We start from the raw sequence: 72,089 nt of genomic DNA on the forward strand, positions 1-72,089 counted from the left end.
GGGAAGAGCATGTCCAAACCGTGATGGTACTTTGTATATTACTACATTTCTTAAAGCTTCTGGGCATTTATTTATTGGGTTGGAAATCTCTTTTTTCCCCCAAAGAAATATGAAAACTCTTATGAAAATGTTCTTGATACACTGTGTCTTTGATACTTAGCTGAAGCAACAGGGCCTCAGTAACTTCCAAGTCTAGTTTTGCTTTAAATGCTGCTCACTGGACTATTTCGTTTCCTGGACTCAGAAAAAAGGAACTCTCAGAAAACTAGAAGATTCAGAAGGCTTGAGCATGAAACACAAGGAATACCATTGAGAGGAAAATAGCACATGGTAGTGCAAAGAAGCGTCTCTTAAATGAGGTGACCACTCTCCACCTACAGAGATGCAGTTGTTATGTAGCTCACTAGAGGGCGTGTGGCCGTGCTTTATAATCCTGAAGACAAAGAAATTCTTATTAAATTGGGAGGGGGAGGGTGGGGGGAGAAAAAAAATGTATGAACCAGATATAGCTGCATTGCAAACAGAATATGTTAGAATTGCACCCACTTATTTCAATTGCTCATTGGAGTACATGGTTTGGAAAAGAAGTTTATATTAGCCTTGCAGTATGCATATAAGGGCTTTTCTTTACCAGGGAATGGAAGCAGAGGTATGTTCTGCAATTTACTCTGAATTCATTTTATCCTATTCTTTTTTCCTACTGTTTTTTCCTGCTGTTTCTCTGGGAGAAAAATATAGATACCATAATGATCCCTTCTTATGGAAGCTGCCAGAATAAGCAACTGAGATATTTGCCATAAGGATTTCAGAATATCTAGCATTTCTATTTGTAACCACTTAATCTTGTACACATGTTAAAGGAAATCAATTTTTAAAAACAATTATTTTAGATTTAAGTTTTCTTTAGGCAATAGAAACTAGAGGACCTGGTTATTTTTAATATGCCCCTACCTTGGAGCTTTAAAATATAGAGGCATTTGGGTCAGTTGTTTTCATTTGCTGTATAAACAACCCCTAAATCTCCTGAATTTCCTAAGTATTTCCAGTTGTTTTCAATTTTGGGGGTAAAAAAAGGCATAATCCAAATAAGTCTAGCAAAACCAGTTTCCCCCTCATTTTTCTGTTGTGTCTTGTATTAAGCCTGAGTGCAAAGCATTTTGTCCTTTACAAGTGTAGTGAGTTTGCATCTGCTGAAGTAAGTGGACACAGGTATAGCACCTTTCAGTTAAGTATGGATGCAGAATGAAATACATCAGAGGACATTGCTTTGGGACTCCTGGGCCAAATTCTGGGCTTCTTCACTCAGCTTTTGTTTTAGCTCAAACTCTTACTAGTACAAACAGAACTTCATTGAGCAGTGGCCTGTGTTTTTCCAAAACATTGTTCCTCATCATATGCTGACTCTTAAGACCTATATCTAAAAAGGAGCAAACAAAGAAAAAAAGTCCAGCAATTCTTTAGGACTAGGCAGTGAAGAGCATTGCAGAGGGACTCTAACTTTATTGTTTGCTGAGGTTCTTTGTTGCATCTCCCATCTATGTCTAAAGAGGCATGTGGTGAAATGTTTGTGTGGTCCATGAGTGGCTGCTGGAACCTGTCAGCTCCCCTCTGAAATTCAATTCAGTTGAAACACAGCTGCTAATTTTTTCTCCCTGACCCATGTCACTTACCATGGCACTGCTCTCTGTTTTTCATTTGTGTGCTCTGGGTACCAGTGTCTGGTCAGCATCCAGCCCCACCTAGGCTTCCAAGCTCTTTAATTTGCCTTCTACCTCTGATGTATGCACTGTTATTTTTCTGAGCTCACTCCTCTGCTCAGCCACTGCATCACCCCGGATCTGCCTTCGCACAGCTCACATGGCTTTTGTCTCCTGCACTGTTACTGTAGCCTTTTTGAAGTGATAGCTCTCAGTTTCATGGGGAAAAACCATAGTGCATCTGAACAGAGAATGTTTAAAACAGAAGGGAGAAAAAAAAGCTAAAAATTAGAATACATTACCTTCCTTTATCATTCCTTGAGGTTCTCTTTTGCAACAGTGCCTACAGAAAGAGCTTGAAAGATGCTATGGTCGAGTCAGAGGAGAGTAGATCACACTGTGGCTTTAATTATAGTGTAAAAAGATGTACAGCATAAACATATGAAAACCAGATATCAGTGCCTATGTATTCCTCTCATCATATGCCATTTTGATTGGTCTCCTGTTTGGGCCACAACCTGTGGTGACCCCTGGACTGCAGGCTGGTGGCTTTGAAACAGTGAGTGTGAGGGTCACACTGGTGCTGGTAGCAACTGAGATGGAGCAGCTTTTAGGGCAAAGCACAGAGCCTCTTGGCTAGCAGGGCAGGTTCATCTGCTTTCTGCTGCAGCCAGCACCAGCCAGCCAGCTCACAAATAGCTCCTATTGCTCAACGAAGCACTGCCCTATGCTCACCTTGTCACATCTACCATCTGGAGAAGGGATGTGAAGCTGGGAGGTGGCTTGGCAACAGCAACATCAAATAAAAATCTGCTCTGGGAGATGGGGCAGTGGTGGCAGAGCCTCTGCAGAGCATATTTGTCATGTAATAAAAGTCCCTGGGTACATGTGTCTCCATCTCATCTGGATTAAGACAGAAAACAGCTGGGGTGAAGCTGAGGCACTTCAAAATTGCATGTAGAATCAGCTAGTTACACTAATGAAGGGCTGATACCAACCATCTCCCGACATTACATTCTGACTCTGAGAATACAACAAACCTGATGCTGTTCAGCCGTAACTAAGAAAAAAGGAGTAAAATATAAGAGCAGTCTCTTTGCTGAAGAAAATAAATTTGATGTATCAAAGTAGCAACAAAATTTTTTTTTCCTACATTGTTTCCCTTACTAAAGAGCCCCATTCTGCATCTGCCATGAAGATTTGGATGGTGGGTTGAGATCACACTGAAAGTCAGGGTGGCCTAGATCACAAAAGTTGCATTTCACAGAACATTTGCTATTGATATGTTGGGAAAGTGTCAGACTTGTGGGAGGACTGGAGAGTATTTGCATGATACATTAATAAGAAACAGTTTAGTATACTAGATTACTAAAGCATGGTTAATTTTGAAGCCAAAGCCCACACATTCTTAACTTTGTTTCCCAGCTGAAGAGCCAGTGTGCTCTCATGTATTGTACAGTAACTGGAGTGTTATTCTTTGAAAGCGAAGCCAGTGTTTAGAAAATCCCAAACTGAGCTAACAGCACAGCATATAGGCATCACACAGGATGTTATTTTAAGTTGTAATGGAGAAATGTCAGTACACTCAGTATCTGTGTTTGCAGCATGTGTGTTTTGAAAAAGCAGGTTACATACATTCTTGCTTTACAAGTCTTGTGAAACTGAGATAGTTGCATTTGTCTTGGGAAGTTCAGTACCTGACAAACTGATGGGAGGTCTGCTCAACAGTTCCTAGAGTCTTTAAAAGATGTAGGGACATATGCACCAGTTTTGATGGGGATCTGCTTTTTGAGATGCATTCCTCCTCCCAGGAGCATTTTGAAACAAAATTTTTTGAACAGCAGTTTAACTGAGTTTAACCGAGTTTGCTGTACAACATCAAGTTTGCTGTACAACATCTGTACTTGTCTTCTGGAAGCATTACTCATCTTTCCCACCTTGAGAAAAGCTGCTGTGATTAGCTGGTCACCTGTAAATTCAATGTTTAGGACCTGAGAGGTAATAATGTTAAAGTCAGAGAGAGACAGCATGTGAGTAAGTTTTTAATCATCTTGATTATTTTTTTATTATTATTTTTTGGGAGGGATTTTTCTCTCTTTGATAACAAATGCATGGTTGCAGACAGTGGTTTTTGCTGATGCAGCAGAGCTCCACCACCCAGACACTTCGTGCTGAGCTCTTGCCTTACAGTTAATGTCATTGTTACTCTTGAGTTGTAAATGGTGTCCTCTCAAAAGTGCCTTAGATTCTCACTCCTTTTGTTTGGTTTTTTATACCCCTTTCTGAAAAATACCTAGCTCTGAGAGTAGCCATCTGGATGGCTTTGCTGGTTTGTTGCTGACTATGTGGGCTGTGTGTGATAGCAAATGAAAAGAACAGTCTCTTAGCCATTAATTAATAAATAGTACTATGCGATTTAGAAGGGTATTTCCATAGAGAAGCTCCCCACTCCTGCCCTGGAGATACTGATTTGATGGTCATCTGTAAACTGGTGGGGACAGAGATAACCAAAAAACATAGTAAAACCATATGCATGTTAAAAAAATTAATAAAACAGATAGATATATCAGTAAACCCGAATTATTATTTCTTTGATTATTCACAGAATCCCTGTGAAGAACCTTCTCTTGCTCAGTTTTAGATAAAGTATTATGATTTTATCCCAGTAGTGTTCTTGTGATGTATGGAGGCATGGATATGAAAGAGTTTTTCAGTAAACCTATACAGAATTTAAATATTTATGTCAGAATTGATGCTTTGCTTTAATAGGACCTATAAATAGAAGTTAGCACTTTCTGTTTCTTTATTCATCATTCCCCTTATTTCAATATTGTGGGCTACTTACTGTTGTTTTGTGAAAAATTCCTCACCAAGAAAGGCTAAGATTTAGCATGTATCAGTACCATATTGTTTTTCGTTTGGTATGTAAAACTGGGAAGATTGCATAACCCAGGCATAAAGTACAGGGTAGAAGTGAGATATTCTTTCTCACTAGCAATCAGAGCCAAGTCTAGGTAGATACATAGAAGTAAAAAATTGAAAATTTTGAAAATATAAGTGAAACATCCAAAATTGTTCAGACTGGTGAAGAAAACCAGAGTCAATGTATTCAGCTGCAGGTTTGAAACCCTGGGGATGCCGTCTGCAGTGCCGTGTCCATCTCTGGGGTCCCCACCACAGGAAGGACATGGTTGGAGTGAGTCCAAAGGAGGGGCCACCAAATTGATCAGAGGAATGGAGCACTCTCCTATGAGGAAAGAATGAGAGAATTGGGATTGTTCAGCTCAAACCAGTCTGTGATTCTGTGATTCTATGTAAACTCTTCTCACCCCCCGTAAGTTGTACCTAGATTATTATCCAGTTTACTTTTTCATGTTGACTGTCTTAATATTTATTCCATTTCTGTAATAGATTTTGCTCTCTTCCTAATAATTTGAATTCCATTGCTTTAATAATTTAATAATTCATTTTTCATTACTGATACATTATACAAAATTGAGATGGCTAGTAGCACCTTTTGTTACAGTCAATCTTTTTGTGGGAATTCCAAAGCTATTGTTATTGAACTGGGCAATATGAATGATTTTAGTACCTTCTGGTTTAGGACACAAGTTTATATTTTAGACTATGAACTAATGTTTCAAACCTCTAGGGAAGAATAAAGGATCAAGTCTGGGCTGAAAGAATCAGAAACATGAAATGAGAATCATTCTAAAACCTAACATTTCCATGTTTCCATTAATTTATTATGTTTTGTTCTGAAAAAAAAAAAAAAGGAAAGTCAAATTCAAAGACCAAAGTCCACATGGCTTTCTACACACAAACTAGCATTTCATCTAGATTATACATGTAAATAAAGTTGCAGCTTGCTCCTAAGACATAAAAAGCAAAGGTCAGATGATGGAAATAAAGGGAAAAACATGTAAGTCTGTTTATTCTGCATTTCTTGGCAGCTAATATATTCAGTATTCTGGTACTTGTTATGTAGAAAAATAGAGCTGCCTATTGTGGATAACAGGAAAAAAGGCAAAGGACCAGTTCTGTTCCTCTTGTAACTCCATCAGTGTCAATGTACTTAAACCAGGAGTTCATTTAGCAGGGGTCTCTGAGTCACCAGCTGAGGTTCAAGTGCTAACTTCTTCTAAGACCCAGAAAAGTTATGCTGAGTAAGGCTGGCAAAAATGTTCGATTAACTCCTTCAGCTGGAAAACTCTGGGACAAAGCAGGCCCTGGAGCACAGTGACAGAAGGAGCCAAGCCTTGGGAAGGAAGCTAAGGCTGAGGTTTACATAGTCATTGTCCTTGAATTGCCAAAGGCCGGAGTGAGGCTGGCTTACCAAATGCCAGAATGGGAGTAAATTTAGATGCTCACAGGATTATTTGTGCTTTGAGCAATGAAGCAAGGCCCCTTCTATCAAACTGAGTGGCACACCAAACAGGAGAGCCTCCCTTTTCTTCCCCTTTCTCACCTTTATTTTTCATTTTCTTACACCAAGAGAAAAATGGGGAAACAACTGCAGCCAGGGAGCTGAATATAAATATACATTGGCAAGAGTAAAACTGCCTCACATTGTTCTGACCTTCACAGGTCTGAGCTTCACAGTTGCTCTCCATAACCTGTGCATTAACCCAGGAATGAAGCCTGCCTAGTTCACTAAATGGCTATCCTAATTTTACCTTCTTCAAAGGTTGTAGGGAGAAAAAAAAAAAAGCTTTTTAAAAAATATTTATCTCTTAATCTTTTAGTTATTTTCTTAAATTGCTTTCTGTAAATTGAATGGTCATACAGAGCAGGAAGCCACCTCCCTTTTTTACAAAGCAGAGGCTCTGCTGTTACTCCGAGAGTGGGATATTTATTACAGCCTCTGATACACCGTCCTAGCTCCAAAACCATTTATTTAAGGTAGGTTTGAAAGCCAAAGGATATGAACGAAAATATTTTTATATTTGATCTTTAATACAATCTTCAGCTGTGACTGCATTTATCAGAGAACACGAAATAAATGTAATAAACAACAATCAGTTTTTTCAATCCTTATTATAGCTAAGGTTGCACAATGGTTTCCATTCTAACCCTTTTCAACCTCATAATTTTCTACTGCTTTCATGCTAGAGAAGGGAATTTTCCTTACGGTTGTTTTTCTTTGGAAAGTCTGAGTAACTTGGCTCAATATTGCCAAAAAATATTGCAAAGAAAATGGGTGTATGTAGGCTTGCTAATTATAGATATTTTTCTTGTTTTAACAACTCTTCAACATATGCAGCTGGGGGAGGGAGAGAGGCTGAAATTTCATCTACTTCCATATCAAGCCAGCCGTCTTTCTGGGCTACTGTGGATTCATGTTTTGGTTTGTGAGTTGTGATCCTCTGGAAAACCACGTGCTGAGCGTTCCCAGCGTAGCTTTCATACATCCTCCACACGGCGCTTGGTGCTGGGGAGAGCTCTGGTGGGGCCAGCAGCATTCCTGCTCACACACACGGCAGGAAGACAGGGAAATACTGCCTGGCCATTGCTGCTCCTCTTGCTCTGCACATGTGGCCGGCCCCTGTCAGCTCTTGTCAGGGAGATTGGGGGGTTTCGCTTGTAGTCTACCAGGTGTGGGACCTGCACCTTCATTGTGTTTCGCTGAAACTTTCCTTTTGGAAAGTACTTCTTTGTCTGATCAGTGCTAAGATACATACGGATTTGGGACTGTGGTCAGGTGACGTTTATTTCACTGACATGGTGAAGGTGTTTTAGAGAAAATAATGAAATGGCTTGAAATAATTTAAGATGACCTATTATTGCATTGGCTTTTGAAGCAATGTTTATCAATGGTTATTGATTCTGATGGGCTGGGAGTGCTTCCCTTTGTTTTGTCATCCTTCCAAGAAGTTGGTTATTCCCACTCCAAAGGGTTAATTGTTGTCAGAGAGGCTGATTGAAATCCTGGACTATGAGCAACCAAGCTAGTCACAGCCCAGTGTTGTGAATAAACTCTGACACCATTCTGGACTGTTTTAATCAGGAAAATGAGTTATTTATGAGGAATAACTGTAACATTCAGTACTCATCTTTTTCAAAAAGTATCAGCAGGAGAAAAAATATAAATAAGGATTTCAAAACAGTTTTATTGCATCATTTGCCTTCCTGGTCACAAGGAGCATGGCGTTAGGAATTAGACCCAAAAATACAGAAATCAAAGGATGTGCTATTTCTCCTCCTGTTTCCGTGCCCGGGGTTGCACGCTGTGAGCCTGCCTCTCTCCAGGCTGCGGTTGTGCCTCCTGCTCGGGCGGCAGCTGGAGCCACCCGTCGTGACTCAGCCGGGTCAGGCGGCAATTACACCAGTGGCTGTGCTTGCTGACAGTTTTGGGGCGAGGGGAACCTTTGGAGAGGAAGAGGTGAGCTCGGACTGCTTGATGTGGCCGGGCACGACGTCAGCGGGGGGATGCTCTGCAGCCGGCATCAAGCCCCTGCCAGGAGTGTTGCGGTGGCAGCGCAGAGAGTGCTGGCCGGCCTGCTCTGCGTGCTGGGAGTGCCACCGCTGCCAGCACCGCCCTGCGCCGCCCCTGCAGGGCACCGACAGCGTGTCCCACCACACAGAGTCGTAGGGGATGAAGGCAGAGGAGGAGGAGGAGTTTTACTTGTCTGGCAGTCTGTCCCAGCACCTGCAGCAGGGTCTCCACGGCACTCTTGGGTCTCAGGGTTATGCTGCGGCTTTCACACACCATCTGTCGAGAGGGAAAGAGAAGGAGGAGCAGGGGGACAGTTCCTGGGGCAGGAGTCCCACCTATGGACTTCAGTGCAACAAGGCATGAGCGCTAATGAGGGGATTCGCTGATGGTAATATAGAAGTATTACCTGTGGAGGAGGGATTTGTGGAGGCCACGGGCTGCATTACCGTGGATTCCTGGGTACCTGTGTCAGGGCTTCAGGCTCCAGCTTGTCCTCTGAGTGCTTTGCTGGGGCCACAGTCCCAGGCACGAGACATTCAGTGTCAATGCTGGAGTGAGGGCATCCCCTTGCCCTTGGTCCCCATTCTACCACCAGTGTCTGCACACTCTTGCCCTTCTACTGCTATGCAAAGCCTTTCCTGTTGGGAGGGTTTGGTTGTGAGATAAAAATAAAAATGGCAAAGAAAGGGCATCAATGAACCCAAAAGTCGTCCCCAAGGAGAGAGGGACGACAGAGGTGAAAGGAGGAGATCCTTAAATGTACTTTTTTTTTTTTTAAAAAAAATATTGTTGAGCTTATTGTAGCCTTAGCAAAAACTAAGTTATTGTTTGATGGTCCTGATTGAATTTTTTATTTAGAAATTAAATAAAATGGCCCCAGGAGCAATGCTAAGAGAGATTTGGCCATATCCAAATTGTTAAAGCTTATGTGAGGGGCAATGGAAATTCAGTGCAGCTGGTAAACCCGAAAAATAATAACAAAAACCAATACACCTCTGTGTAATAGAATGCCTTTCATATGACAAGTATTCCTAAATGCTTTATGTAGAATTAAAAACAGATTTAATTTGAAGAACAGGTAATTTTGTTTGTTTAAGGGAAAGAAAAACATAGGACATTAAACTGAACTAAAGCTGGTGTAAATCAAAAAATGTTCAACTAAAGTCACGTGGCTTAAAATATAGATACTGTAAAATACTCAGGATTGTAATGTGGCCCATAGTATTTTACATTTACAGTGTGTAATTTGGACCCTTTGGAGGAGGTCAGGTAAAGGATCTCCTCACTACATCCTATTTCCCTTTTGTCTTTAAATTGAATATATTCATTTCTTGTGTTCCTTCATTTCTTGCTTTTGTCTTGACTTCTGCTAAATTCTGCTCATTCCAAATATTTCCTCTTTTAAAACTTTCATAGTCAAAGGAGGGGGAAGCAAGAGGAAAAAAGTTACTTGTCTCTTCCATGTCTTTCCTGACACACTCCCCCCCCCACGCCCCGCCAAATCCTATTCTCCTCCCAAGAAAAATGAAAAAAGGCCTCCAATTAATTTAATGGAACTCCCTGGCAAAGAAAAATAAAGAGACAGTAGAAAAGGAATTAAAATATTGATATTTTTCAAAGAAAATAACCCAAATTTAAATGAATTTTATGCATTTTTTTGTCAAGAATAAATGGTAGAACTGGAAAAATTCTATAAAACCTTTGTTTGCTTAAGGCCACTCAATTTTCTCATTAAATTTATAAACAAATTTAATTAAAAGAAACACCAAAGCATTTTTGAAATAGAAGTGTGTGTTTGAACCATTTAAACCTCCAACATTTGCTCAGGGTATGAATACCTAGTTTAGAAATTAAGAGAATCTCTGTGGTGTGTCTTCTCTGCATAGGTGCAAATTAGACAAATGAAAAAAACCCTATGTTTCTTACAGAAAGCATGCTAATTTAGCTCCAAAGAGATACAAATGCACATTTCTGTATTGAAATAAATATGCCTTTTATCATGAAAGGAGAACTGACCACTTGTGGCCCATTGATGTAGTTCTCAGTGTTTGCACTGGAGGTCTCACTAGCGTTTAATGAACGTGGCTCTCTTGGCTGTCAAGCTTCTGTGCCCGGGTTGTAACCAGCACAGCCCCTCCTTCTGCCTACTGGAATTCTTCAGGAAGAAATAGCAGTTAATGTGGAACATATCCTGAGTTGAGGGATAAGTCCCACCTCTGTAGGATCCCAGGAAAATTTGTGGTTATGTATGCAATGTTGAGGAGCAGGTTCAGTCCCTGCAGGATGGTACTTGGTGAGAGATTTCTCGTGACCTTCCCACATGTGATGTAGCACATTGACTGTGGTTTTTTGGAGTAGTGCTACTTCCATTATTCTCTATGGTCACCTGCAAAGTGTCCTTTTGGGCACAATGTACTGTATTGCTCTGGGACGTTCCAGTAAACACACACAAAGTATGTGGGCCTTAGCTTTTCCAGGACAGGCATCCAAACTTAGTGGAGAGCTTAGAGGTGAACTGTGTTTCTGTGTGGTCTGTAGTGTGACAACCTCTGCTTCGTGCACTCCATGCACTTGGCCACAGTTTTTTGTGGCTGGTTCTCTGGTAGGGGAGCCCCATGGAGAAACAGGATGTGCATTTTAGTATTTTAGAAGTTCTTGATGTTTCTCAAAACCTTGACTGTAATGTCCCAGTCATAATGAAAAGCAGAGATGCTTCTTGATTTTTTTGCCTCCATACTGTCTATTTAAGTGGATATTGTGAAACAGACTCTGAGGTACATCAGGGTTTGCTGCAATGAGGACCATAGGAAATGTACACCTCCATTTGTAAGTCCGTATTTGACCAGTTTGAGGTAGAAAAGGCATGGGTTGAATGCTAGTTAAAAGTTGGGGGGGGGGGGGAGGGAACAAAACAAAAAAACTCCCATCAAACTACCTAATAGTTTGTTTCTCTACAAGTATACCTATGTATCATGCTTTTGTTAAAGGGAGAAAAATAAAAGCTCCTCCCCAACACAGATTTAGTGTCCTGCCCATCTACTTCTACTTTCTGTGGTCTTGACTATCCTGTTGGTATCGCTGCCCTGCAGTGAAGTGGGTTGTTGCTTCCTCTGGAGGGAAATGTCTCTCAGGGTAATAAAGCAAAAACTGTTTCTGTTTCCCCAGAGATGCTGTGAAATATCTTCCCTTCAGAGCAATGAGTCACAAGATAGGTCTTGCCCTGTTGGAAAGTTACCCATTTCTATTCCCACTATATTTAAATTAATGCCTGGAAACTTAGTTGAATACAACTGACTGAGGAACTTCATACTTCACTGAATCTGGACTGATTGACAAAATGAATTTGGGGTACCTCTTCTGAGATAGCTGAAAAGTTTTGATCGTTCCTCCCCAGTTTTCTTCAAATTTCTAGACGTTATGAATATACAGGATCTTTTTTATTTACATCTAAGGACTGGTAATGTGGCTTGCATTTTACATTTATTAACGTAAGTAAAAATTTTAATAAGGTATTAATAGACATACATATAATTAATTTAGAGTCTTCTTACTATCTGATCCTTTAAGTGCTGTGTGCCTCTTTTAGTACCACACGTCCATTTATTTCAAGAAGAGCTGTATGATATTTGCATGAGGTCATCGTATTGTGTTTTTATTGTCATGAATTTTCTTTGCAGGTCTCATCAAATTATTTTGTTCGCTTTGTCATCTTCCCTTATTCCAAGAAACTCTGGTGGATAATACTCTACCACTGACTTAAAAACTTGTCTTCCTTCCTGGGTAAGAGAAACACAGGTGAGATAACAACTTTCCATGACATTACGTATTAGAGCTTTTCCTGTGAGCACGGATAGCTGTTTGCTTTTGGGTTTAGCAGGGCTGAGGCACCATGAGGGCTGGGTGTCAAAAGCCAAGTCAAAAACAATCAAAGAACACTGGCTTAAATCTCTTTCCTGTGAAACTGCAAATTGCTTTCTGGTTTCTTGGAAACATTTCCATAAAAATGTCTTCAAGCATTACCAAGGATGAAGTCAGAAAGGTAATTTTAGTTTATTTAAGGCTGCACAAAGATAGAAAAAAAAAGGAAATGCTGTGAAGAAGGCAAACTTGGGGATTTTTTTTCATTCTTCGCTCTTTGCCAAGCTGAGTACAGAAAAAAAATCAAATTTTAATTATGAACCTAAGTTTTTGAAATTGAGTGCAATAAAATTTCTTCCAGTTTCAAACCCAGTAAACATGAACTCATTTGAAGCCTGAGTCAGAACAAGTGCCATACTCTTTAGCAAAGAATTTAGAAGTCCGTCTTGGGGCTGACATGTCATTTCAATTGTTACTTAAGAAAAAAAATAGTAGTGATCCCCTAAAGTAAGAGATCGTTTGATAAGGAAGATAAAAAACCAAAAGCTGCCACAGGAAATGGGTTTAAATCCTCTCAAACAATTCTAAGGTTTGAGCTGTGGAAAAAGACACAAATGACTCCACTCTTCACAAGATGCTCTGTTTGATATAATACAACCCATAACGTTATGAGACATTGCTAGCAGTCACATGACACTAGCTAGACAACATTTGAAATACCTTATCCAAGGTGGTGTGGTTCCTGGAGCATTCCTGCAGAGAGCTCCCACGTCCTCAGGAGGGCTTCCGCTCACTGTGCGGGAGCAGCAACACGGGAGGCCAAAACAGTGCCTGGCTCCTTTCTGGTTTTTCTTGCCTTGGCAGCTGCCGTTTGCACGGCAATTGATTTAGAATAAATGACATTTCAAGTGCACATTTCTTCTTCCACCCCTTCTAGTGTGCAAAAGGGGTAGAGTAACAGGAAATGATTGATAGATTAGAGGAAGGACCCTTCAGAAGAGGGGAAAAGCATGAAAATTCTCTTCACTGTTCCCAGACAAGGTAATGTTCATACAAGAACACGTGGGACAGCAAGAACGCTGCTCCCCTCACCATCTTTTGTTCCCTCCACCCCACTTCACATGTCCAGGAGAAAGACACGGGCTTGTAGCTTCTTCACTGCAGTAACCAAGAGCCGCATGGTGATGTTCTCTGCTTTGTTCTAGATCTTTTGCGGGGAAAAGTTAAGAGCTGTACAGTTCTGTTAAATTTATGCTCTGTGTCCCTGTTTACCTTCCTTTTTCTGAAACGCACTGTTTTGGTGCTGCAGCAAGGCGATGCCTTGGCTGGTGTGGGTGTAGTTTGTAGCACTTGGGGATTTTGTGACAATCAGAGTGTGCTTATGCCAAAGAAAGAAGGAGGAGACAAAGTAAATATCTTGCGTTGACGGTGTCTCTGTGGCACTGAAAAGGGTCAGGTGCGGGAGCAGTGCAGCACAGCCTTCTAGGCTGGACATGCCCTTATTTCGGGCAGCGGACTCCGCTGGCTCCGGCACCAGGTTTGGCAGGATTCACCTGCCGGCCCCACGCCCTCCCAGCTCTGCGGGAATGACGGGTTTTGCGCGTCCTGGCGTTTCGGGGAGCTGAAGCACCCCGACACACGTCCCAGTGTGGCAGCCCGGTGCCGAGGAGGGGGCACGGCGGGCCTGTGCCTCCGAGCGGGGCTGGGCAAGGCAGGAGCCGCAGCCGGGAGCGGGGCACGCCCGGCCCGGGCTGACCCCGCCGGAGAGAGGGGGAACCCCCCAGGCGGGGGGGAAGGGGGGACGGAGGGGATGGAAGTCGCTGCGCGGCGTGTCCCGCCCGGGGAGGGAAGCTGCGGAGGGGCACCCGCTGCTGTAATAATAAGGGGGCCAGCGGGAGACTGCGAGACCACCGAGTGCGAGGGGCAGCAGCGCAGGAAGCCCGAAGGGGGCTCTGCCTCCCCTGCCGGGTCCCGGCGCTCCCGCCGCGGGTGGGGCCGGTCCCGGGGCTCTCCCGCCGCCGGATGCCCAGAACCCTTCACCCCGCACCGGCCGGGCTGCAGGAGGAGGAGGAGAGGAGGAGGAGGAGGAAGAGTAGGAGGAGACGGGGCGCTTTCACTCCTGCTGACTGCAGAGGCTGAGGCAAAAGACAGAAAAAGGAGGAGGGGAATAAAAAGTAAAGAGGGGGGAGAGAGAGTGAAAGAAAACTAAGCCCAGCTTTTGCCGGTGCTGCTTGGATTGGATCTGGTTTGAGTTTCCTCTCTGCTGGCTTGAGGAGCAAGAGAAGGAGGAGTGGGGGGAAGTAACTCGCTCACTCTTCCTCTGAAGCTTTAGCAAACGTGCTGGTGCCTGCGCTGGCGGGGAGCTGCCCGGGTGCAGTTTCCTCGCAGCTTATTGCTCTCAGTTTCTAAAGAACTGCCTGGACTTCTCGAGGACCTGGAGGAAAAAGACATCACAGACCTGACTGTTGCTCAGTGCCTATAGACTTGACACTTTTTTTTTTTCTTTTCCTAGGGGATTCTTTTTTAAAATTATTTTTCTCCCGTGTCTCTCAAAACAGCAGTTCCTTGAGTGGCTTTGAAATCCGTTGCTTCCGTAACAACTTCAGGAGATATTTTTAAAAACTTTCCCCCCACTCCTGTTTTCATTGCCAAAAAAAAAAAAAAAAGGAGAAAAAAAAATAATCCTTTTGGGGGAGGGGAGATGATCGTGCTGATGTGGAATAAGTGCTCCTGCTGTCTCCTCTTACTAGCCGCGGTCCTGATTGTGGAGAGCTCCCAGCTAGACAGCTCCAGCTCCAAGGTGAACTCCATCAAGTCCACCCTGATGGGGGAGGCTCCAACTCAGGCAACCAACAGATCTACAGGCATCCACCAGGGACTGATGCTTGCTAGCAGTAAGAAGGGCAAAATGCTAGAGCAGATGGGAAAACCTCCCAAGCACTATCACCGGCAAGGAGAGGTAGGACATCACTTCATTGCTCGAGTGTCTGTCCATCTGTGTACTGTATGTAAATAATTGCTAGTCTTTCCCCCACATTGTTTCCAGAGCTTTAATGTGCTAAATTAATTAATTTACTACATTGGGCTTTCCTGGGACAATATCATCTCATAATTGGTGTTAAGAACTGTGCAAGTGGGAGTTGGGAGGTTTAAACCATTCATTTCTCTCTAATGGTTAATAACTGATGGAAGAAAGAGCAATCTAAAAAACTGTCATCTTCAGCATTTCTTTGTTTGACTCCTTCAAAAGGCTGCCAGAAGCAAAGGAAGAAATTTCTTGTTGACCCTCAAGAGAATAAATGAGTTGAATTTGAATAGGTGAGGAAAATTTGAACGTGAAGTAAAACTTCACAGCAGTGAAACAAACTTGGTTTTAGAAATCACACCTGGCTAGTTGATCTTTGGTATCTTGATCCTTGGTGAGAATAAAAAAGCATGATATGCTAGTGGTATAGTTTAAGGTATAGTCATTTGTTTAGTAAGACAGAAAACAAATTCTAGGTTTCTTGTACACAATATGCTTGTCCACAGTATAGTGGTTGTGGAAATTTTATTTGGTTATGAGACTTTGAATGTAAAGAAGAGAGAAAAGGTTATAGAAAAAAAATATTATGGGGGGGGGGAAAAAAAAAAAGACCCTGACTTGCTTGTGCAGTCTTCTTTCCTCTCTACACTGCCTGGAAACTGAAAGTCTGGTAGAAAATAATCTTCATTCAACTATCTTTGTGCTAAGGTATAAAGCAACATTTTAAGCCATCAGTCCTGTACTTCCCTCTCAAGTCTTAACTTGGATGGTATGAATGTTGCAGGTTGTGATGTGGAAGGAGGTAGACTTCTTCAGAAAATACAGATTTTATTGGGTCTTATTAGTATCTCTAAATGCAGCTGCTTTTCATAAGCAAGAGTGTAGCAGCAACAGAGCTGCCAACATTCAGCACTAAGAAGGCAAAATGCTCAATGCCTGAAGGGTCTGTACTTGCTTAAATTTTCCTTATAGCAGCAGAGAAGCTGAAAATTCAAGTAATCCACTGAATTTGCCAAAGTGTTTCACATCAGCTTCCTAATAATTGAATGTTATCATTTGGTTTTGTGTGCAGGCTTAATAACAGTAGTGGTAGTTTTATTTTTTTGCGTGTGAGAAATTTGTTTTTAAACTCCTCCAAGCTTTCTTTCCCTAGCCACTCAACTGTTTTATAATTTACCCAGAATTTGGTTGCCTCTCCTTACCTCTAAGCAAAGTTTAGCAAGAGATGCTGTGATGATGTTTCGTATTACTAAAGTACTGTGCTCTTTTCTAGTTCACGTTGTACTAATTACTCTGTTGAATCACCTTGAGGAGATATATATGTTCTCCTTGGATTTTCTTTTGTTTTCAATGTGTTCACAAAATGTCAAAATACAGGTCCTATTTTCCCACTGAGTGTTAGCAGTCTCGTGAGTTTTGTGATTCTGTGCTGCACAGCCTTTGCTTTTTGGGGAGGTCTTGCCACCTTCCGCTGTGTACAGCATCCTCAGTGCTTCACTGTGCATTCAGCGCAATGTTGAAAAGAATTGATTGTAATTCACCCAGTTCCTGAAAAACAATTTGTGCTGCCCACCGGTTGTATTTGCAAGATTTGCCCCTAACTTGCCAGTCTGGACTGGGATTTTTTGGGCACTTTTAGTTACTGGCTTGAACTCACAAGGCACACTTCAAGTGAAAGACAGCACTGTAAGTATCTGTAGTGGTAGAAGAGACGTCATGCATGTTAAGATTTCATGTTTGTAGCATAAGCAAAGACCCCCAGAGAATTGGTGGCTGTGACTCCCAGGGAGTGAAACCTGACCTCCCATCAAGGGCTGTCAGCACTGAATTTACCCTCTCTCCCTGAGATTCTGTCCCCAGATCCTGTGTGGCCTCACACAGATGTATGTGAAAATGACACAGATTTGCTCCCAATAATTCTAGATGCTACTTTTGGCCATCTGCCTGAAGCAACGCAGTTAACTCAGAATTGCAATAAAAAGAAGAAAAGAATGGAAAAGACAAGGAAAACAAATTGAAAGAGAGGAAAAGAGAGGAAAATAAAAGAGAGGAGAAAAAAGAGAAGAAAGGAAAAGAGAGGGAAGAGAGGAGAAGAAATGAAAAGGAAAGAAAAGAGAGGGAAGAAAGAGAAGGAAAGGAAGGGAAAGGAAAGGAAAGGAAAGGAAAGGAAAGGAAAGGAAAGGAAAGGAAAGGAAAGGAAAGGAAAGGAAAGGAAAGGAAAGGAAAGGAAAGGAAAGGAAAGGAAAGGAAAGGAAAGGAAAGGAAAGGAAAGGAAAGGAAAGGAAAGGAAAGGAAAGGAAAGGAAAGGAAAGGAAAGGAAAGGAAAGGAAAGGAAAGGAAAGGGAAAAGGAAAAGGGAAAGGGAAAGGAAAGGAAAGGGAAAAGGAAAAGGAAAAGGAAAAGGAAAAGGGAAAGAAAAGAAAAGAAAAGAAAAGAAAAGAAAAGAAAAGAAAAGAAAAGAAAAGAAAAGAAAAGAAAAGAAAAGAAAAGAGAAAAAGGAGTATCTTTTGTGAAAATGTTTTCTCTTTGGTGATACTTCCAGCTGTAGGGCTGGTAAGCCGCTGCGTTTTTTAACAGTGGTGTCACGCATATCAACCATTTGACATGACATTTTCATAATCTTTTTTAAAGTACTCTCTTATTATGTTAGTGCTTAATTTGTTTAGATTATGGGACTTTGCACTGAGGTTTACCATGCCACTTGCAAAACAGCAGGCCTATGCTTTTCTTTCTAAAACAATCTGTTGAATTAGTGGAATTTGTAATGTCTCAAAAGTAAGTGTCTTTTGTACCTTGGCAACATTAGATGGTGAGTTGAGTGTCTTGTTTACCACTAGGAAATAGTTTTAGTAAGGACCAAGGATGTGCAAGTTAAAGAAAAATTAATAGAATTTTGCTGTTGTGATGGCTCTGAGCTGTGCTTTCAGCTCTGCACATACACGTGGTGGAAATCACCAAAACTGATGAAAGGACCATCAGCCTACAACCTATTTGCTTTCCAATTATGTTAATTCTCGGGACTAGGAACAACTTGGGAGTGTTTAATCAGCAATAAATCAACTGATACAATAGTTCATGGCTTATCTGAAGTGTTGATGTTTTTCAGCTGGTAGTTACAGTGCTTCTGCCCAGAAAGGGAAGATCCAGCGCTCTCTCGTCAGGCAAAGTTCCAGTTCAAATTAATGAAAATACTCACATGAGCAAAGCAAGCTGATCCAGCTTGCAGAGAGACTGGCGGGGCAAATGTGGATTTTAGTAAGACTTAACATTTTTATGTCTTTCTGAGGAATATTATTTATTTTCTGTTCTTATTCCCTTTACTGCCTTGGATCAGCAGAGAATGAGAGGCACTGATGTGTTAAATCAGTGAGATTTCATTCTCTTCACTGTTCTTTACTGTCATTCCTCCTTTTCCTTTTCTGTAAACTGTTAATGTTTCCTCAATTTCCCAGAGAATCAGAAAGTATCTACAGCATTTGCACAAGGGAAAAATATGCTCAGAAATAGTACTGTACTGTGCATGCTAATCTAGGTTACTTTGGGGGGTCAGGATTATATACTGTCAGCTATTTATTTTCTTTCAAAACTTGATTTAGAGAAATGCTTCTAGGGACATCCAACATGTCAGTTCTCTGACCTCTCTGTGAGAGTGTTCCGGATATATTCCCTCTCTAGATAAATATGATACAGTGAATAGGGTCATAATTGACAGTGAAGATAGATTAATTTTTCTGTGTGTTAGCTATAGCTTCCACTGTGATTGGGCAAACTCTCCCATGTGAGTGCTTTAGCTCAACTACAGAGATGCAACTGGAAAGGAAAAATAGAACATATTGTATGGTGATTGAAAAGCATAGCCATTCCGCAGATTCCCGGTTGATGACTTTGTAGCCTCTTTAATTCACTTCACCATCTTTTGGACTTCTTGCCTCTGGGCTGTAGTGCCCTCTATCCTCTGAGACTTGTCCCCTCTATCAATGCTGGGGTTCGCATGCCTTCACACTCAACCACCTTTAAAGATCTGGTGAGCTGTGACTTTATTTCCAGCTGTTTTCCTTCTTTAATCCATGGGTGCTATTATCTTCTCCCCTTCTCACCTCCTGGCTACAAGCCGTTTTTTCAGCTCATTCCCCAGCAAGATGTGTCTCTCATTCCCTTTGTCCCTTTGCTCGTCCATAGCTGTTTGGGTCTGTGCTTCCCATTGAGACAGTCCCTTCCCCATGCACATGCTGGGAGCAGTGGCAATGAGGGGAAGAACTGGGACATCCAGGAGAGGGAACTGGAACATCCATGGGGCTGACTAAGACATAATGATGTCTGGAAAAGGGAGAGAGGAGTGGAAATCCGGGACAAGTTTTGGTGCGGCAGACACACAACAGACAGCTATCAGATAAGCCTTAGTATTCCAAACGCACTTGGTTTAATGTTAAAGACATGTTTATTTTTTTTAAACTCTATTGCAGCTTGAGCTAAGAAGTTTGAGACCACAGAAACCAAACCAAAGAGGCATTTATTCAAATGACTAATTTGATACTGATCTCATACCTATTAACACACGGACATACATGCGTTTCTTGGACAGGACATAGTTACCCACAAGGATTTGCTAGAAAATGTTTGGATGATGCTTTGTAGCGAGTAAAACAGCATGAGATGTAGTAATTGAATGCAGCGCCCTGACAATGTTACAATAAAATGTACCAAAGACACCAAAAATGTAACCACATATCTTAAATAGCTGGCAACCAAGACAGTAAAAAATTATTTCTTCATAGGATTAAAAATAAATTAATTAAAATAACTAGAAATTACATCCAGCAATAGCTGCCTTTTGTTCTTTTTTTTTAAATTTAAAAAAAATACAGAATTGCTAAATCTGCAGAGGTCACCAGAGAACTAATTCTTTGCTCTTGCCATTTGGTGTTAGAAATCTGGGTGACATACTGGTTTACTGGCAGCAGTCTTGCTAAATAACCTACTGGCTTCTCTCTTAATTGCAAAAAATGGGATGCAGAGTATTATCTCCTTCCTGGGTCATCCTTGGTGTCCCCTTCAAATTGTTATTATTAACTGACTTCATAATATAGAGCAAAAGCTCCTATAAAGTAGCTTTACTACAAGTATTTCCTATTAGCTTTGCAACAATGCCTAGAAAATTTCTGGAACTTCATATGCTGCTGGGTGTGCAAGTACTTGGAAAGAGTCAGTTTCTGTATGGAAAATCTGTCAGAGCTTAATGACAACATGGAAGATGATGAAGCATGATTAAATTTTCCCCTCAGAAAAGTAAGTCTGATTAACTCATTATGTTTGATTAACTGATGCTTTGCAGATGCAAATATAGCACAAGTTTAATTTTGATCTTAATTATCTCAACACCGGATGTATCTTGCAAGCACTTCGTATCTCATGGCTTGTCAGTAGAGCCTTTGGTCCTTTTACACTTGTACTTACAAATGCCTCACCCTGGAAATGTAGTTCAGGAGGAATTTAACTCTGCAAAGGAGGAGCACCATGAAGCTTCTGCTTCTGTTTGTTTTTCCAGCACTGCTTTCTTCTCCAGGTTTTGTATCTCTGCTGATTTTTTTAAGTATATCCAAACAAGTTTTGTACATATGTAAAAATGTTAATTTGGAGAACACCTTCAAAGCAGAGAACTTTCCCTCCTGCATGTGCTCACCAAAGTCCCTACCGAGTTCATGCTACTGCCCACGTGCACACACTGGTTGTGGCCAGCAGGAGTCAGGGTGTGGTGGAACACACTCAGAGCCAGCAGCCCCTGCTTGGCCCATCATTGCCACGGGGCTTGTCACCATGTCCTGTCTGATGCTGTGGAGCTTTGTGTTGGTTTTGGCACCACAGTCATGAAACATTTATGATGGGTTTGAGGAGCTGAAGTTTGTATGACACCACAGACATGGTGGAGAAAGCTAGAAGCCACTGTTCTGCTTTTCCTGCATTGGTAAAACTCCAAGTGTATTAAGAATTTTATATTTACTCTTTTTTTAGTGAACTGACAATGATTCTATTTAAACCTCTGTCTTTTACTGCTGTGTTCTAGGCTGTGTTTCTGGTACTTTTAGGTTGAAACCTATAGCAAGCTTCTATGAGCTTCATATCCATGGATATGAAAGGCAATACAAAAGCCAGGAAGATCAGAAGGTTTGTTTTCCTACTCTTCTAAAATTATGCTTTCCTGCAAAGATTTTTATTTTCATTAGAGACCATGAACCTTCATCTCTTCTCTATTCATCAAGTATAGGATGTACAATGGCAGTGTGTGTCCCCAAACCATCACTTTTCTTTAGTGTAATTTTTTTCCTTTTTTTGGTTGAAGGTCAAATTTATTCTAAAGGAAATTTTAGTGAACATCAAGCAATTTTCAAATTATAATGAAATGTGAAAATAGATGGATTTATGATACTTCCAAGCTAATTTCAGAATCCTTTGCTCTAGAATGGGCTACAGAAAGTAGAGTAGAGAGAGAGACACGGCTTAAAAGGATACATATGTTCATACTAAAGGACAGCATAATACTAAATCACAGCAATCTTCAAATAAAATAATGAGGTTTGTTCATCTTAGTTACAGTTTTCTTGGGATCAACCTTAAATCCATCTATGATTTATACATTTGTGTCCACACAAACAGAACTTGAGTTATGAAAATAAATGGATACAAACACACAATGGGAACATGGAGTTCACTCATTCAGCAGCTATGTTGTTCTTTCTAACGGAAAGAGCAGAGCAATGCTATGAAAAAGAAAAAAAACTGCTTAAAAGTTGTTGGGTTTTCCCCCCTCAAAGCACATAAGCACACAGTTCAGCCCCTTGGGACTTTCTTAAAGCTAAGCTTTGATATGATTGAATTTTCATATGCATAGTAATGAATCTTTGAGACATGCATGTTGCACATGTGTAGTGCAAATGGCACTGGTTGAGCATTTTTAGCAGTAAGCAAAGGCAGACTGCTCTGCACATGCTTGGGAATGAGGTGTTGCTTCACTCTGCAAGCCCTCTGCCTCATTCTCTGTGCATCATGTAAGTGTGAACCAGGCTGTGCATGCTTTTAAAAGCATATTTATCGGTCCAGTGAATGAGAGGACAGGGTTCAGTTCTACGTGTTTTGGCAGCTTGCCTTGAGAAAAGCAGTGACTTGCTGTCAGCATGATCTCCTCTCTGCAATCTGAAATTACTATATTGGAGATCTCTTAAAGGAACTGCGAACACAATACATTTATGTTGCAGTAGGAAACTTCTATTATTGGAATCTCATTCTTAACTAGAACGACATTAGGGAAAGTAATGCATCTGATGGGGGAAGATCTTCTTTATTTTTCCTTTTGCACAGAGCAAGGTAGCTTCCAGAATTGTTTGGTTGTTGGTTTGGTTTTTGGTTTTTTTGCTATATGTTCCAACAGAAAATGGTGCACCCCTTCTTGACAGTCTGAAAAGATACTAAACTGGACATTCTGCTGTGGCCTGACTTGTCAGGGTTAGTATATACTGCAGGGTACTTGCCATATTTCCTTGTTTATTTTCTTTTGGCTTGAAAATGAGAGTGCAGAGCCCTCCCACCCAGTTTGTTGTGGACACAGGATGCTGTTTTCTACTTTAAAAAATAAAAGTTTGTGCTTCTCTCTATCTTTTTGGCTTTTAGGTTGCCCACACAGAGACTGAGCTATGATTCTTTTACTCTCCATTTGGTAGGAATACTGGGTGGGTCCTTTCTTTCTTTTTCAAACATCATCTCCCCGTCGTTCTTCAGGAGGGCAGGAAGGAGACAGGAGATAGCAAATGGTCATGTGTTACCAGACCTGCCATTCTTAAATTTCAGTTTATCATCCACTCAGGTAGCAATAATGGTGACTCACATAACCAACAACTATGTGTGAGCTGAACACTATGGGGTTGCCCAGGGAGACTGAAAGTTGTTCCTTCAGACCTGTTCAGTTGCTGTTACTCCCAACAAAATTAAATTTCCATTTGTATATTATTCACATCCAATTCCTGTGGTAGGGGGGGAGAGTGGGTGTAGGGCAGAAATGAAGAATGGAAATTTTGGGAACCAAGGAAGGACCATGAAAACAGGAGGTTGCCATCCTCTCTCCACACTTTCTCCATGTGGAGCCAAATGTTGATGCTGCTTCGTGTCATCTTACAGGTAGAGAGGAAAACTGCCTAGGCTTAAAATTCTGCTTTATAGTTTGGTGGTAGTACTAAACTGCTTAGCTGCAAAAAGTGTTTTTTAATTGTTTAAATAAATACAGAGTTTTTAAAATGCTCTTTAGGAATGCTTGTAAACTTCTGTGCTTGGATTTGTCCCCATTGCTATCTTCCAGACATCCCACTCCTCGCCAGGAAAATGGCTTTTTAACAAGAAGAATCCTCTGGAAATTACTTTCTGAGGGGGTCCTGGCCACAGCAGCTGCAACAAATTGCCACTGAACTTCAGTCCCAATTGGTTTTTATTGCTAAAAGGATAAGTGACCAAGTGAATACTTGTATTATAGCTTCACGACAGTTTATTAAGTATCAAATTGTAGTGTGTGATGTTGTCTAACCAGAAGATTAAGGTTTTCTCTGTGGAGAAAATTTTCTCTCAGACTTTGTACCAATGCTTAAGCTGCAAGAGGGTGGGAAAGTCCTGCCAATCCCAAACTGTTCTGTGGTTAGGCTGGCTTAGGATTTTCCTCTGCTGGGGCTGGTCAGTGATGTCAGCACAAGCAGAGCTATAGCAGCACGAGGCAGTCAAGAAGTCACAGCACCGCAATCCATTGCATGTCGATCCCTGCTGAGGAAACAAGTCCACGGGGGGCATTTCCTGAGCAAGAGGATTTTGAGTAGCAGCACAGCTTCAGCATAGCTCAGATTATGCTAACTGGGAAGCATTTTTGGCACAATTTTCCAAATAAGCAACACAGAGCCCAGGAATTTCAATAAAGGATGGAGCAAAACCTTGAGATGGTATAGGAGGTGTGCTTATGTCCTTGAGCAAGATTTGCCACCTGGAAAGGTGGTGCAGGTCTGCTTGTCTTCCTCTCAGCCTCTCTGCTCTAACTTTGAGGATCCTTCCTTCCCCAGACATGCTGGCCTCACTCTCACTGCTGTAGGTTTGGGACTTGGGTTTGGTTTTGGCCATTACATTTGCAAGGATGAAGCCTTTTCTTAAGCACTATCCTCTTAAGTTATCAGTGAAGAATAGATAAGAGAATCTTTATTTCAGGCACACATGTGCACTGCAGGTGTGAAGGGAACTCTTAAACTGTTTATGAGTGCACAAAGCCCCATGAACAAAGAGGGCAGAAAAGAACGTTGTCATTTTAAGGAAAAATATGTTTTAAGGCCCTGTTAAAAAATAAAGCAAAAACAGAGCAGCAAATAGGCTGCAGATTGTCTGTAAGAGGGATTAGAACTCTGAAAATCTCTGATTTTTCTAAACAGGCTTGTGCCACAGGCTGAGTTAGCCAAGATGCCATTCAACAATAGAGGGGGTATCTGCTGTCAGGCTCTTGTCTCAGAGAGTTACCCACAAGGTCCTCTTCCAATAGGAACACACAGGCGAGTACACATGCCTTAACTCTGTTTTAAAGGTTTTAGATGACTACAAGTCAATGCATACATTGTAAAAACAGGTGTGATAGTGGGGTGTGTGTTCCAGATCTGCGGTGCCCTTGTCACTCTTAGGTTTGGTGGGATTGGAGTCTATTTTACAGTTAAAGGGTCAGAAGAGAAGGGCAAGGATGGCTGAAATGAGAGAAAACACTAGTTTATTTAACAGTCATGTGATGATATCTTAATTTGTTTGGAACAGCTTTCAGGTACACTGAGGGTAACATCCATAATGGTGGTGACAATACAGTACCCAAACAAAATTGGTGTAACTCACTCCCCTCCAGCACTGTTTTCCAGCAGATGCATCTAATAAACTTGGCCACAGACACAAGTTCATGCTGCCCAGAAATACTACACTTCAGCTCCTTGCTCTGCAAAACGTGCTGCTTTATTGCCCTTCTTATCTAAGAGGTGCCACACAGTTCTGCACAGAAAGCCATCTCAGAGGTTTGGCCTTTTTTATAGATAGGATGAACCTGAAATGTATTTATGTACCTAATTCCCTGAATGTTTCCAGTGGGAATTATGTTTTTCATGCCTTTGGGTGGTGGGGGTCATGGTCTTTTCCATTCACAAGAGAAATTCAGAGGAAATAGTCTGTCTGAGGCTCAGTGCGATGAATGCTCAGGGACAAGGACTACTCTTCTCTTTCATCACCTATATAAGGTAGTCCAAATTTGGTCATCAGAATAATTTGCTACAATTATTATTACAGAAAGGTTAAATCAGAATAATTTATGCTGTTCCCTCAATGATGAAATAATTATATAAAAGATCAGTGATAGATCTGATCTAATGTAGCAGACACAGTTACTCTGGACCTTCTCTCTGGATTCCAATCTTCATCCAGAGTAACTTTTTTCTTAAACCAGCATCTTTTCTTTTTTCTCCGTAAAACTGGACCAGGATGCCGAGATGTTGCAAGGAGAGCTGTAGAGCTTGTCTTTAATGAGCCCCTTCCTGACCCACCCTATGTAAAGCAGTTGACACATCATGTGTTGTGCAGCTGGGACAGCTACCCTGGCACATGTCTCTGATATATGAAGGTATTGACTTTGGCCTTTTGGAAGCCCCGGTCCCATGCTGTTCTCCAGAGTCATGTTTAAGTCATTTCCAGATACTGTGGATATAGGGGCGGTAGGAGCAAAAGCTGAAGTGGAATTCATGAGTTCAGATTTAGCTGATTCTGTGAAAACAGATTGCACAACACAGACTGACAGTTTCTGGATTAGATTTTCTCTCTTTCCTTGGTTTGACCCCCAGTGCTCCTCTGTCAGCTGGTCAGTATTTGGTTCTGAAGCTGTAGAATTTGTGCGTTTGTGTGTGTGTGTGAGTGGTTTTTTAGTTCGAGCTTTTTCGGGGGTAGTCTTTGTGCTTGTACGCTTTGACCATTGTTAGTAAGATGGTCACTGCTCTAACTTTTGATCCCCTTCTGTCCTAAATGACCCTATTGTCAGGACATTAATTTAAAGAGTAGCTACTACAGGACATTTTGTGAACATTTGCTTCTTCTGAAGTTCATTTTAACAATGTTTCACCTGAATATTTTTCAGAACAAAAAAGTTTCTAAGGCTCTTCTGTCCTGACAACATGTGTAAGGCTGAGGCTTCCTTCTTCCTCCCAGCCTACCTCACAAAACCCTCTCTCAATACACAACCTTAATCATACCTGTAAGTGCAATCTCAAAGTTCATCTTTCAAAACAGCATTTTTTTACCAGACTAATAAGACATCAAAATCAAATTACACCATTTTTGCTCTTCAAATATTTGTGCCAATGGAGGTACAGCTCAAGTACAAAAACTTCAAAGAATCTGAATTGCCAAGGGATGACCCATTTCGTAACTGATTAGAATAACTGATAATTGATCAAAAATAAGCAGGACTAAACTGCTACATTTCACTATACAGGGAGGCTATAGGCAAAGCTTCGCATAAACCTTTCAGGGCTGATGCTGTTCAACTTATTGACAAACGTTCTGGAAAATGGGGAACTAATGAGGCACAGTAATTTTTACAAAATTTAGTCACAACAGTAAGAACTTAAGTGGACCGCAGAGTTGCAGTAAATGCCAGTATGCTGATCACCTAAGTGATAAATCCCATGGGTAAAATTCCATTTCTAATAGTGTAAAGCAATATATATGGCAAAAATGTGATGGCAGTTGAGCACGTACAGTGATAACTTGTAATTTAGAGTGAATTTAGCTATCTTCAATGGTGAAGCAACAGCAGAGAGACAAAAATTAAATACTAAAAAAAATATAAAAAGATGATTCCACTTGGAAGTGGAATATCAGGAAGTGAAAAAACAAAACCAGGGTGTTTTTAAACTGGTTCAGATTTCATGGTGCTGGATAACTGTTAAAAGATATAAAAAGCAGTCAGGATTAAACGGAGAAGGAGGATGGCAGGATCATCATAACAGCAGAACTGCTTAAACACAGGAGACACTAAATAGAATGCAAAGACCGGGTTTGGAAAAGGAATGCCCATGGGAGAACAGGACGGAGAGAGATAAAGTAATGAAGAGTCAGGAGAAGGTGACTGGGGAGCAGTCGCTCAGTGTTTGCTGTAGAAGAGCCAAGAGCAGACTGTGTGAAATTATCAGACAGCCAGGAACTACTTTTTCGTGTTGTGGAGCTCATTGCCACATGATGCTGTGGGAGCCATATGGAACTGCTCAAATGGAGAGGAGACAGACACAGAGATGAGAGATTGCACTGGTAGGTACTGAACTTTGAGCTTCAAATCTGTCTGACTGTTGGCTAGAGCTGGGAGAATGCATCTGGGAGAAGTCCTTCTGGACTTGCCTAGGATATTATTCCTTTGAGTATTTGCATCTAGCCTGACCACTTTGCTCTGATACATTACAGCAACTTTTATGGGTTTTTTATCAACATAAATATCAATAAAAATTTGTATTTTATCAGTATCATAAGTAGCCCAGCTTGTTACCTCATTTTATCAGGAAACTTAAGCATATCTGGTTCAATGTAAGCATTTGTGTTGCTTAATGTAGTTCTGTTAAGATGTGCATATACAAATATTAGGCAAAAACTTCACTACTGAGCTGAACCTGATCCTTGGGTCTATGACAGTGGACACTGATTTTCATATCGTCTCCAATGCCCATGGACATCAGTGCTAATACTCCCATGAATCCCAGTGTGGCTGTGTTATCCACATTTTTAGTCAAAATGTTAAGTAGTCCAAAGAGATTGCTGCAGCAAATGGAAAACATGACTACCATGAAAAGGAAATGGAAAAAAGAAGAGGCAAAGAGGTTTAGAACAGATTTACAAGGAATGTAGCATACACAAGTCATGGGAGACTTTTCAAAGATTTTTGCTGCAATTTAGTCAGCTACAGAAGTAAATACTTTCCAAAAAGGGTAAGATTTTCAAGTCACTCATTACTCAGAATGAAGATTTTTGGGTTTGGGGAGAGCCTTTTTGCTTTTCTTTCTAATTTCCGTAAGAATTTTGCTAATGGGTAAATTTTTCCCTTGCGAAATATCATTGTACACAGGGCTAAATATCTTCAAACTTTTCAAAAGTCAAGGTTTCCGAAGTTGTTACAGTTTTGATGGAAACTACTCTGAAGCCGGGGAAATACAGGGTTGGTTGGCTCTGTCGATAAATAGGTACAAAAAGCTGAGGACAAAGAGCAACTCAGGATTACAGTCAAACAACCCAGTAATCTCCTGTTTTATCTTTGAAGTCAATTTGACCAGAGATTTTAGGAGCCTAAATAGAAGTCACAGTGTTATAAGTGCTGGTATGTGTCTGTGTGTCTGTCTTTCCCTGCTTTCACCAGATCCTTCTCTGCACCAGGCAAAAGTTGGAGTTCACAAAATATTGTGTTCCCCCTGCTGTTTTCCCCTTGCAGCAGTCTCTGATTACCATCTCTGACTTAATGAGTATTGATAGAATTAAAAAAAAATTTAAAACCCTCCTTTGATCTCCTCTTCCACCTGCAAACTCCAAAACTGTTAAAAGTCGTGGTTAACACACGTTTAAATACTTTGGCATTCAGACTCGATTCCAATCATCCAGGTCCAGTAAAAAACTTGGCAGAGCTGCTGCCTCTCCACTGTGCTTGAGAGCAAGATGTGACATCTTGTGACCAGTTGATTGATGTGAAGGCACTTGTCACATTTATGGCTAATGCAGTACATGATTCTTGGTAGAATCAACCAAGTCCAGTCTGCTCTGCTCCCTTCTCTAAAGCAGATGTGGAAAGGAGCTTGCTGTCCTGAACTTGTCTGCTTGCTAAAATCTCTGATGCCTTTTCTGCTGGTGGAAAAAATCCCAACTAATGGTGTGTATTTGTTCATTCTGCTGTTTTTGTGCATATAGCATATTAGCTATCTGAGCACAGTGTTTTTAATGGCTGTGTGAAATAGTATTTACAAGGGCCACAAATGCTTTGTTGGTTGGACTTCAAGCAGAAGGTTTGGTTGGCTCAGTCATCAGTCATGCTAAATTTCTATGGCATTGATTCCAAAAACCTGTCATTTAAAATGAATTTCCCTATCATGTAAAATGTTGCTCTTTGAAACAAATATATGATATTTTAAAGAACTCAAAACATTTGGAAGATGATAACATAGATGACCAATCAAAACATTTACACAATGGGGAGTATTTTTAGAGAAGAGAAACACAGAAGAAATTAAATGTCATAAAGTTTAATAGGAAGTGCACAGGTTGAAGATGATCCTGCTTAAATCAATATGCCTCTAAACAGTATTTTCTAAACTTGCCTTGGAATATTTTTTTTTAAAGGTGCATACCTAACATATTTTCTACTTTTGGAACTACATTTTTTTGACAAAATATTCTGCTTCCAAAACACCTGGTAGGATCAGAACTTAGAGAGTGCTTTTAGTGCTTAAGAGAAAACAGACAAAATTTTAATGGAAACTTCATAACTTCCTTGAGACTGTTCCATTTTCACATAAAAATTCTTGGAATAAAAGCTGTTTTTTTCTTTTTAATTGTTCAATGTAATAAAAAGGTGTCATTTTCACAATTGGTACAGGTTCAAAGCAGAACAATATCCTAATATATTGCAGATAGGAAGAATATTTGTTTTGGGAACCTGCATTTGCTCTTGAATCAGCAGGTTACTGCTGCATTCATTTTCTGTACTTCTCAGCTTTCATGCTCTCTTATCCATCTCTTTCTGATATTATATTAAACTCTTGAGTGTATAGAAATTTAGGTTCCCAGGACTCTGAATTAGACTAGAACTCAATTAATCTGACAGACTTTTGAAACTGGGTCTGTAATTCCCAGTTCATTTAGATACGTAATGATCATTTAATCTTCTGTCTGTATTTCTATTTGCTCACTCAATTTTTTATGCAGTAGAAGTCAGTCAATCTTCAGATCAGAAGCATATGGTACCCCTCCAGCAGAAAAACTTTTTCCACCAACATTTTGAAGAGAAATCTAAATAAATAACCCCCAAGGCTGAAAGCAGCCTATTCACCAAACAGTAATTCCACAGGAAAAAGAAATGTTCAGCAAAGTGATCTTTCATTTGAAAATTGGATCCAGACTCTACAAACCGAGAAGGGTGAGCAACTGTGTCATATGCAGTGCAATGCAGTTTGTCTGCAAAGGGTGCTGCCACGAGGTACTAATGTTCTGCTTATGGGGAAGTGCAGTCTGGGCAAAAGTTAAACAGTTTGTTTGTCAGCAAACTGTTGAAATCATGGTGCCATGAACATTATCCCTCATGAATTATAAACAATGCATATGGACCATTCACCAGCTAGTTCAGAATGATGCAATTCAGGACAGATTCATCTTTCAACACTTTGTTTTGAAAATGTAGATTTCTGTTCTTTGAAGAAAGATGGTAAAACCATTATGTCTGGAAGGAAACAAAAATTAGTTTTTTTGAAAGGTCAGGCACACAGTTCCATGTTTATATTTTGGTCTAATATTGTAGTTTCTTGGTAAATTAATCATTGCTGCCTTTTTTTTCACAAGGATAAGAATTCACTTCTTCCATGGAGCTAAGTTTAGTAGTAGTAGTAGTATCTTATTGAGGATGGAGGGAGGAAAAGTAGTGTAAGGACTTAATGGCCAGTTGTCCTGTCAAAATACAGTGTTATAACTCTGCTGCCTCTTCAAGCAGCTATGTGTATTTCAAATCCAAGAGTTCCTTTCTGAAAAGAAAAATCACCGTAAGCTATTAAAACTTTGAAAATCTCTTTTTTCCTGAGTTACACTGATTTTTTTCCACTTGCACAAGTGCTCTGAATTGAAAGAAAATTTCAGCAGTAAAATAGCTGTAAGTTTGTGATATTTATGTAAGAGCTACATCCATTATCTTTGTGCTCCAGTCTCAGGTGAATTTGTGCTTAAATTGATTTAGAAAGCAATCACTCAGAAAGGGATTTTAGGTGGCAACTAAAGCATTTCTACCTTTAAAACACTTCCAGAATTTTAGCCAAGGACATAATTTTGGGGTGGTATAGTAAAGAGCATGTCTATTGTTTCCCTACTGTAATACCACATCCTAATTTGATATTTTTTATATTATATGAGACTTATATATCTGTACATATGTGTGTATATATACTAAGACCATTCATGATATGTGGATTAAGCAGGAAGTTTATAATTTATTTTCTGGGGGTTTTTTTTACCGATACTCTTGTTGTTAGAACTGCTTTTGCAGTCTCTAGTATCAGGAAAAGGGAAAACATCATAAAAGAAGTTCAAGAAATTTTCGTAAATACCCAAACCCTTCAGTTCTTTTTAGGGAAAAAAAAAACCCAAACCCTTAAAGAAATTAGATCTCTTGAAAACTAAATTATTTATGATTTTGAATTTAATTATTCAGTTTTATTCACTGCTCAAAGAATAGCAAATTTCCTTTTCTAAATAGTTTTGAAGGTAAGGTTGGAGTTTGGAATTAAAGTAAAGTTATTATAAAAGAGGTTGCTTTAAAAAATGGTATAATGTGCTTTCATGTGTATTGTTTTCCAAAGTTTAAATTTAGTCAGTTCACAAACAGAATGAGAATTACTCTATCTCTTGGAGATTAAACCTTTCCTGGGATCAGGCTGTGCACTTTTTCTGGTTCACTCATTACCAATAATAATAATAATTTTGTGATTGCCTTTTGGTCAAGAACTTTGCTGTTGATGCACATGCTAGAGGAGATTAAAATTATTTATCTGGATTAAGTTTAATAGGTGTGATAAATGAGGGGAAATGTTTACTGTGTTAAGAAAATTTAGAAAACAGCTGATTTTAGATGAATCTGATGGCACCATTTAACATATTCCTTACTTCAGCAACCTGATTTTGGGTGGAAAGACTAGTTAAGGCATTTGTAGCACAAAACTAGTGTTTCTTTGATTAAAGAAGCATTGTTGAAGCATAAACTAATTTCAACTTGAAGGGACTGCTTTGACTCAGGTCCCCCCCAAAAATAACCACAGTAATAATAAATGTAACATTGATCTCATATAGTTGTACAAGAAATCTGAATACTGTAGTACAACCTGACTAATTGGTACTGCTTGTCATATTCCTGTGGAAATTAGTGGGAAATTACCAATTTCCACCAATAGCAAAGCTGGCCTTGCAAATAACTTTATATTTTTTAAATTCCTATCACTTCAAACTACAGTGGCACAAAACAAACCTGCATTAATTCTTTCCTCTTATAAGTGTGCATCCTGGCATATCTGACATCTAGAAGTAGTTAGGAATTCCAGCCAGCCTTCTATGTCTGTTCTTGTAAAATTGTATGTCAGTTGAAACTGCCTTACAAATGTATGTTGTCTTTGTCTTACTCCTCAGCTTCAGTCACATTTTAAAACATGGCTATACTGCTTGTTTGCTTGTATAGAAAGATCTGTTAGCTGGTGTTTCTGTCTCGTGTTTATCATGAAAACTCACTGGAAAACTCAGTTGGTTACATAGAATTATTTCTAAACCACTTCCTACTTGGTAAGGTAAGGATGGGATTGATAAAACAAAGAAATGTTCATTTGATGTGTGGTTTTGTGACTCACTGGATAAAACTGTTTATGCTGTGTGACTCCAGTAAGTTTTCAAACAACATCAAGGAGATATTTATTGGCACCGCTGTTTTTGTGGCACTGAGAGAAGAATAAATAAGTGTAAAGGAACAGCTGTTTGAAGTTCTTCTAGGAGAATTTAAATCCCATATTGTCCAACAATGTGAATGAGTCTGCATTTGAATGCTAAACCAGAAAGGTTTATAGTGCATATGGTACCTATTTGAATTTTTTAAACGTCTAATTTCTGCTGTGGAAATGGAGGCCAGCTTGAGTTATTTATTGTGGGATGCAGAAGGAAATCACGACCCTTTGCAGGGACATGTTAGAATCCCTGCACCATTCAGCCAGTTTTCTCCTGTCACACCTACTTAAATTTTCAAAGAGAAGCTTTAACGTATTGAGTGTGCTCTGGATCTTACTAGTTCCGAGCACTTATGACAGCTTTCAGAGATTGCTGGTGGCTCCCAGTAGATTGTAATTCTAGAAACAGGAGCCTGATGCTAAGCATCACCACCTGTTCTCCATTATTTTCCTTCAGAAGAAAACAATGCAAGTATAAGATTACATACTAATGGAACCCATTTTCACTAAATAGGTACATTTGGTCACATGTTATTTGGTGGCCCATAAAAGAAAAAGAAGGAAAATAGTAAGCTGTTTTCAAAAGGGAGAAGCAAATAAAACTTACGAGTTTCCTAACCAGGATAGCTAAACTGAATTCTTCCACAGCAGGTATACCAATATGCAATATGTAAGTACATACAGATTGCTTGTTGGAATGGCTGTGTTTTCAATTTGATTTGTTGACATATCCTAAAAGGCTTTGGACTTCATTCATCTCTTTGTAAATCCACTATAGAACTAGATTTGAACCTTTTTGGCATTTCACTGAATTCCTATTGCTACTTTGCTTAAAACAATACAGGTCTCATCTCTAACCAAAGTTTCTCTACTGCCCCTCAGTAGAAAAAATTGTAAGCAGATATAGCACGGTTATAATGATACTTGCAAATTATGCGGTATCCGTTATATTCTGTTATCATTTTCCATACACCAGCATGGTCCCATGTTATATCTCTGCTATATGCTCCTGAGACATATATGTAGATAAGTGAAGGAATGTTTAAATGAACTCATCACTGCTTTTATTACAGGTGTTAGCATGTGCATGTAGGCTGCACATTTTTCAAGCATGGAAGCATGTGTATGTCTCCCTCCCTCGGAATCCTGAGCACTCCAGCATTCACATAGAACCTGTGATGGCCTGGCCTGCTCGGGGTACTCACCAGTCCTGGACTGAGGTGCAGGCCAGCCTCTAAATTGTACCTATATATCTACTTCTTAGCACTTCTTGTTGCTGTTTTTCCTTTTGCTAATACCTTATTCCCAAGACCATTCTAAAAAAAGCAGCTTTTTTTTAAAAGAAGTTTTTTCCTGCTTGTGACACTTGGTGATTCTTCTCCAAGAGTCCATGTCAGACTGTTGGTAGCCTGTAAGTAGTTCTGCTTCTTGTAAACTCTTCAGTAAAAAGTGGTGGGTTTTTTGAGATGACATGCTTTTTGAGGCATTTTAGTTCCTGATTTTTGAAAACAAGGTTCAGCAGTTAATTGAATGGCAGCAAATCAAGGGTGACTTTACCCACTTCTTGCACCTTTGGAGAGATGAGGTGTTATTAGCAGTGTTTCTTTGCTGTGATCATGCTTGGGAGACAAACCCCTCAGTCAGTAACACCATCAGAATAAATGGGGCCGTGTGTGTAGGATGCTTTATAGCTACTTTAAGTCATTTCTGGAGTAGGTTTGGTGGCTGTATGAGGCAGCCTAAATGGAAGGACTGTCTCAGCTCTAATTACCAATGGAGAAAGACTTAGGATCAAGCCTTTGATCTGGTTGATTCTCTCAGATGTGTTTACCCTGTAGTATTGGACTGGAGTCTTAACTGAAGCTGAGGTTTTGCTCAGAGGAAGCAGAAGTAGATTTATGGAGTGCTCTATGGCTGCTTTTTCTGAATGAAGTACTCGTCTAATGACTTATTTTCATGGACTTGATTTGTCTTCAAATCAGATTATTTAAGCTTTGTAGGAGTTTCATTTCAGATGTACAAAATGGATTTTGGTGGACATTGTCAGACCATGACATTACTCAGTACACAGATGAGTGGATGTGGTGTTTCAGAAAAAACGACAGACATGGTCTTGGCTTTTCTGTGCTCAAAACAAAGCATTTCTATGCCTCTTTTCAAAAGTTTGTCCAAGTTGCTCTAAGTAACTGGAAGTGAATGCTTCCAACTAACAGAAAATCTACATTTCATAATTTTTCTCCTGGTATGTATTGATGACTTGCTCTTCAAATCTTTTCTCATGAGCTAAGTCTGTAATGAGTAAATCTATTGTGAAGCTTAGTAAAACCATGGGATCACTGTGAGGAATATTCATGTTAGGGAGAGATAGCAAGATCATGGCTTTTTAGCCTTTTGATTTACCAAATAACTTTAAACCTTCATTCTTATTTTGGCTGGGAAAGCCCCTTTGTTGGCCAGACACAAAATTTCCTTTTGTTTACATCAGGTTTTTTCTCACAGAGCAGATAACAGCAGTGATGGATTCAGCATCTAAAAGGTCTCTGGCAGGATGGGAGCCTGCACCCAGCCTGCTGAGCACTGTACAAATAGCTTTGCTGTTACTCATGCAGCTTGCTAATAAAAACAGTGATCTGGGAGAGTCATGGACAGAGTTCTGCCTAATGGAGTCTCATTCAAGCTGCGGTTTGCTGCTTTTCTTTTGAACTTCTCAAAAGTCCTTCTTGAGTTACACTTGATAGGAATGATAAGGATACTACTGCAAGTTCCTCAGCAAATCTGTAACACACAGAGCGTTTTTCCATTTAGATGTGTGTGTATTTACATGAAAGTTGGGTCTAAGATGGAGTCTCGTTTCCAGACTAGATGTACTTTGACTTGAAGACCTAAGATCATAAACTTTGATTTTTGGTGTATTGTAAACAACTGTGGCTTAGCCATCAGTGAAAAACAGCTGACACTGAAAAGAAATGAGGAAAGAAAGTCAGCAAATGTTTGTAAAAATAGCTGAAAGTGGTGCTGGGGAGGATCCAGGCATTTGTATTTTTCTCTTAGCATGCACTCCGTACTGGCCATCACTCTACAAATGGCTGGGTCTTAGTGCTGTGACAGATTGTTTCACTGCTGCTAGTGCTGATATTTGTCAGTGTCTTCCATCTCCCTTCACTGAGTTTTATAATGAAGGCTTAAAACTACAGCAGAGAAATAGGTCAGTGATTGCAAGGGTGTGTGTGTAGACCTTTGTCCTCTGTTTAAAGAAAAATGGGCTAACTGCACTAAGATGTGCTTCTTCCTTTATTTTGCCAGGTCTCGTGTTCAAGCATGGTAAGTCTTGTTAATACAAGATAAGGAAAAATAAGAAAATACTTGGAAAGGGATGTTTTGGAGCAGAATGATTATGTTCTCTCAGAACGTGTTAGAAAAATATCAAAATAGCAATGTAGTTGTATTTTATGTTCAAGAAATATTCTGACTTATACAGAGGCCTAACTGATGGACAGTATACTTAGGACATGTTTTACTGAGGGACTTCTCAGTATCTGTGCTTATGCTCTTTCACACAGTCAGTCTATAGGCTTCAGCATGATTGCATTGGTTTAACTGAGGAAAATATTTTTTTGAATTGAATAAACCTGGCTAAATATACTTACATTAGATAATAACTATGTAAGTACGCTATGTGCTATCTAAGGCTTGAGCTAAGTATTGAGTAATTCATACACCCTATTGTTGCAGCTGAAGATAGCCTGACACCCTCAAACCAAGAATTTTGACTGGTCATTTATTTATAGTGATGTAAACGTATGTTTTTCCTTTATGACATAGTTTACCTCTCTAAAATATGTTATCTCCTGGTTTTTAACCCTTTAAGATAAGCAATGTCTTGCCTTCAGGCCAGGTCCTGAAAGGGACGTGCTTAAGGGAGGTTCTGTTGGTTAAAATGATAACAGTGCACCAAAACAATCAGTTCTGGGTTTTCAGGCAGCAAGTAGCAGCAAGACTGCGCCCCAGGGCCTCAGTTTAGAGAGCTCCTCTTAGTAGGCAAAGTGCTGATTGCTCCTATCTCATAAGAACCTTTGAATTGTTTTCAATGAAAATCCACCAGATTTAGAAAACACTCTAACTTTTAAAGACTGATACGCAGTTACTTTATGATTTTCCTACTTGGGAAAAACTTCTTAGGACAATGGGAATTGTGCCCGTTTTGAGAATGAGTGGTCTGTGGGAAAGTGGTCATTTTCTGTTTGGATTTTCTCCCTGTGTTTTTTCACAAAACATGCAAACACTCAGGTGAATTTAGTCACTTTGGTATGCAAAGAGCTGCCCGGTGGGTTTTGCAGCTCTTTCAGCAGAGCAGGTGTGTAACCACCACTGATGTAAGAGTTGGTTCAGTGCAGGTGGAGAGAGATCCTCAAGGCCAAGTGCTCGTCAGAGCTAAAGACATGGCCCACAGGGCACCTTGCCAAGCAAATGTGTTGTCTAGTTGTTTTAATTCCAATGTATTCAGAGGAGTCCTGTCTCCTGGAGAGTTAGAGGAACAGGAAACTGAAAGGGAATTGCTTGACTTGGGAAATACCCTTCTCATGACTAAGGAAAACCACCCGGTGTTCATTACTTTTCTGTGATGAAGTACTTTTAATTCATGTCAGTCTAGTCTGCTTTTCTACCTCCTTGACATGTAATAGGAAAATAATCTGTTGCCCAAGAGATGAATCATGTTTTGTGTACAGTAAACTATTACAAATACATTATCAGAAGCATAAACATGTAAATAATGTCAAGCATCTGAGTAACTTCACTACTGCTAGTAAACTACCCAAGACTTAGTTACAAATATTTTTATCTGTCTAATTCAAATTCTTTTTTTTTTCTCTGGCGTGTCATGTGAAGTATAGGAAAACAATAAATCCTATCTCCATATCTTCTAGGAAACACTCTAGCAGGAAACCTTCCTTTGTGATAATCACATAGCCATGGTCAATATTTGGTTTCAACATGAAGTTTAGGGAGAACTCTGAACATAGCCATGCTCTAAAAGATTTTTGCCAGTTGTTAAATAGACTAAGTTTGTCTGTAAAATATGCTTTACAAAATCGAGATATTTCTATAAAGTATGCTTCCATGGCTATCACTCAAAAGTAGGACACATTTTTTCCTACTTGGCTGGTAAATGTGGTCATCTTGATTTGTGTCTCTTTATAAAGGAGATAATTGTTACAGTCACTATCACTTATATTTAGCATGTCTGAAAGGAAGGGTACAAATTCAGAAAAAAAGAAATAATCATGCAGTTAAATTAATTATTTCTGTACTGTGCACTTCTTATGTGGCCTTGGCACAGCAAGCCATTTAAACCCCACTACCTTGGGCCCATCTGCTTGAAAGAAAGAAGAAAGAAAATAGAAAAGGCAGACAAAACCAATGAAGTAAAACACTTAAAATCTTCTCTGCCCTTGTTGGTTTTGCTATGTAGGCTATCTAGCAGGTAAAGAACTGATCATGTAGAATTCTAAGGAAGCACAGGACCTAGACACTGCCTCTGGGCAAGGTTACAATGCCAACAAGAGGAACTCATATATAGATTGACTCTGTGTTTGCACTCCAGGGCACTTAAATGTGAAAAATTCCTGCTAACGAAGCACGCAGTACCCTAGGAAATTCAGCTCATGCAGAATAGAAGTTGTCAAGAAGGTGGTACAATATTACCATGGTTCCTGCTTCTTTGCCTTTCCTAACACGAATCAGATATGCACTGAAGTTTTCACTATAATAAAGATGCGAGAACTAAAAAGTAGTATCAGGTTGCTGCATCTGGCTTAGCTTTAGAAGTGGAAATGTAGTAACAGTAATGGGATAAACGAAAGGGCCACCCACTATAAAGTGTGGGTGACCAGTATAAGGAAAAAGCACCCCCCCTCCCCCTTTAATGCGTATTTATTCCAAAGGCTGTTACAAAGAAATTGTTCTCAGTCTGATGTAGTGCCAAACATAGGGGATTAAACTTTTTAATGACTTTTTGTTGACCAACATCCAAGACATCTAGGAACAAAGCAGAGATTCTGTAACTCCACATAAAGAATATTATTTTCAGACAAGAAGAGAGTGCTTGAAAACATAAGTTCAGAAGATAGGGTAAAAGGTAGCAGGGAAGATGATAAATGCAAGTCTCAGTGGCAGAACCATTTATTTTGAGGGCAGAGAACAGATTTATAGCTAATTCCATGTTAAATGCCAGAATTCTAGGTAATTGCATGCTGACAATGACTAGAATAGGACAGTGTCCATTTTGGCTTGATTCAGAAATTGTGTAGGATTCTTCTTTCTTTCTTTCCTTCTTTCTTTCCTTCCTTCTTTCTTTCCTTCTTTCTTTTTCTTTCCTTCTTTCTTTTTCTTTCCTTCTTTCTTTTTCTTTCCTTCTTTCTTTTTCTTTCCTTCTTTCTTTTTCTTTCCTTCTTTCTTTTTCTTTCCTTCTTTCTTTCCCCTCCCTTTTTTTCCATTTCTATCAGATTAAGTCAGGCTTTTTTCCTACAAATTAGGTGTTTTCTGAAATCCTACCATTCTGTCTCTTTTGTGTCGTGGTCCCTAGCACTGAAGGAAGTCTTGCTTGAAAATGCAAAGGGGCCCATAAGATCGAGAAGAGGGTGTAGTCAGAGTACAGTGTCTGGAATGAAAGATAGTCCCCCAGTGACTATTCCAGACTGAAACCAAGAGCAGTCTCCACTAACTCAGGGACTCCAGACATAAATGTAGTCTGAAGCCACCCTGTTCTTGCCTCTTGGACTACATGTGCTCATTCTCTCTTCTGAGAATTGGGGGTCTGGGTTTGTTTGAATTAATAGTGAAGTCATTACACTATGTAAATATGTTAGTCTTCATCTGGTTTTACTCACAAGCTATTCTTGCCTTGCTGTGCTGTTCCCGTTTTCTTGTTTGTGCAAAATTAACCAGGAGCATTTTAAAAGAAAAGGGGGGAAAAGGGTGAATAGTGTTGAAACCTTGATTGCTACGTTATTTACCACAGGCTGAAGTTTGGTAGGCAGTTCCAACTTAATCATATAATAAGAGTACAATGGCATTTTTAATGAAGCTTTTAGGGATCCTTTCTCTTTCTCATCTTTGGCCTTCTTTGAGTAAACTGTGATAATTTGCCTTAATAGCCTAGTATTGCAAGTTTTCATTTTGCTCTTACTGAGGAGTCAGCTGAGCAGCAATATGAGTGTAAGCACTTCAGGGAGGTTGCCTGTGCCCTCAGGGGGCTGTGACCAAGTGTTTTCCCAGGACAGCTGATTATTTGCAGGTAGTCCCATTGCATAAGCACTGCTGGCTCCTCATCCAAGCACAACTGCTCCTAGAATGAGTCAGAATGAGGAGCTGCACTCTCATATTGTAATTCTTCCTGTTGCTATGAAAAGGAAAGCCCCAAGCTGCATTATTGACTTGTCCTGTTTCTCAGTCTCACTCATGCAGACCAATTGTAAAAACTGAAGAAATATTAACTTTTTTTGGTTTTTTTTTATTTTTCCTTAAAACTCGTGGACTTCTGTGGCAATGCCTCTGAATCACCTGTGGTACAAGAGACTGGAAAGTGGGAGGTGGTGCACGTGCCCCAAAGCTGTTTGTTTGTTCTGACATTAAAGCTGGACTGATGGATTTTTGATGTCTGATTTCATTCTCTGTAGCTGCTTTGGCATTCTCAGTTCCCCTCGCAGTGGAGCAGTCACAGCCATCACATTGCAGAGGGCTCACGTAAAACAGGAAAAGAGGGAAGGCGTTTGGAATATCAGATGACAGTGGTGGTTTCTGATGCATAGAGAAAGAATTGGGGATTGAAAGAGGCATATGAGCCAGGTGTTCTCACATAAATGACCATAAGGGAAGGAGACAATAATACTGACATTTGGTAATGATGTTAGGTTGTGGTCAGCAGTCTTCTGCTGAGGTGGAGACTGCAGTTCATCCTTCTCAGACATATGGCATCTGGCTGTCTCTCCAGCTGCCACAAAATCATGTTTGCAGGGCTGTCCTTTTAAATATGAGAACCAGAGAAAGTGCATTTTGAAAAATGGTGTCTTAAATGCTTCGTATTCTGCAATGCAAAGTGTATTCTGTAAGGAATACCAAAAAGTCATTTCCAGGGTGAGGATTGCAGATGCTGAACAAATGTTTATAACCTGAAAACACTCTCCAGGCAGTGTAGCAGACAAAGAAGAGTTTCTGCACTGACTTCAGTAAGACAGGTTTTCCCCCTTGTTTTTCTAGATTTTATGAATGTTTGAAAGCAAAGGCAGTTTACTCGCTTAGCAGGAATACTAGAGAAGGTAAAGCTGTCATCTCATTTTTCTTGCTTTGTATATATGCTTACAGAGATGGCTCCAAATTAAAGCTCCACCTTGAAAGTGTGCCATGATTTGTGGATGTTCAGACCCAGGTGTTAAACAGTAACTTGCTGCCAGTTCCCAGCAGTGTTATTCTACACCCAACCACATCATCTGTTTATTTCCCTTTGGTTTAGTGCCTGGTACTTCAGGAGCCATAGGGTCTGCTAGCTGTTTTCATCTGGGTAGTATTCTTAGTATTCCAACTGCTCATCCATCGCAGTAAACATATTTATCAAAAAGCCAGAAGAGTCTCATACTGAAATGGATGATAAATAGCCAATTAGAGACAAAACTAAAAAGCAAAACCATCAGAAAAGGGGTGGGGAAAAGGCAGAGATAAAAGAGCAAGAACAGTCTGTTGAAAAGACTGGACATAGAACAAAGCACATGTTAACAAACCTTCATTTTTTGAGCAGCCTTTGGTGGTGCATTTGAAAATGATGTAAAATCAAGACCTGGAGGTTTCCTGTCACACTGATTTAGTACTACACTGTTGACTTCAAAGATTACCTAACATTGTTTTGATGCTCTGTTGTGATGCTGCTGCTGGTAGTTCACCAGACAATATGAATCATACACATTGTGAGACAGAGTCTGTAACATTTGGGGTCAAACTGACTGTTCCCCAAATTTTTGTAACTTCTATAGCCATGTCTTCTGTAAGGTCCCAGTTCTACAGAGCAGGAAGCTGCCTTCAAAATCAAGTAGAGTAGGTGGCTCATTATTTAGCTGATGCACTTGTAGTCTTTCAGATTACCTTCCTCCATATGTCCTTCTGAAGCCAAGGCCAGCTTTAAACAGACACTACGCCCTCCCAGTAGGACACAAAATGTAGGTAGTTCTGTAACAGGTGTAGAATTATGAACTGTAGAATAACAGGTTGGAATGATCTAGATAGTCTAGATCTAAAATGCTTGTTGAAATCCATGATGTGGGCTGGGAGATCCATAGGGTAACAGTGTGAGTGAGATCTCATTCAGGAAAAATCTTTGGAGGTTATTTTTCTATCTGCACTGGGAGAGTCACCGCTCACACTGACTAGTGCTGTGTGAAATAGGGCAACACAGCTCCCCTGTTCATTTGGAGGTGTTTGTCTCCACCAGACGCAGCTACACACTCCCCCTAAGCACAGCTCCATGCACAACTGTCTAGGGCTTGCAGAACAGGATGTTGTTTTCCATGGCGTTATTGTTTGGTCAAGGAAAACTTATGAGACTGCCCCTGTGAGTTCTGCCTGTTGGTACAGAGGGACCTCAGTGAAGTTTGTTTCCTGGTTAAGATCGGAATTTTCTTTCGCTCTAGGAAATCATGAGGGCTGAACTACTGCGTGCTGTAGAAATGTTCTTCCCCTGGTGGTCTAGCAGTGGATTGAGAATTCCTTTGAAACATGAATATTTATTGTTTAATAATGCAGGCTTCTGGGACCATTATCCACACAGTTTGAAGGAAGGATCTTTGGAAGCTGCAGTACATGTATCCATGATGTAGCACTCTGTGAATCAGACCTCATGTTAGAGCAGTGTTGTTTTAAATTGAAGAGTTAAAAATAAATTCTCTCTAGAAGAAAGTGCCTATGATTAGAGGCTGAAGATGGTGCTTTTCTCTTTAGGTCTGGCAGAGAAATGGGTCAGAGATATATTATTTTAATGAGAAGGAGGTTTGGTGAGAAAAATTGAATCATTAAACTTGCTATGGCAACCAAAAGAAGTAAATCTGTTTCATTGCAACTACTGTAAGTTTTTCTTTCAGGAACGGTCTGTGCCACAGCAGTCACTGAGAATTGAGTTTCTGGTTTCTCAGTCTGAGACAGGATCCATGTCTGGAGCTGTCTGAGAGCACAGCATGATTTCCTCTGTGGGATAAATTAACCATGGCTTTGTGCTTGCACACAGTGAGATCCCTCACTATCATCTGTGCCTATGTTGAGCTAAGAATAGAAAAAAGCAACATCAGCAGTGCTGTGGGAAAACTACATCGCTCCAGATGACTGCTGATAAGCTCTTTTCTTGTTTGGGATTAACAATAAAATAGTAGTAAATAATGGTCATTTCTCATCCACATCTTAACCTACACATCTGCTTAGCAGCTAGGAGAAAGTTAGGCTGAAGTCTGTCAGAGGTGGATTTTTCTGGATACACCTGAGAAGCCATCAGTAAGTAGTTTAATTGCCTTGCAGGGAAAAAAAAGACAACCCACAAGGAGCAGGGAGTTTGCTTTGTTAGTTGGTTACTAAAAAGATTTGAATTCCCCTCTTACCCCCTCCATTCTGCTTTATCACATTCATGTGGCTCAGAATAAAGAGCTCTTATTTGCATTGTTACTAAGGTTTGTATCCTGTGAAATCATGTTAGGATTTCTCTCAGACTTCATAGAGAGGTTCTTCACTCTGTCTCCAAAGAGGCAAGTGGGACAAATCCCACATGTGATGTATTCATTTAGCTCTATAGGCCACATGTTGCATACAACTGTCCCACCAATGCTGGTCTGTTAAAAGCCAAAACAAATCTGAGATCCCAACTCAGAATCAGGCCCAACTGGGGAGCCAAACAATGACTTGCATTCTTTGTAGTTAGTCTTGACAGCGGGCTATTTGGTTAAAGCATATGTTTGCATTTCCTAATTTATTGGCATGCTTTTAATTTGGATTACTAATTCTTCAGAGAAAGAGAAAAGAAAAAGAAAACATGGCACCCCTGTGGCTATTTCATATGTTTGCTCCATGGGGATCAAGTCCTTGCTCTGAAAGATAGTTCTGTCCTGTCCAAAGCAGGATGGGAAGGAGAGACTCTCACCATGATTGAGCCAGTTAGTTGCTTCATTGTGCCTGATGGCTTTGGAATATTAAGCAATATGCCCAAGACTAAAGGGCAAACAAGCTCTTTTGTTCATCTCTCAAGTGGAGGTTGGAAACTCTGTCCTCTTGCCTATAGTTCAGGACAGTTTTGATCATCTAGCCGGCATACTGGCTGCAGAGAGGCCAGCTTCCATGTCCTTCACAGTCATTATTTTAAAATTTACAGAAATATGATTAATTGAAATAGAGAAAATAACCTTTTTTCCTTAAGTAACAAGTGAGTAATAGAGTGAGTTGCAGTACCAATTCATTTGTGGTAAGCTGTCTCATGGGCACTGTGTGAATATAAAAGATTGTGTAGATGTGATGTAGAAGAGATTTTGGCAGCAGCAGAAGACATATCTGTAGTATGTGGTAGCATAGCCTAGCGGCATGGGTACTTGCACAGGATATGAATAAATAGGGATAGTACGTACAAGACCGAGTAAGAGCCTAAATTTGTTTTCTAACATACGGGTACCTGGGAAGCAAGGCCATTCCTGGGATAATGTACGTGTCCATTTCCTTGTCTCACCTTTGCAATATAGCTACTGCCTCTTGGCCAAGTGAGAGAGGATGACAAAGGGCTGACCTGGTAGCTCTGGAGAGCTCTCACTTTCTGGCTGTACAACTGGTCGAGGCTTTTCTCCTCTTCTTCAGTTCAGTCCCCACTATCATCAGGGGATGATTGTGCGGACCAAATCCGGCAGAGTGTCCAGTACGGTAAGTGCAGTGATACTGTCATTTTTGTGATGCATGAGACTTCATCTGTCTTACTGAGTGCTGCTTGGCATCTGCAGTGAAAGGCTAATGGACAACTTCCATGCTTTTTCTTCTGCTGGGAGTGGTAGTAGCCATGGTTTTCTGCCAGGACTGACTCTGCACTTGGACTTTATGACGTGTTTAAAAAAAAAGTTAACTGCTTCTGGGGGAATCACTACTGATATCTGTTCCATCAGAACACATATTTAGGCACAGCTCCTCTCAGCGTTGAAGGTGGGTGTGAAGCCAGCGGTGTCTAGGACTGCTTGTGCTGGATAAGTGATGACACAGCCTAGGTAAATTTCACTGACATAGTTAGCCAGTATGGCGGGGAGTACTTCAGCATAAAAACAAATGAGACCTCATAATACGAACAAATGAGAGCCTGGTGACCAAGACCTGGCTGGGAATATTGTCTTCAACTATTTGCTGGAAGCCATGCTGAAATTCAAGACCTTATCTCCCAAAGCTCAGTAAAGTATATTTGCCATCAGTCTCCCCACCCTTCAGCACATTACAGCATCTGTCTTACTCTTCCCCTGGAGTGTTTCTCCATTACTTTTTATAGTGCCAGACAGAGAGACTCAAACTGTTTGACTTCTTAGCACAGCAGTCTCACCACTTAGTATTGCTACAGCTTGCAGTGAAACTCTGTCGTGCCTATAAAATACGTGTGATAGCAAATGACTCCAGAAAAAATATCAAGAAAATGTCATTGCACTGAGAAGAGGGGCTAAGAGGTCCTCTGTCAAAAGGGGAAGACAAAGGTAAACACAAACCTCACTGCTCCACGGTTCTCAAATCATGGGAACGACATTACCCACTTAGTCACAAAATCTAGACAGTCAGTTCCTTACTCAGCCTTCCTGGGAAGTCAATATAAAAAGGAAGATCTTCAGTAGCCTGGAAGGACTTGTTCAACTATAAAAATCCCCAACTTTTCTCCTCTATTGTCTGCATAATTTCCCTTGAGTACTTCTATCATGCACTCATGGAATTTTGAATATAAATTCAGGAAGGGAAGGAATATTCTCTCTCTTCAAGAGAAAAGTTCAACATTTCTGTGTTGTTGTGACCTTACTGGTAAAGGTTAGTCGTGGTGGACTGATGCAGGTGACATTTTGGCACAGCACAAGCAACACCCATTTCAATACCTAGCCTGAATCCTCCAACATTGCAAAAATCCCTTTGCTGTAAATTTTTGGACAAGCAATCAACAGTGTCTTTTATACAAGGATACAAAAATAATTGGAATGGCTGAGGAAAAAACATGTCAGTAAACAATGCTCCTAATCAGACAACACATTCTGAAAATGTGACTCATTATCACAGGCAAATCTAGTTTATGTCATCCTACGGGTGACTTGATTGCCTGTAACTGGGATAAAAAAATAAGATTGTTTAAATGCAGCTTCAGGGAGCGCTACATATTTTATCTCAGTTTCATCTGGTTTCCCATGATATCAAAGCTATGTTTAGTGGATAGAGATTTACAACCAGAAAATGATACGTATAGCTGAAGAATGTGAAGGGATGATGTGCCTTATAGAATTAGTTATCATTGCTGGGGAAGTAGAGCTGGTTTACAGCTTGCTTCTTCCCTCTGCATCTGGGACTGATCTGTGTCTTTGTGTTGTATATAGGAAATGTTCTCCACAATTCTCTGAACGTAAAGACTCTGTACCAGGCGCTGTGGTGTAGGAGATTTTGAAAACCTTGACTTATGCATAGACAATAGTTAACGTGCACATTTTTACAAGTGTGTTTTCTTTACCCTGTATTTTAAGAAAGAAATATGCCTAGATTGACTCAACTGACAACAAAGGAATAATTATGGATGCATTTCCCTCCTGCTAGCAAAGGCTATGTACACAATATATTATTTTGTTTTATTTTTCTCTTTTAATAATGAATGCTACTCAGCAATAGAAATTACTTTCCTGAGAGCAAGAATTATTCCAATGAATGTCTAGTGACTAGGAAACAGACACAAGGCTATATAGGCATTTTTGTTTCAAGGTCCCTGTGATTGATAGCCAGGCTATAAATACGTGGTGGTTTTGGCAGATTGAAACAGTTGATGGCATCAGGCATTTGCAAGATGGTTTTATATATGACTGGTTCACTGGACTTGCTAGGTGTTGTCTGAGCTACATGTAACAGAATTTTTTTTTTATGTGCTGCATTCATTTGCCTAAGGTAGGTTAGTTTTGGCTTATTGTAATTCAAAAGTATTATTTTTATTTAGGAATGGGCTCTAGATTAGGAAGAAAGGCTGGGTTGTGTTGATTTCCCTAGCAGTTTTTGAAGTTGTCTTTTATTACTCTTACCATTCTCAAGGACAGAGCTTAGAACTGACAATTAGATGCATATCTTGAAATATCTTTTCCATGTCACTCAGCTTAAAAGCCAAAAGTAAAGCAATCACTAGATAGGGTATCTGAGAGCATTCATTAGCACCATTCAGGATCAGGGAACTCTTTTTTTTTTGAAAAGCTATTTGAGGAACCAAAATAAAACTGCAAGTAGGCTTCTTGCTGACAAGTTGCAGGTGTATACCACATGCCCATATTGGAAAAAAGATGTGGTTATGAAGGTCTTGATGACAGACAAGGGTCTAAAATGCCTTCATCTCCAGGTTTTAGCCAGTCCATCTGTTTTTTATTTGCATTTTCTCCAGCTAGCAGAGTTAATATTATCTAAACCCAGTATAACCATGCACAAGTCTATATAAAATCAATTTTTTTTGCATTGGAAGATCCTTAGGTTTGTAAGGTATCATTTAAATCAGGGACGTCTTACTTTTACGGTAACTGTATAATAAATTTTAAGTCAATTTTATTTATTTATTTGTGGAAAAATGAGGGAAAGGAGTGATGAGATTGAGGGAAAAGCACTTTAGCTCTGCTTCGCAAGAATAAGTAGAATCGCTTATGCCTTAAGAGTACCAAAAAGGTGAGTGTTTGCATTTTTCTGTTATTAGTATTCCTAGCTTACAAGATCTGTCCTTCTTTGATGTTCATCCTCTTGAGGAAATGTTCACTCTTAAGGCTAAAAGACTTCCACATCCTTCAGATTACTCCAAACAGCTGCACCCTGGAAAAATTCTCAAAGCCACATATTCAGAGGGCAGAAGTAATGAGACAACAGCACTTGGGAAATATCCAGCCAGCACTTCTGGTACTGTGAAGTAAATTTTGACAAAGAAAACAACTCATGAAGTAACATGAAAAACGGCTTAGTTTCCCCTCCGACTACTGACATTAGAGAAATTTGTTTGGTTTATTAGAAGACCTCTTGTTTCTTATGTGATTCTCAACAGAATGGTATGAAGATAGATAAATAAGAGTTTCTCCATATAAAGGAACAATTTTCAAAGTGAATTGTCAAAGGCCTCGCAGTTTTTCTTTTCTGAGAGCAATATAAGTCTTGATTTAAAATATGATTACAGAAAAGTAATCATTCTACACTGCAATGATGATGTTGACCTTTTTGTTTGGGGTGAACAATTTATTGAAAAATCATTTTGAAAAGCAGCAGTTTTATTTCTTTGAAATACTGGAGAAAATTAATTGAGGAAGTGTACACATAATTTTCCAGGAAGTGCACAGAATTTATTGTCATCTATTTTATCTCAACAAATTCCTCAAGTATAATTTTGAGGAATGGGGAAAAAAAAATCTGTAATTAATTTAATAGGCAGTAAAATTAGATTCAGAAAGATAGCATAGTTGTAGCTGTGTGGGAGTCAGCAGAAAGCATCCTGGAATGTGGCAGTTATGTGTTATTATGTCTCCTTCAAGCAGCTTGTCTTTTCCTTTTGTAGGAACAAACTTTATTGGAGAATGCAGTGCTTTTGCATCCTTTTTTAAAAAGGCTGTTTTCCTGTGAGTTAATGCTGGCTCTGATGAATATAGAAGAATTGTATACCCATGTATCTGCTTGCAGGGAATTATATGTGCAAGATATTTTGTGCTTTATAATATATTCCATGCTGCATACCATAGGGTGTTGTTTAGCAGGTGGCAAGTTTAAGGAGTATTCTAAGACAGTAAGTGAACTAAAGATTATCAAAGTGAAATGGTGACCAGTGATATTTGTTCACTTCCAAGGAGTCCCACTGGTGTGGGCCAGGGACAAGTGGTGCAGTTGCAAAGACATTTGAATGACTGCAATGCAGATAGTCACTGTGACGACACTAAGCTTATTATCAACCAGTGTGTTTGACAGCTGTCAAAGGAAAAATGTCTCCTTGGAGTTTCAAATGAAATGTTGCTTATTGGAGGGTGTGTTTCAGTATTTTTACGGCTTTCATGACCCTGTTGATTCTTCATTGTGGAGTTTTAAGCTCTTGTCTATGAATCCGATCCCTGAATCCACAAAAATATGAGATCTCTTGTGCCCACATACATTTGAGATAAGGAAAGATTAAATTACGAGTGAGCAGGTTGTATCTCTCTTATTCTTTAAGCAATGGCCAGCAGTTGTGTGAGCTTAAAAATTGCTCTATGGCTGCAGTGGAGCATCCTTAGGTGCATCTCCTAGCCCCATGAATTGTTACCTCAGGTATCGTTTTATTTTGGAGGTTTTGGTGATAGTTTGTTTTCTTGTTTTTTTGTTTGCTTGTTTTGTTGGGTGTTTTTAATGGGCTGCATCCATTCCTTGTACAAAAGAGTGCCTCACTGTAAACCTTTCTGTTCCCCACTAGGCCTATCCTTGTACTAACGACAAGGAATGCGAGGTTGGGCGGTACTGCCACAGCCCTCACCAAGCCACGTCTGCGTGCATGATGTGCCGGAGAAAGAAGAAGCGCTGCCACCGGGATGGGATGTGCTGTCCCGGGAACCGCTGCAACAATGGTATGGCTGCCAGCTCTGGGCTTTTCTGCAGAAAATCAGCCTTTTGACATCATCTGTTTCTGTGTGTATGCCCAGCAAGTGTTTTTTCCTGGGTGATGGCACTTCTATTTCTAAACCAAGAAAATTTAATCGTCTACTTCATGCCAATCTGCCTAATTTTCTTGAATAGTATTTCTATGTTTAGGGGTCAGGTACTACCAGACTTTTTTTATATTTTGTGGTGGGAAAACACAAAAATACTGTTGCTGCTGCCTAAAATTACAGCTCTATATTCAATGTGGTTTGATCCACTGGAAGACTGCACAGAAGTCATATTTTAAGGAAGCAAAGGAGACTTCATGAATCCTGAATCTACTCTGGCTGGGGAGGGTTATAACTATACTGCTTGCATTCCCATACTTTCCTCTGGAGGCTGGAGAGACATGTCTGTAAGGAGGTCTCCAGGGGCTCAGACCAGAAAGTCAGAGTGATAGAGAGAGCATCTGACAGTGACTGAAGCAGAGCTGTTGTGAAGCTAAGTGCCAGGAACCAGAAGTGAACGTGTGATTGGAGCTGAGCGTCACTGAGGTCAAACCCCAGTGCTTTCATCATCCTGACCTGGTCAGTGCATGTCTCTCAGCTGCTTTTCCTCTTATGTAGATCTTTGAGTGACTGTCTTTTCCTTGCAGGTATTTGCATTCCAGTAACTGAAAGCATCCTTACTCCTCACATCCCTGCTCTAGAAGGGCCACGCAACAAGAAGAATGGTCATTATGCAAGCAAGGATTTGGGATGGCACAACCTGGGGAGGCCCCGATCCAAGCTGTCACACATAAAAGGTAAGATCACACTTGGGCTGGACTGCTCTGTTCCTTCATGTCATGAATCATATTATTGCTGTTCAGATACAGTGGTGGAAACCAGAAATAGGCAGTAATTTCACAGGGAGTGAATGTCTATTGTGAGAATTCACAGCATGACTCAGAAAGTGATGTAATGTCAACCGACATTCCTGTGATTGAAACAGCATCTGCTTTCTTCTCTGTATCAGATGTGGACTGACAATCATGTTATCAGTTGTGCAAGACTGAAGACATCCTCCTCTTGTAATAGCCATGTAATTGAACACTTGTAATTGTGCTTACAATCCTGTAGCAGAATTTCTCCTTACTAAGTCTTGTGTTTACATCCTTCAAATAGCCACAGGTGGAAATATCACCTCTCCTTTTTCTGAGTTTCATTTGCATAAGTCTGCACTGAATCTGTACTTTCATGTTTTCCCATGAGATAAAATAATTTGGTTGCTCTTTTTAGGACATGAAGGAGATCCCTGCCTACGGTCATCAGACTGTATTGAGGGACACTGCTGTGCTCGCCATTTCTGGACCAAAATTTGCAAGCCTGTGTTGCATCAGGGGGAGGTGTGCACCAAACAGCGCAAGAAAGGGTCCCATGGACTGGAGATTTTCCAACGATGTGACTGTGCCAAGGGTTTGTCTTGCAAAGTATGGAAAGATGCAACCTCCTCTTCTAAATCAAGACTTCATGTGTGCCAGAAAATCTGAACAAGGATTGGGAAATAGTAAAAGTGACTGTGGCTTTATGTGTTTGATGCATTATGGCATGGTGGAAAAAGGGGACTGCAAATGAAAGTGGAATGGCTAAAGTAACAGTTAGAATAGGAGTAGAAGTCACGCCAAATGCATTTCTTTTTGAGCTGGTGGTAAACACAAGTGTAGCTGGGGTTCACCTACCGCCCAGTTCTCCTGTAAATAATTCTACAGTTTGTGGGAAATGCTAGTATGCAAGCAAGTAGAGTGGAAATGAATGTCACCTTACCTTGCTGTGTTGTCCCATGATGTTTCAGGGGTTCAGTGTTAGGGCTACAGTGGGTCTCCAGCGTGGTAAGGATTTGCCACAGAAATTGTATACATTGTACTCCTATAGGAAGCAGTACATGCCAGGAAGACTCATCTGTCAACACATTATTGGCCACATTGCAGGTGTAAGAAATGAAATAAAGTTACTGTGAATGTCCACACGCCCTTGTTATTCAGGGCTGACACTTCAGCAAAGAAAGCACTCCTGCCGGACAAGAGTGCTATGTTTTGCAGGCCCTTATGAAGAAGGTGAAAACTGGCTATCTCAAAATTTCAAAATAGCAGCAGTTTATCTAAGAGGAGGCATTTAAAGAGGTTTTGTTTCCTATACATGGGTAAATTGAAATGCTTTATGTAGTTCAATGTCATAGTAAGGCACTTAATCACTTGTATTTGCCTCGTTTACTGCTAATATACATTGGGTAGAACAGATGAAGCAAGTATGTGTGCATGCTGAATCCAGAATTATATACAGGCAGTTCCTCATTAGTCCTAAATATACTCTCCTTGCCTAAGCGTTCTTGCATTATAGACATTTCCAAAAGAAATAGCAGAGTGTTGAAGTGCTTAATATGAAAAGCTTTGAAGTTGCTTCTCTGTTGCTGTAATAATAGAGGATATAGACATTTGTTGAGGTGTTTCGAGCATACTGCTACAAGCTCAAATTTTTACATTTTATGGGACTCTGCAGCAGTATAATGGATTTGTTCTCAAGACAGCAAAGAAAAAGGAGTTGGATCTTTTGAGCACCTCGTCTCCTGCAGAAGAGGATGTAAGAAGATGGTATGATCACAAATGACTTGTTAAACATCATGTGATGCCACAGCATACCAGCCTCCAGCACATATTTGGCCTGAAATTGAAGTCCTCTCACTCTGGAGTGTTCTGCCAGCAATGATGGAAATACACAGACTGTGGAAACAGCTGCCAACCCTTCATTGTTTGTGTCCTGGTTAAAAAAAGGACAACCTCTGTTCCCTGACTTGTCTCCCAGGTCTTTTCAAACTTTTAAAATTTTACTTGTTTGCAAATATTCTTTTGTATAAACTTTGGTAAAGAGACTGATATTACTTTAAAGAAGTCTGATTCTATAACTGACCTACTGCTAAGTTGTAATTACCCATTTATAATTACCCATTTTCATGTTCTGTAATACAAGAGACTTTTCTGTTTATTCAGTTCTGAACAACATGGGCAGACCAGTATGTAGTTTAACTCTGAAGACCATGCCACCATTACCTGACACCTTTTTCCACCAATGGGATGCTTTAAAGCTTTAGCTTAGCTACACCACTTGACTCAGCCTTCCTAATTAGAGCACAGACCTCAGCTACATTGCCCTTATGTTTTGCAAAAGTCTGAAGATAGAGTATTTCACACACCTCTTTCCCTACTGGAGTTAGTTTTTATTGACCTAGAGGGACTGCTCAGAGACAGGAGCTTCTGTTTTATAATAGTCTGAGTTCTATCTTGGAGTCCTATCATCACAACTCTGCTTACTCCAGTGTTTTCCAAAGTCACTGGAACAGGAATAAGGCTCAGAAATTTCAAGATACTAAAAAAGTCCAGGAACCAATTTTGCAAGTTTTATTTACACTGACACAGCACATGCTCAGCAGAGGAACTCAAGTGGTCTCATTGTCACTATATAAAAGAAATTGATACCCAGCATGAGGAGGGTGGTTGCAGCAATGGGGTCTCAGCAATTTTTAGCTCTTCTTATCATTGGCCTACCCACCATCTTGCTCTTGCAAAACACAGTTACTTGGGATAATTTATTTACAGGAAATGTTTAATGAGATGTATTTTCTTATAGAGATATTTCTTACACAAAGCTTTGTAGCAAAATATATTTGCAGCCTGTTGACTTTAATGTAGAAAAATGTATAATAAGATTAAATATATTAAATTTCCTTTCACATTTCTCCCCAAATATTTTATCCATATTCTTTTCCTTACCTGCTGCTTAAGAAGAATAGTTTTTTTTTCCAGAAAGCCATGCAAATCAATTGAAAAAAAATTGTGTATCTTAGCTATGCAAGTAAATACATCTGATTCTACTTGTGTCTCTTTGTAGGCTGACTTTTGGTAAAAAACATGAAGGTCATCTTAAAATCCCCATACATCATTTCTAAAAGCTGCTTTAATTGACAGCTACCTGTATGCTTCTCTTGGGTCAGTTTACACCTAAACACTCAAGAATACATTTTGAAAATAATGCACCTGATTGTGTAATGTAAGATCAGCCAGGTTAAATAGGAAAGGTGTCCAGACACAGTTCCTGGGCAGTGATACATACCAGAGGGACATACCAGATGGATAAGGGTGGTATTCAAATTACATAGCGTTTTGTGAGAGGCTACAGCATGCAAATACACTCCTGCAAAATCTATAACTAGCAATTCTGAAATGGCAAGTTACAGCATTCAGCTCTAATACCATGAAACAATCCATGTGACACAACTGAGAATACTGTTAATAAAACCAGCCAAGTTTTGATCCCAGGAAAACTCCTGCAGAGCACAATAAATATTGCAAAATTATGGCTGTGGTTATTGAGCAATGGTCTTGATATCCCTGTTACTTGTTTCTGGTAACCCTTTGCTCCAACAGATGTACATTTGGAGGACGGAATGGTCTCCAAGTCACACGAGTGATGGTATAAAATGAAAAGGTTTAGCTACTGTCATTTGCAATATTTGGTTGGTGGGCCTTTGAAAATTCCAACACTTTTAACATCAACATAATAAAGTTGTGAGCATTTTGAGAGCCCAATGACTTCAACAGAGGCTGCCAAAGCCTTCGGAGATTTAATCTGGGAACAAAAACAATAGGCACAGGCAGTTCCTTGCACACCACAAATACTGAGCCACATAGCTGAACCGAGTAGCATGCAAGCAGTTTCGTAAGACTGAACTTTGGTTGTTTAGAAGCCAGTCAGTCAATGTTTTGTGGAAATATACATCAGTTTGAGAATAAAAGAACAGCTAAATCTGGGGATAATTGCTCTCACTCACTGTGTCACTCATCACGGGAATTAAGAATGACTTTGGTTCAGTAACATTTCAGAAATCTGCTGTCATGACACAAGTACACAAGATGTTATTGCTGAACAATTCAAGTAATTTTCCTATTAGCCTAGAATAGCCTCAGCAGTGCAACAGCTCTTTGGAAATACTTATTAACTTTCCTAAAACTATTGGATTTTTACTCTATAACAACGTATATTTGATTTACAGTATAAATGTGGGTGTATATCTATTACTGTATTATTTGCTTAGTCTCATGTTGTTTGCAACCTATAGTATTTATGATTTTAAACATTTTTTAATGAAAACAATTAAAATAGATTTATCTGCTTACTTCTATAACACTTTCAGCAACATACATCCAGCACCTGACACCTAAGCCAAAATTCACCAGAATTTAAGCCATCTTTTGCATATTCTGACTTTCCAGCTCATTGTCTAAGCAACAGCAAAAAAGCCCTCACCAAACACCATCTTAGGCAGAGGCTGAGAAGAGACATTCCTAAACTATTCCTTGTCACCAGCCTTCTCTGCTTTCACTTTAGAGCTCTGCATCATCACCCCCACTAGCAAAAGTAAGAGCTATCAAAATTTGTATTTTTCACCCCTTCCAGTTTCCTTTCCTTCTAGGAAAGCCATTTAAGAAAGAGATCCTGAAGGCCAAAACCAGTGGAAACTCACATAGAAGAGGCTCTAAGATCAGGCTTTTAGGAGCTTTGAGATCTATCCTCTAATTTTCAAAGACTTAAGAGAATTATGTAATATTGAGACCACATTTGCAAAAAATAAAGAAACCTTGTTCTTTGGATTGTCAGTCATGTGTTCTGAAAATAGCTGCCCACAGTGGGGGAGAAAAAACAAACTCTTCCTCCTCATCCAGGCAGCCTTACCTGTAGTGCCTGACAAAGGGAAAGCAGTTGTTTTGGATTTCTTTTGCTCTGGGCACAGTGCACACAAAGGCATCATTAATTTTGTTTTTAAATCACATTAGTAATAAAGTCATGGTTTCTTACCTTGATCACCAGTCTGAGGTATGGTCTCTCTCTTTTGCTGCATGAGACAGGAACAAAGAAACAGAGTTAGCTTCTGTGCTCCGTCATTTAAATCCTAGTGTTTCACTGACATAGAGACTTTCAGCTCAAGTGCCTTATCAGCAATACAGTTTTTCAGATGCTCACCACTACCAAAGAGTGTTTACAGTACAACACAGACCCTATATCCATTCTTACCATTTGTTTAGGTTCAACTTTACATGGCTTCTATCAGTTACTGAAAAGCCCCAGATGTCTGCTGCAGCCCCCCCCAACTGCTCTGCCAGCTTTACACAGCCCTGCTGGTGGCAGCAATGCAGGAGGTAAGGGGAAAGCACAGAAAAAGCTGGAGGTAGCAAGGGTGGGAGCCAGCCCAAAGCTTGAAACAGTGGGTACAGGGCACAAGCTGCCTCAAAATGTAGTTAAAAGCTACTTGCAAACACCATGACCATTAATGGTATCCCACACAGTAATTAAGAGCAGGGGAAGGGCAAATGCACTCTGTTTGTTCCTGAGCCACGACCCCACGACACTGACCCAAAGAGGGGAGGCATGTTTTAGTGACTCAGGTCCCTCAAAAGCTGAAGTGTTGAGCCTATTTCCCCTGGAAGTAGTATGCCTCTCACCTTGGTCCTCTGTGTATCCAAATCCTGGTTATTCCAGAGGTTTTGGATTCAGGCGTATTCTTTGGATAACACTGCTATAGCTCAGAGCCTGCCTGTGCCTAGGGATCCCACTGAAAGTCTGTGCAGAAGGAAGCAAGAGGCAAAAGCAGGAGATGGCTGCTCTTTACAGAACTCCAGCTGGTCCTGGAGCTGTTATTTTGACCACCACTGATGGGACTGACCCTGATGGATATATAGCACTGGATAGAGCTCGTTGCAAATTTGTTTATTCTGGCAGCTCCCTGGTTTTTTTTGGAATTGCTTATTGTTATAGCATGAGTGTCAATTACTTATTTACAAATGTCTGGTACCAATAAACCCTGCTTTTTACAGTACCGGCTTGCAGCTTGATTTAGAAGTGTTTTGCTGCCTGCCAACTTCCTGAAGCAGAGGAAATAATCTTTTAGGGGAAACTAAGATTTTAAAAAGCACAGGGGTGGGTTTTGTTTAATTTTTTTTTTCTTTCCTTTTTAGGAAAAAATATTTAGAAAAAGAGAAGAAAATATCATTAACACACAAAGACTTCTTGACACAAATTGTTGTTTTAGGGACCTTGGCAAAGTTTGTACTGTAATTCTCCACTGCTGTTATCAAAGTTGGCCAAAGAGTAGTTAACAAATCAGAAATGTATACCAGTGTGGTTGCTATGGTATGGTTGTTCCCACTTTCTATTCCTCAGAAGCTATTTATTTCTGAGAGTATCTTATTCAGCAATATTCACTCCAACTTGAAACTTTTTTTTTTAGATCAAGTATTAAGCATTTAATAATTCAGTACAATTTTAATTCTAGCGTCCCACAAGTATTGTTTCTTTCCTTAGTGACAGTAATTTTTAATGGAGCCATTGAAATATATAGATACATTGAAAGTAATGAATGACACAGGTCTGGAAGAAATTTGCCAGGAATTTTGGAATGCAGCACACTAATGAATCCAGTGACCACCAAAAGCTTTAGAACAATCCACCTCAAAGTTATTTGGGCAATGTCTTTTTCTTAATATCTGAGAAGAGGGTGAAAACTGCCCTTGTCAATGCAGCACACTGCTAGCTGGTAATATTTAAAGTTTGGAGACCTATTGGATTCAGTTATAAAAACTTTTTAATTACTTGAAAGCTAGTGCTCTTTATCCTGGAGTTTCCTTCCAACCTGTGTGGAGATCAATGATTATGGAGGGAACAGTCTGCAGGTTGTAGATGGTCTCCAATAGAAATTCATCAGGATAGCTGCAAATAACTCTGAAGCAAGAGGCCTTCCCTCTGCTACCACACCTTCCAGTGAGAACTCAAAATGTGTCAAAACCTATGAATTCATCAGATTAATTTTCATTTCTTTGCATCTCTGGATTTTTAGTTTTGGCAGACTGAGATGTAAAAATGCCAAAATACAATTCTCATACTGTCTCCAGCCTGACAACAATTAGAATCTCACAATAATAAGTGCCATTGCAGAACTTGTTTCCATGAAATTTGCAACTCAAAACATAAGTCCAAAATGTCCAGAAGCTTTGAAGCAGAATACAGAATTCCTTATGTTTGTTCAAGTACCAACTCTGAAACATGTTGAGATTCCCATGTTGAAAGCTCTTGTAGAAATGTATCCTAATATGATTGCAATTGGATATCATATCGTGCAATGCGCAAAGTACATACTCAAAAAGCAGAAAAACTCAAATGAAGAAATTTTCTTTCCAAAGTTTGATGCTGAAAACTAAATTTACCCAGGACAGAGTGCAATCATTTAGCACTCAGCTTGTATTGTACAGGGACTATACTAATGATCCAAACTATAAATAGGGAAGTGTGTTAGTACAACTCACCTGAATGCTGGAGCGACACTGGGACTGCAATATTGTCATCACAGCAGACATTGCACTGCTGTACACCTTTCACCATCTACAGCAACAGGATTTCACCCATGTGAAAATTACTTATTGAAAATACTTAGTTGTAAACAGGCAATTCCCATCATGGTGCCAGAAACCTGTCCATACAATTTGTGCATTGACAGTCATTACCGTTAGTGGCAGTCTCTCTAATTAGGCAAATGGGAAGACACTTGTATGAAGAAATGTTGCTTTGCATGCATTCATTTTAACCAAAGATGGAATTGCTTAAGTTGTGTCTTACCTATAAAAAGGGTCAACTTCCCTAGTGTTGCCTTTCCCATCTGGACAAAGAGGTTCATTTATACATGACCAAACACAGCTCCTCAGCTGTGTTATCAGAGTAATTTTACATGTCGTAGAAAAAACACAGGAAATTAGTTTTCATCTATGAGTTCGAATCTAGTTTTATTTTTTATTATTGATTCACATATCTGAATTTTTTAAAAAGATAAACTCTAATAATTTCCAGACTGTTTCAAGGTTATTTCACCTCTAACCCAATTTCAGAATGTAAATCAAAGTAATGGCATGGAATGTAGAAGAAAGCAGAACTGAATGATCATTTCTAATTTCTACTGTGCACTAAAAAAATCAAGTAGAAAAACTGTCAGGGAAATGTGAGATGAAGCCTGCAACAGCTTGAAATAAATGCTAGAATTCCTGTTTATTTTAGTACATTCTAGGTGTTTCCTTAAATACATCTCTGATATACAAATACTTTGAGTATATAGAGACTGATTTAGCAACGATCCAATCGGCAGAAAGTCCTACAGAAGCCAGTTGCAGCAGCTGAGGTGCAGCACTTCGGTAATGTTTCCAAGTGTCCTTGTGTCACAGGTCACCTTGCCTGAAAAATAAAAGCAAACCCAGCAAAAACTCAATGAAGAACTGAAAAGACTTCAGAGATCAGTGTAACAACATTACAGGAACAGAAAACAGTTGCAGGAAAAGATTCATGGAGGGGAATAAGGAGGTTTGGTTCAAGGGTTGAGGGTTTATTGACTGTCTTAGAAAGAAAATTACTGTGAAGATAATGATGGAGTGCTATAAAGTAATGAGAGGTTGAGAAAAGGTAACCTGACACAAAAATTCTTCATGTTAGAAAGAAGGAGTAGGTCATCAGAATACTCCTGTGCATAATGAGCTACTGTATTTTACCTACTTAGCCCATTTAAACAGTCAAAACCACTGTCCTAAAGCACAGCTCACACATGGTATCAAATAATATATCCCTCAAAGTCATTTCACTTTGAAATCACTGAGATAGAAGGTGGGTTGTTTCATATTTAAATACATTTGTTTTTACTGTTTGGATGAAGAAGGCACCTCTAGCCGTTCATATTTCAATGAGGCTTTTACATCTAGGAAAATGGGTGAGACTGAGGCATGCACAGAAACTGCTAAGCTGAACAACAGCTCAAATCAGCTTCATTGACACTTAAATTAGTAACTGTGGAGACACTTAAATGCCATAGCTTAAAGCTCATCAGAACTAAAACTGGTGGCAAAATCTATGGAAAAGTTTTCATTTACTCTTTTACTGCTTCCATTTGAGGATAGAAAGCAGGTTTTTATCAGGGATTTTTATTTTTGGACAGCTCTAGATAAAAATTCCTTTTGAGTACTCTGTCCAGCTCTGGGGCCTCAACATTAGAAGCACATGGACCTGTTGGAGCAAGTCCAGAGGAGACCATGAAGATGCTCAGAGAGTTGGGACACCTCTTCTCTGCAGACAGGCTGGGAGAGCTGGAATTGTTTAGCCTGAAAAAGAGAAGGCTCTGGGGAGACCTTACAGCAACTTCCAGTACCTAAAGGGGGCCTACAAGAGAGCTGGAGTGGGGTTTTTCTCAAGGGCATGTAGTGATAGGACAAGGGAGAACGGCTTTAAACTGAAAGAGGGCAGGTTTAGTTTAGATATTAGGAAGGAAGTCCTTATTATGAGGGTGCTGAGGCACTGGAACAGGTTGCCCAGAGAAGCTGTGGATGCCCCATTCCTGGAGGTGTTCAAGACCAGGTTGGAGGGAGCTTTGAACAACCTGGATTCATGGAAGTATCCCCGCCTGTGGCAGGGGATTTGGAACAAGATGATCTTTAAAGTCCTTTCCAAGCCAAAGAATTATTTTATTTTATACTTAACGAAATGTTCAATATTGGTTTTGCATCTTTTTTGCAAAAAAACCCCCAAAACAACCCAACACTACAACATTGACACTTAGAAAATTTCCTTAGGTGATAGCAAGAAATTTAGACTCCATCCTTCCCTTTCTAAGCCACAGGAATTGTTTCCTGTTCTTAGCAGGGAAATATTGGCAATGAGAAACGGATTATAACTTCCCTTCTGTGTGATATAAGGATTGGAAAGCACATTTTCTCTAGAAAAAGTAGCTTTGATTATTCCTGGGAACTTTACTGAAAAAGTTTACTAGAAAATTTTGTATTATGTATTAACACAACAACAATAGCAATAACAACGATAATAATAATAACAATAATAATAATACGTTTCTAGTTTCCTAGAAAAGTTTACTACATTTTAAAATCTGTTATTTAAAAAATGTGTAGGACTTAATAAGGGATTTAGTCAAAGAGAAGACCTGGCACAGGATCCCTTTCAGCAAATTTTAACTGTCTGAAGGTTAAGAGGCATGACAAGATTATACAGACGAGAGACATTGAAAAAATAATTCACCTGCCCCATGTCAGAGAGGCTGCTCCTGTAGATGACTGTCTGCTGCTTGCCTGTTTCTCCACTGAGTAGAGGGAGAGCTTCAACACTGAGTTCATACCAGACCTGTAGCTTTCAGATGAGTGAGTGTCTTGGAGTGACTTTATGATGTGTATCCCCTATCGCTCCTCCATGCTCAGAAATTAATTTCGTGCCTTTCTGTGCCTTTAAACTGAGCCTGAGAGAGGGGGGGAGGAAAAAAACCGAGTGAACTTTTCAAAGCAGTTGTTCAAGGACACAGATATACACTCTGCTTCTGCAGCAGCAAGAGTGGAGGAAGCACCCTGCTTGCTTTTCAGCCAGCTTTCGGCTCCTTTTCTCTGGAGGGAGACAGAGAGTTGTACTTTGTTTTTCTGGGACTTCGGTTTTTCCCTTCTTCTCTTCTGGACTGTTTCAACATCAGAATGCATCGGGAGAATTTTCCACTGAGGCCCCAGAAGTGGGTCCACGACCCAGCTCTGAGGAGGAGGAGAGAGACCACACCTACAGAAGGACTCTAAAATCTTCCCAGGTTTCTCTCCACAGTGAGAGGTTTTATTATTTAGTATTATTATCCTTTTCCTGTGTGTTTGTTAAATAAATAGTTTTTATCTCTTTCATTTTCCTCCAAGGATAATGTCATTTTTCCTGAACCTGGTGGGGGAGGGGTGGTTGTAACCTGCCTTCTATCAGAGGATATTTTCCTCCAAATTCGTCCAAACTGGCACAGTAAGGAACAGAGGCTATGAGTTGTACCCTTGGTGCACAGGAGGGAGAGGTTTAAGCAGTGTATGCACAGCAGGAAGAGTGGGTCAAGTACTGCCTAAGATCAGTATTTGAAGATCTATCACTATCGATACTTTAACCTTCCCATATCTCATGCTACCATGGTGCAGTTTCTGCACCCACCTAATGAATATTTTATAAACTGCCTCTCATTGCATCTGGTTCTTGTTCTGTTTCTTCAAACCTCTAACAGAGTACAGTGCTGCCTTGACCCTTGAGGGACATCTATCATGCCTTCCTGAGCATCCCTCCCTCCTTCTGGCTCTAGTGGCCTGCCTGATGATGCCCCTCTCATTAACTAATCATTAAATTTTCAGCCAGAGTTTTGAGTCTCATTAACCCTTTGTTTCTGGAAGAGATTCCCTGTAGACAACCAGGACACCCACAAGCATCTTTGACAGCAGCTGAACCACCGGCATGGCCCTGTTGTTTTGTTTTACATATTCCCCCACCAGTCTGCAGCCACCTCTCTGAAGTCTAAACCCTTTGGTGCTGGGACTGAATTTTTCTTCTGTATTTGTACAGCACTTAGCACAAGAACATCCAAATTCACAGCTAAAGGTCTATTATAATTCCTATTTTTACTACCATGTATGATTGGAAACACAAATTTCAGATGGAATTATTCTGTTAATAATTCCTAAAGTCAAATGAATACACAGCATTGTCCTGCCTCACACTACAACAGTTTTCAAGTTGTGGTCCATGAAACCCCCATGTTCAGTGACCTTAAACTGGGAAGTATGCCTGTTGTCAGTAAGCTGGAAAAAAATTAGGAGTTTTCAAATCAAAAAAGGCTAGAACAGTACTGTTTAAAAAAAAAAAAAAAAGAAAAGGAAAACCTCCTACTCTGCATAAAGTGAGCCTGCTACAGGCTCTGGGAAGCTGTTCCACCTCTTCAGTGAGAAAGTGAATCAAGCTGGGGGTATCCTGGAAGACACACTGCAAACACAAGCCAGCTGACGGCAGTTCCTCAGTGTCTTCTCCCAGGGAGGTAGAACGGCTGGTTCTGCATCTGAACATTTCCATCCACAACAAAAATACTTCAATGTATCTTGCCATCACACTTGGTATCATGCTAACTGCAGAAACTCTTACTATCTGCTGTTCCCATCCCATGAAAAACATGACTTCACTATACTGGGATTACAAACTACTCCTAAAACAATGTGGTAATTTAAATTCCATTTCCCATATGGACAAGGCAAACAAGCTGTAGATGGACCTTCCAGCTATTCTTTCTTTTTAATAACTGATGCATGATGGTCATATGCTAAACTCATTCGTCAATCTTATTTTTTTATCTTTTGCCTGGAAAATACAGCAACTTAACCCTGGACGGATGGAAGGGAGATTTCAGGGCTGTGAATTAAAAACAGCCTGCTTGGAGAAGTGAGGACAGGTGCCGGCTTTGGCCAGCTAAGCAGGTGGAGGAATTGATTGAGAGAAGGAAGGGTCCAGACAGTACCACTAATTAGGAGGGTGATAAGAACAGGGCACTTTGTGGAGCCAATTCCAAACCCCGTAACCTTTCACCAGAAGCACCCTGGTCCGAGTGCAGCCATGACCAAGGGACTCCACCTTGTCCTGATGATGTGCTGGTAAAAGGCTCTGCACACCCAGTGCTCGGTGGTCTTGGACCTATTCCCAGAGAAGTCAAGTTCTCAGCTTCAGTCCAACTGGCAGTCTCAGTTTTGCTATAATGAGACCCAAGGTGGCAATAAGCTGGAGAGGTGCATTCCTTCTTTCCTCCTGACAAGTGCCTCTCAAAGGAGCTGCTCGCATGCTGGGTATGGCCATGTGAGCTGAGCCATCAGCTCGAGCCACGCCGGGCTGAGAAGGGTGACACAATCCAGCCATCACAGAGCACATGAGGAGGGGTCTCCTCAGGAAAGGAAGAGGCCATGTGCACCTGCAGTTTTATGAAAAAAAAGCCTTAAGGACCACTATATATATATATTCTCTATAATTAAAAAAAAAAAATCAACCTCTTTTAAATATTTTCAAACACTGACATCATGTTTCTAAGAAAAAAAAAGTATAGCTCTACTTGTATTAGTTTTGTCCCTCAGAGACCTTTTTGTTGTATTTCAAACACATCTGAGCTAGGAAAACAAAGCACAAATTTAAAAAATCTGTATTTAGAGACACAAATTGGGAAATAATATTTTGGAAATGGTCTTGATTGGTGAAAGGAAAAACAGCCACTCTAACACAATATGTAAAAATGGTTTTTGAATATACTAGACAATAAACAGGGTGAAGAAAGATATTTACACTACTTAGCTGTTCTAAAGGAAGGCATGTTCTTAGCCAGAGTTTAAAAATACAGATCCAGCTGTCTAATATATGCATTTTGAGCTTAATAAAAAAGGATTAAGCTTTTAAATTATTTTTATCTTATATAACAAATTTCAAGGGCTAGATTTCTACTGTGTTTTTTCCTGTATATGCAGTAAGTTGAAGTAATCTTCTCGTCTTTGAATGAGATCACATTTAAAATGGTTATAATGATTTAATTGAATGTACAATTCTAGAAAAACAAAAAAAAATCCAGTATTTGTTTCTACAAGGTAAGTGTTCTACAAGGCAGAGACAAAACACTTAATTTAGGGATATGTATTCGTAAGTCCTAAGATACCAGTCGTGAAATGGGGGACATTTTTGATTTGTCATTTGTCTAAGATATGTGATGATGTCGAATTAAGTGCGACTTTCAGAAACATTAACCACTTAGTAATTCTCCTGGCTTTTAAGTTGAATTTTTCAATAATTTCCATTAAATATTTTTTCTTATGACTGCTGTAATGGTTACATTGCTCTTGCAACCCTTGCACCTGTCATATCATTAGCAGACATACCTTCAGAATTGCAACTTCAATTTAAATCCTATTGATAAACTTCTAATAACCTGGATATAAAAAGAGTCTATTTAATTTTGTAACACTTATAAACCCTGCATACCATGCCATCCTTCTTACTCAAGTGCAAGACACACTCTGCATGCTTAAAAGCCTTTCTGACTCAGGTTGGGAGAGCAGCTTCTCAAGGGCTCAGTCTGGAGGCAAGGAGAGGGTGGGAGTCCTGGTGCCCCACCTGTGCCCCACCTGTTCCCCACTCCACAGTCACCGTGCCAGGGGCTTGGACACCCCCTGTCAAGGGCAATGTGTTCCCCACAGATGGGATCTCCTCTGACTCAAGCCACAGAAGCTTTGCAAAAGAAAACTGCGTGCAGTCAACAACCAGGCACTGCCACCAGCAGAGAAGCCGTAGAAAAAGCTAAAGCAGGAACTGAAAATATTCTCTCTACTCTGACTCGACTTAAGCTGTCCTTGATAACAGATGCTTGATCCAAGCTTGTTCCAATCTCATCTCAGTCCCTTCACCTCTGTAGTGCTCCACAGCCACCCTTCTTATCTTCTCTTTCCCTATTGTTTACTACAGATTTCCCCTTTTCCTAGTCTTTCTAATCCCTAAACAATATTCTTCTCCAAAAAGCGAGAATTAACATGCCACTTACCATCACAACATTAATAGCTGTGCATTACCACTCTCCCTTCCCATTTTGTCTATTCCTATACTACTCTTCAAGGCAGGAAGATTGCCTCTTACCTACCCTTTGTATAGTGTCCAGCAAACTGTGTCTGGCTTTGGTTGGTCTGTCATAAGTAATGCAATCAGGAAAACCTCTGCAAGAAGAAAAGCAAGGAAACTTCCTCACCTGGATTTTTGACTGTGATATTTTCTCAAGCGGTACTCTGGCAGAAAGTACCATGGTCTCACTAAGTAGAAAACTACATTTTTATTCATTTGACTTAAATGGGAGAGTTGTCTCTACTCACAGCACAGGCTATAATTCTTCACTCATGGCCCAATAAAATGCTTCGGTTTCTGAAGTTTACCACCTTTTCTCTTTGAATTTCTCTTTGCCACTCTGATAGTACAGCTACAATACTTTTCTTCCTGAAAACCTAAAAATTAAAACACAACCCAGACTTCCATTTGTCCCGAACTCCTGCATGTTGTTTTCTTGAGTGTTTTTAAACAGAATAATTACACCAAGACCCAGATAATCTATGTAACATAATGAGAAATCAGACAGTATGACAAGAGTGCAGCATTCAGGAAACCTGTGAAACTTGTTTCAACAAAGCTATAAAATAAACTGCCAGCAGTGTTTGCCAGGTTTTCTAATGTTCTTACCCATCAGCTTTCTCAACAGGCACTTACGGCTCTTCAGAGCTTCCATGTGCTCCCACCATCATTCCTGTGCACGGTCCTGCGCAGCGGTGACTGAGACACCCCTGTGGGCACGTCTCAGTGCAGATCCATTGCTCAGCCACACTGCTTTCCCTAAGCCATGACTGAAATGTGCAGCAGAGATCATCCGACTCCTCAGCCTTCTGCCTTCTTGACTTGCCCTTCCCTGAACCATCTCTCTTACCCTCCTATGGACTCTGTCCCTTTGTTATTACCTGCAATAGCCACAAGCCCTGTGGGCTTTATGCTCTTGGCCAGGCTTCAAGTTCCAACACTTCCCTTGCTTCTCACCCTCCACACACTAATCAGGGGTTCCCTAGTGGGGTCTGGGATGTAGATGCCTGTTTAACTTCTGTCCTCAGCATTTCAAAACCATTAGTCAGGGCCTGGACTGTGGCCATCAGAATACGATGACTGTAAGGTAAACAGTAACTCCCATATTTTCCTCACCCCCTGCATCTGGAAGACAAATAATGAGTCCCAAAGTGTATTGTTTATTCTCATCCCATATTAATTTTAGTTATAATGGTCAGCTAATAGCCATTTCCTGGCTATTAGGTGGAGCACAACAAAGTACCAGAAAGCAAGGAGGTGGATACCCTGAGATGGGAGGATGGCTGACTTGTGCCTTCTCACAATTCACCATATTCTGAACTTTATCTCCAATTAGCAATCCTGGTCATTGTCACTCTAACGAGCTACCTGTGACAGTCTGTATTACCTGCAAAACAAATGCTCGATCCAGACCAACCTGTGGTCAGAGCAAGCTTCTCTGAGTTAAACCCCATGAAATCCCCAGGTGATCATGCCTCTAGCTGCATTGCTATAAATAACATCCACGCTGTGAAGTAGCCCAACTGTTAAAGTCATCTGCAAGCATCGTGCCTTCAGCTCCTCACTGTTAATTCGTTCAGGCTCCCCTCTTCTTCATTTTAGGTAATGTCAGGTTGCTTCTCCCTTGGGTGAGATAATACTTTGCTTACTAATTCCCAGCTTGTGGGAAGGACAGAAGACAATGGGAGCTTTTAGAAGACAGAGACAGAGAAAACTTGAAGACAATCTGCAGTTCTCCTGTCAGTCTCAGGCTTGAGACAATTGGGGTCTATTGGTTTGCTTAAATGTTCTTTTGGCAACAGCCCTTTCCTAAAATGTCCTTCATATTTCTCTGATCATTTACCATATCACTTCACTTCTACATGTGCAAGTCACAATGTTTTTCTTCATTTTAACTTGCCCCTTTGATTACCAGTATTAACTGTTATTGAAGATCAGCTTATTAAATGTGCTCACATTTGTACTATATAAATTGCATAAAACATACTATATTTTAATAAACTATGTTAAAATATAGACTATTCAAATTACGTAATTCTTAATAAATATCCAAAACAAAGTTTTAGGGTCTCTTGTACTCACATCTGTTCAGCTAACAGACTCACCCACTGTCTTTATCATAGCAATAAACCCTGATCCTCAACAAGTGCCAGTGAGACTTACGTGCATGCAAATTAATTGCTTTTCATCAATATAATACCTAATCAAGTCCTGCTACACATTAATGGTGGTCTTCATCACAAAAAAAAGTCAGTGAACATGTGAAAATGGAAACAGATGTTTTCCTAACTATCATAATCAAGAAGACCAATTTACAGAGTAGAAATAATTATTTGCATGGTCAACAATGATGTAACAGATCGTGTATCTTCTGCTATATGTTATAAACAAATGCCTCATTTTTTGCCTTAGGATAAAGGATAAGACTCTTACGCAAATGGGTTGGGGAAAGAGCGGTGAAGGAATTGTACAAAAGCATTCTTTTTTTTAGTTTTATGCTTACATTGTTTTCAATACTGCAGTCTTTGCCATTTACTGGTAAAGAAAAAAAAAAGAAAGAAAAACGTTATAAAGGATGAAATGGTATTTTTGACACAATCTATTGCTATTAGAAAGGTTATAAATCATAAAAGCCCTGGATCTTGATTTGTGCCCATACAACATGCAAAAAATTGGCTTTGAATGCAATGGAAATCAATCTTTTCTTGGAATAATATTTCTTTATATTCTATGTGTTCATTTGAATAATGATTTGATACTTGAGGGTACCAATTTTTTATGGAACGATCAAAGAAACAAAAATTAAAAGCAGCAGATAACTGTAACTATAGCTAATATTTCAATAAGAGGGAAGATAAAGACTTATGCCTCAAGACTCTACGGTCTAAACTATGGTCACATCTCACTCACTAGATAAAACATGCAATCTCTTCCTGTTCCCAAAGAAGTAGGAACATAAGACCACAGACAAAAACAGTTTCACTGGGAAAGGTTTGCACAGAAAAAAGTTGTTCCAAAGAGAGGGTGGAATGACACAAAGAGAGATCCTCGGTGCTTGACAAATGGAAAGTGGGATGGAGTAGTAAAGATGTTAAGCTATGACAGAGAGAAAATAATAAAATCAGAAAGAAGTTACTGGCAGTCAGCAGGGAGGAGCAAGTAAGTGCTCTCTGGGGATGTGCACCCCAAGCCCCTAGAAGTTAACAGGAGATTAAATCCATCTTTGTGTAACTGAAGTATAGACTGAAGTCAAATAATTTTGCCCTTGGCTTCAGTGCTGTCAGGATTTCCACTTACTTCAATGCATCATAAGCATAAGAATACATTTAGCCTTGGTGCTAAACTGCTCAGTCCACACGAGGAAATGTCATCCAGAATCAAACCTGATACTGAGCTACACTGATTTATGACATGTGTAGATCCACAGGTTTCAGAAACAAACCTTCAGCTCAGAAATAGTGAGGAATGTGTGTAATTCCTGTAAAGCATCTAAATCAAGCACTTACACGAGGAAGCTGGGCTCCTGACAGCACTGGGGGGAGGCTAAGTCCTTAATTCAGGTGGTCTGAATCATCACCTGGCAGATCCCCTTCACTCTGCAGGAAGCACCAGCACTGAGGCTGGGCAGCCCCTCTGCCATGTCCTTGGAATGCCCTTTGTCCAGATACGGAGGTAGCAGAACATTGCACAGATCCTCAGGTTTTACTGAATGCTTTACTTTTCCTCTGAAGATTACTTTCTCACTCTCACACAATAAAGTTTAAACGTATTAATGAAGAAACCTCCATAAGTTAATATGAACGGAATTGCAGTCAGCTCTCAATTATACAGTTCGAGTGTTACATAGCTTGTGCACGGAGCACAGAGCAGCTCTGGCACGAGCGTTTCACTGGATTTGCTTCCCTAAGGAGCAGATTCACTCTCTCTCTCTACTCCCCACAAACGGATGTAGTAATGAAATAAGCTATCCCAGGCCAGAAAATGCAGATGTGCTGCTCTGCGTGCTATTGACACCCAGCGCCGCATCCAGTGAGAATGAAGCCAGAAATGTCCACCACACCCCAGCCATCTCTGAAGAATCAGACACGTATGCCCTTCCTCCACCAGATAAAAAAAACTAAGAATCACAGGTTTTATTAGCTGCTTTCTCCTTTTTTTTTCCCTTTCTTCTCTGAATGAAGACCCCACTGAACATTGTTTCTAAAAAAAAACTTCTTCTCAGAGATACTTTACATTTTTTCCAAGAAACATGCTTGGGCTACTGCATGATCCATCTTCTGTTTTGCACACTGCTCATCTTAGAGTAAAGCAAAAACCAATAACAATTGTGGGGAAAAGAATGCTAGGGGAATAATAGGGGAAGAAGTGATTTTCAAAAAGTAAAATAAACAATTTCTCGAAGTGCAAGTCTTGCCGCTCCTCTTTGCTCCCTCTCCCTCCCTACCTGCTTCTATCTCATGCACAAACACTGTACTTTGGATAAGTTACAAAGTTTTGCACAGAATAAAGAGCAGTTATTCTTACTGACAGTACTATATGAAGCCAGTAACTAGGAGTAACTGGGGCCATGTCTTATGGGAAAAAGGTCAGCAGAATTCCAAAGTATTTTTTCTGTCAGCACTAAGCAATCTGTAGGGAGTCAAAATTTATCATTATACTGGACTCATGCTTGAACCTATCAACTTTTTCTTCCAGGAACTTTGGTCCATATATAAATATAGACTAAATATATTCTTACATGCTGAAATGCTTGGCTTTTGTTTTTGCCACAGGCATTCAAATATAGTTATAAAACAATGAACATGAGGAAGTATATATGGACAAATCAGAAAGAGTGCATAAGACATAAATCTATGGTCTAAGGAAAGAATTTTCTTTTTTAACAATGTGTAACAGATTATGAACCTGATTTTACTGAGAAATTGTATTTACATGTTTCACATTTGCATGCAGTATTATAAAGTTAACCTAAGTTTCTTCATAAAATAAATATAATCTTTTAACCTTATGATTCTGTGAAAACATATTTTATGGAGACACACAGGACAAAAAAAATCAAAATTCAGTGTATAATTGCACGTGGTCAAAAACCTACAAATTACATACAGGGCTTCATTGCTAATAAAATAATGTGACAATAATGCTAGCCCGTGCTCCCCCCCCACAGAAGAGCAGCAGAAAAGACAAATCCGAACTTTCACCAAAACACCCAGAAAACCACCTCAACAACCCTGTGCTGGGCTAGAGTTAATTTTCTTCACAGTGGCTGGTATGGGGCTGCATTTTGGATTTGTGCTGAACACAGCACACAACATAAAGATGTTTTTGTCATTGCTGAGCAGGGCTTACTCAGAGCCAAGGCCTCTTTGTACTGCCACGCTGGCAAGGGGACTGGGGTGCATGGGAGGCTGGGAGGAGACACAGCCAGGACACGTGACCCAGATTGACCAAGGGGATACTTCAGACCATGGGACATCATGCTCAGAATGTAACATGGGCGGAAGAAATAGAAAGGGAGGGGCGTTTGGAATGATGGCGTTTGTCTTCCCAAGTAACCGCTGCAAGGGATGGGGCCCTGCTCTCCTGGAGGTGGCTGAACACCTGCCTGCCCATGGGAAGCGCTGAATGAATTCCTTATTTTGCTTTGCTTGTGTGTGTGGCTTTTGATTTCCCTATGAAATTGTCTTTATCTCAACCCACAAGTTTATGACCTTTTACCCTTCCAATTCTCTCCTGATCCCACTGGTGGGGGGGTGAGTGAGCGGCTGTGTGGGGCTTGGCTGCTGGCTGGGGTTAAACCACAACAAACCCATACATTCCCATGGCATAAGGTAACCAGTTCCCCTGTGTACAACTTCCCCTCAAACTTACTCCCTAATTCCATTTTCCCCCAAAATGATAAATCTTCAGCCTAGAGAAGAGGAGACTGGGGGGAGACCTAATTTTGGTTTTTAATGTCCTCACAAGGGGAGACAGGCATTTATATCTTCACTATTGTGACCAGTGACAGAACATGAGGGAATGGCCTGAAGCTGAGTCAAGGGAGGTTTAGTTTGCATATCTGGAAGAGTTCTTGACCCAGAGGGTGGATGGGCACTGGAAGAGGCTCCCCAGGGAAGAGGTCACAGCACAGCCTGTCTGAGTTCAAGAAGTTTAGGCAATGCTCCCAAGCACAAGGTGTGACTCCTGGGGTGTCCTGTGCCGGGCCAGGAGTTGGACTTGATGATCCTCATGGGTCACTTCCAGCTCAGCTTGTTCTGTGATTCTATGACTGAGTTGCTGGAAAACACGGAAACTCACAGATAGCTAGTACATCCTCTTCCATTTTAAAACCAAGTCAATAGCCACAAACTTTCTCAAGTTCTCAAGCACTTGTTCTAAGCCACGGGCCAGTCATGTACTTTGAGTTCGGCATCAGTCCAGAAAAGCACTTAGGCTTGCACTTAACATTAAGCACATGAGCAGTCCCATGGATTTCAGTGGGACTTCTCAGAGGTTTGATATTAAGCAAGGGCAAAAGTGACTTACCTGGACCAGTGCCATAACCTGGAAAGCCTGTACTGCTGAGACTGAATAATTTCATGCATGAAGAGCTTGTCCCATTTTGTGGGAATGGATACTTAAAGATAATGCTAATAATCACAAGAACCTCTTCTATTTCAGGTACAGGAGGGAATGGAATATTTTGTTGGACAGAAGAGAAAACAAGCATCTATCCAAACTGGTACAACGACCACTACCAGGTGTTGTGTCTGTGTTTCCTAGGACAACGAAAATAATATTATTGTGTTTCCACAGCAACACAAATGTATATGCCATGATGCAAAATACATTCACAGTATGCAAAGGAAAAAAATGTCTTATATATAGTAACATAACAGATCCCTATCCAGCTCAAGTACAGTTTTTCCTCCCAGTAGCCTGCATAAAATAAAAT

General features: G+C 40.1%; 1 protein-coding gene across 1 annotated transcript; it reads left to right on the forward strand.

The window, feature by feature from the left end:
* Positions 1-14,087: 14,087 nt before the first annotated feature.
* On the forward strand, positions 14,088-55,506 carry DKK2 (dickkopf WNT signaling pathway inhibitor 2). Its single transcript, XM_010411711.4, has 4 exons — positions 14,088-14,950; positions 49,447-49,597; positions 50,266-50,415; positions 50,891-55,506. Exons 1-4 carry the CDS (start codon positions 14,693-14,695, stop codon positions 51,139-51,141), a joined length of 810 nt encoding a protein of 269 aa, XP_010410013.1. The 5' UTR covers positions 14,088-14,692; the 3' UTR covers positions 51,142-55,506.
* The last annotated feature ends 16,583 nt before the right edge of the window (positions 55,507-72,089 follow it).

Source organism: Corvus cornix, chromosome 4, assembly GCF_000738735.6.
Source record: "Corvus cornix cornix isolate S_Up_H32 chromosome 4, ASM73873v5, whole genome shotgun sequence".
NCBI classification, from domain to species: Eukaryota; Metazoa; Chordata; class Aves; order Passeriformes; family Corvidae; genus Corvus; species Corvus cornix.

Coding starts and splice junctions, on each gene's coding strand:
- DKK2 (XM_010411711.4), top strand. CDS start 14,693: ATGATCGTGCTGATGTGGAATAAGTGCTCCTGCTGTCTCCTCTTACTA. Junction 14,951..49,446: donor ACTATCACCGGCAAGGAGAG/GTAGGACATCAC, acceptor GTTCCCCACTAG/GCCTATCCTTGTACTAACGA. Junction 50,416..50,890: donor CAAGCTGTCACACATAAAAG/GTAAGATCACAC, acceptor TGCTCTTTTTAG/GACATGAAGGAGATCCCTGC.